Source organism: Rhipicephalus microplus, unplaced genomic scaffold, assembly GCF_043290135.1.
Source record: "Rhipicephalus microplus isolate Deutch F79 unplaced genomic scaffold, USDA_Rmic scaffold_17, whole genome shotgun sequence".
Classification (NCBI taxonomy): Eukaryota; Metazoa; Arthropoda; class Arachnida; order Ixodida; family Ixodidae; genus Rhipicephalus; species Rhipicephalus microplus.
The window spans coordinates 2,652,114-2,724,202 of record NW_027464590.1 but is presented as its reverse complement, the minus strand read 5'-3'; the positions used below and the strand labels follow the sequence as shown (position 1 = coordinate 2,724,202).

Genomic DNA, 72,089 nt, shown 5'->3' with positions numbered 1-72,089 from the left:
GCACGCAAGTAAAATGACAGTTATTGTCATTCCTTGTGAATGACACATTTTCTGTGTGACCGACTTTAGCACCTGGTCATCTGCAGAAGTTGTATTCATTCTCGAAAAGGGCGAACAGTGGTGACTGACAACACAGACTAGCCTGCGTTATTCTTTTGTACTATATATGTCACTGTGCATTCATTTATAACTTTATAGAGCTCGGATTTCCTGCTGAAAATGTGACAACTGTAGAGTTTCCACATTTTTGCAACAATCCACATGCCTTTCATACACTATTGCACATTTTCGTAAGCACCTTACAAAATCTGTATATTTCCGTAAGACCTTACATTCTGCATTTTCCTTATGAAAGCTTCTGTACACTCCATACACTTTCCTTATCCTTCCATCATGAACTCTCCGTATGCTCCATAGGTTTCCTTATCTTTCCTTATCCTTCCATATACTCCATAAAAAGCTTTCCATGTATGCCATACATTTTCCTTATCTTTCCGAATACTCCATAAAAAGCTTTCCGTATACGCCATACAATTTCCTTATCCTTCCTTATACTCCATAAGAAGCTTTCCGTAAATGCCATACAACTTCCGTATATTTCCATAAAACTCCATATTTTTTCCGTATGTAGCATAAGGAAATGTTACGGAGTCCATATATTTTCCGTTAGATTTCAGACGGGACGTTTCAGTAGGGATCTATATAACATGAATATAAAAAGTTTGCAACAAATTAAACTCCGATTTGAAGAGAGCCCGTATTCAGTATTATCAGGCTCGATTCGCAGAGGTCTCTTTCAATCCAAAGAAAGCATGGAACTCGGTACGTACACTCATAGGAAAAACAAGAGGTTTTCTTCCTTCAGCATTAACAATTGACGGTGTTGAGTTTAGAGAAGCTCGTCTGGTGGATAAATTTAATAATCATTTCTTAACCTCAGGTGTAGCAGCTCAGACAAGGGAAGCAGCAAACGACTGCCAGAAATACATTTCTTCTTTCTCTGCGAACTCTATTTTCTTGACTCCTTGAAGTCAATTAGAAATACTTACGTATCTGAAGTCTTTAAATAAAAATACTGCCGGTGGTTACGATGACATTAAGGTAGAACCAATTAAACAAGTCGCCGAATTACTGTGTGGCTCACTGCAGCATATCTGCAATCAAGCTTTTGCCACTGGTATTTTTCCTGATGGCATGAAGATAGCTAAGGTGGTAGTCATCCACAAAGGTGGCTCTCACGACGACTTAAATAACTACCGGCCTATTTCCGTGCTACCTTTATTTTCCAAAGTTTTAAAATATACATTAAAATCACGACGAATGAAGTTTTTTGGTGACCATCAAATGCTTGCAAGGCAACAGTTCGGGTTCCGTGAAAAAAAATCAACTGAAATGACACTCTTGGATATTAAAGAAAAAATACTTATTAACATGGATCATAAGCAATATACTCTTCCCTACTGAAATGTTCCGTATGAAATCTTACGGAAAATATATGGACTCCGACCACATTTCCTTATGCTACATACGGAAAAAAATATGGAGTTTTATGGAAATATACGGAAGTTGTATGGCATTTACGGAAAGCTTCTTATGGAGTATAAGGAAGAATAAGGAAATTGTATGGCGTATACGGAAAGCTTTTTATGGAGTATACGGAAGGATAAGGAAAATGTATGGCATATGTGGAAAGCTTTTTATGGAGTATATGGAAGGATAAGGAAAGATAAGGAAACTTATCGAGCATACGGAGAGTTCATGATGGAAGGATAAGGAAAGTGTATGGAGTGTACAGAAGCTTTCATAAGGAAAATGCAGAATGTAAGGTCTTACAGAAATATACAGATTTTGTAAGGTGCTTACGAAAATGTGCAATAGTGTATGAAAGGCATGTGGATTGTTGCAAAAATGTGGAAACTCTACAGTTGTTGTCACATTTTAAGCAGGAAATCCGAGCTCTATAAAGTTATAAATGAATGCACAGTGACATATATAGTACAAAAGAATAACGCAGCCTAGTCTGTGTTGTCAGTCACCGCTGTTCGCCCTTTTCCAGAATGAATACACTTCTGTAGATGACCAGGTGCTAAAGTCTGTCACACGGAAAATGTGTGATTCACAAGGAATGACAATAACTGTCATTTTACTTGCATGCTGTCACACGAAAACAAATCAAGCAAAAAAAGCATAACTTCAAGGGCTCGTTTTTTGGTAGAAACAATAATAATGAGAGCTAAATTCAATGTAATGAACTTGTCAATAATAATGAAACTGTTCTCATTAACATTGGCAAAGAGAAACGTCATTTTAAAATATCGGCCATGAGCTTACCTCTCCTGAGCACCGACAAAAGAAATGAAAATCTATGAAAACTAATTGCATGTAGCCTAAAAATAATTTTTTATTGATAGTATATGCTCCTACAATATAAATACAGCTATACACAACTTGCCACAGCTCCACGACAGAAACGAGGTAGGGGCAGAGGAAGTGGTCAGAAAAATAATTAGGTATGAGAGTAACACTGATATGTACAAACACATAATGGTGCTTATCACTGATGCACGGATGGTCGTGTATAGAGCTGGGTCGTTTTGAGATTTTCAAAAGCATTGTTTAAGACCACCATGCAGATTACGCTTCAATTGTAGTGCTACATAAGACACAACTTATGGGCCAGCTTTAATGAATAAGAAGATTATAGGTTAAACAAATGCTTTAATATATATCATAATATATCATATCATGGCTGCATGGACGCATACAAGCTATGTAAAGCGCAATAAAGTGAGGACGCATGAGCTTCTCTTGATGCTTCAGTTCTACATAGATGCTTCAACTGTGCTGCAAAGAAATATAACCAATGTCTGTGTGTGCAACATTGTCCATTTTAAACTATCTATATGTATACATAAAATTCCTACTGCGAGTTAAGCTACGTAGCACTCCATAACTCTTCCTTTTATTAAGGGCAATTTTTCAAACAATCAACATTATTCATTTTCTGTCTGATGACTTCGTGCCCGCAATTCTTGGTTTGGCTCGATCACAATTGTGCAGCCCTTATTTTGGAGGAATCAAAAAACATCAACCAAAATATATTTTGGAACTGCTTCTCGGTGATATTGCCTTCCCTCAACTGCCACAGCTTGAGATGAGTCATATAGCAAGTCTCGCGCATACCTAGGGCCTACCCTTGAAGAAACTGGTCCGGCTGTGAAATGCTCAGTTTTTTCTCAAATAAATTTTTTGGTTTGAGTTTTCTCGCTTCTCGAGTCCCTTCACAATCAATCAGACCCATTGTTCCCCTTAGTCCTTAATTTTGTTATATTATGAAATAAATAAAAAAATTAATAATGAAAATAAAAGTCATAATAGCTGTTGCGCAAAAAACACAGTCCCACATACGTACTTGAATGCAATATTGCTTTTATATTGTTTTAGAACCTAAGGCATTAGAAAAGATAGCAGTACAATAAAAACGTTAAAAAAAACAAAAAAAATTAAACTTCGCGGGACTCGAACCTGTGCCACTTAGTTGTGCTCGCATACGTGAACTGAGTGCGTTAGCTTGCTAAGCTATTCGGCTGAACATAGCCTGGTGTTTAAGTTATGTATATAAATTTGCTTTTTACACGCTATGTGTTGGTATATTTATGTACGATATGCGATCGTATCTATTGTTGTGTGCATATGTTTTGGGGCTGTATATACGTCACATGCTTTTCGCATGTCTTTCAACTATAGATTGCTGCACCGCCGCGGATGAAAACAAGTATTTTTACACCCATACACAAGCTTGAGCAGTTGAAGGTTGTTTCCCGGGGCTCTCTTGCGATTGAGTCGGCCACCACAGGGAATTAGAGTGATACGCCATTATTCCCTGCATCTAGCTGTATTCCACTTAGTAGCTCTATCGCTTGATGACAAATCGAGCGCGGGGCGCGACGCTATTGCGCACGACCATGCCTCGCGTAGCGGCGACATCAGCTGATTGCGCCGGCCGGCTTGCTTCGATTTGCTTCAGAGCAAAGAATGTCATACCTTGAAAGATTGCGTACTGCACTATGTCAAAATATTACTGCTTTGTAGCCATCCTATGATTCATTGAGAATTGATAATTCTGATATCACTACTGTAGAGCTTTGCGTTGGCGACACGCACCGAACGTGAAACCGCACTACGTCTGTCGTAGAAGCAGTAGGAGGCTGTCGTCTGCTAGAACAAAAACAAAACAAAGACCTGCGAAAATATTCATAAGTTGTAACTTGTTTTTTGAACAACCGTTTATCACTTTTAAAGTTATTTTGCCAGATAACATACATTTTTTTTCAGTTTATAGCAGCGACAGATGTTTTTTTTATTTTTCTCACACAGCTATCCAAGTCAAATCCATTCACAGCTAAAGCCACATGTTGTTTGTCTTCTTTGTTTTTGTGAGCATGCCGTTTCGGTGCGTGTCTCATGTGTTCGCGCTGCTACACACGAGAGCACGAAATGTTAAATTTACGCAAGAAAGCGCCGTTCCTCGTTCGTGTGATGTGCTAAGATTGCGCCCTATTCCCGCGGTTGTCCGAGTGAGGATCAAGTGCGAGTCGTCCAAGGATTCGGCGGGTTGGGCGGGCGCTCGAAGGACTCCGAGGTGACGGCTGACGCCTGTGGTCGCTTCCCTTAGGACAGTGTGAAAGAAACTAAAGGTAAGGGGGACACTTTTTTATGTAGACCAAGTATGCCACTCAGTGCAAGTGTGTGTTGCTGCACTCGAACCAGGTGTCGCGAAACGGCAACCTTACGCGCCTTTGCGAGTGCGGTTGCCGATTCGCTTTGACAACGCTAACGCCAGCAGAGCCATGGCGCATCGGCGCGGCCTTACTGGAGCTAATTCGAGACAACTGCGGCAACGTGCATGTGTATGGTGATCGATTTTTTCATATGTGCAATGTAGTGAGGAAGACGCACACGGCGCTTGCTACGTTGTTGATTAAACGAAGCCTGCAGTGCCATTTCATGCAAAGCAGCATTTTGTTTACGTTCGTGGGCGATACAATTTGTAACTTGGCTCGATTCACCTAGCCAACCGCCTTAGTGGGTTGATTAGCATACGTTCACGGTAGAGCGTTATTATGCCCCTAAACAGTGGCGTGTGCTTGTTGAAAGATATAATGTGTGTGCCTAGTGTAGAGAGAGAGAGAGAGGTGTTCGTGCAATCTGCATGTGTACCTGCAAGACGCCTTTGCTTGTAACTAATAATGTACCGGCCAGCACATACATTGTACGCCTGACTTTGAAGAAAACTTGCATGCACAATGTGAGATTTTGTAATCTGCCAGAGTTGCTTTTTATAAAATAATACACTGCCAGCATGTTCAAAATATGTTTCACTGCTGTGTGGCAGGGGTGCGGTTATCACGCTGTTGTGTAGTTGCTGATGCAAGCACTTATAGTTTTGATGCGTTAATATTTCTCATCTAACTCATCAGGTGTTTGGCTGTTTCAGCACAAACAAGGCAAAGAGAGAAGGAAGACGGGTAATGACAGGACCAGTGCCGACTTTTGTTTGCAGGAGAATACCCATGTTGGTGTATTTATTGTGACAGCCTTTCTCTGTTGCTTTTTTGCCCAATTTATGCAACAACAAAGTTGTCAGCAATATGAGAGAGAACACTGAAATTAGATTTTAAAGATCATGGTGACTAAATGCCTAGTAACTCACAGCACAAAGTAACAACAAAAGACATCAGTATGATCAATGTGGATGAGTGCAGTCTTGCATCTAAAAAATATATTGTGCAAAATGTTGCCTAAGTAAGAAACCTCTCTATGTTTGCAAATAGTGTGACGTCACTTCGAGCACCGTGCCAGCCATTCCCTCCCTCTGTGCAAGGGCTGGTTGGCAAGGAAGTTGTTTGTGACGTTCCTGATAGACCTCCAAGATGTATGCAATTCTAAACCTGTAGCCTAATATATACGTAATCTTTTGTGCAGTTACATCGCTGCATCTGACACCTACAACTTATTTGCATATTTACATTGCTCCCTTAGGACCTAACACACAAACTTGTTGTTTGCATTGTAACTTCATGAATATCGAGCGGTAAAGGTACTGAGTATATGTGAAACAAGAATCTCTGCTTATTACATGAAGAAATATGAGGCCTTCGATAAAACGAGTTATACCTTTATTGAGCTTGCGTACTCGTCGGGGCGATTCATACATGCAGCTTCAGCAAATGGTATCTTCCAGCCCGGTGACCTTGCAATTTTTTTCTGCCCACAGCGCAAACACCAAGATGTACCCACTCGCAGGTGGTCACGTCAAGTGCATATTTACCTTGACTAAAATGTCAAATGAAGTTTTTTCATCGACCGGTCCCTGCCATGAGTGCTAGTCTTCGCAAACAAGACACATTGTTATTGACACTGCACACACCACACTCAGTATTCTCAGTTGAACCGATATTCTCAATACCTTTCAATGCACACTACATGCCGCAATCAACAGTGCACATTTTTGAAGACTATGCCGCTGTTGCTCGCACAGGCCACCACGTGTGTTCACTTCTTCAAGATAAACAGACAGCGTGGCAAATATTTTACCACACAGTTTACCACACAGCTGCATGTTTGCTGACACATACTACAGCTAATGTCGACATTGTAACGTGAAGTGTAAGCTTTGAAAAATTAAAACTTGCCCCAAACACCGCACGACTGTACCGGGCTGAGCCACCAGCGGGAGTGTTTTTCCAGCCACACCTTTTACATGTGCCAGTGACATCATGCTGTGACGTACCTCGGTAGGGGCCTATCGCTGCATACTTTATGTGAATGAGGGTCCTGTTAGTGAAAGCAGGCATTGTTGATTCCGTAACTTGTTCATGCCCAACTGGACCTTCATTTCCACAAGTTGTCTGACTGATATTCAGGCGAACTTTTGTGTAATAATGTATACAGTTGGCAGTCTGTGCTTGCCGCATACTGTTGTTACTGGTGTTTCTTGTTGTTACTTTGCACTGCTCATTACTACTCACCTACACAAACTAGCCTATCTTGCCGCTGTTTTGGACAAGATGCAGCAGGCAAGTGCGATAGTGTTCATAACCCTAAATTCTCGAGCAAAATTGATCGTTTCATATTCAGTTAGTTGCATTCATATCAAAACATTATGAGAAATCATTGATTAAACATGAATCCGTGTTCCTTTACATAATGCTCACAACGTTTATATCAAATTGAATGGTGTTTATAAAAAACATGGGTTTTAGCTAAACTTCATGCTCTTTTCTCGAAGAGCTGACAAAACGTTATTGCATGCTTACTTGCCATGAATTGGACTGTGTTCTAAATACATTGCAATTCTTCACCGGACTGCCAGCACACTTCACATTGGGGGAACATTTAATAACCATGGATTGATTAATTAAGAACGTTAAGAAAGAAGCGGCAGGCCGGGATACTTGATATTGGCATCCGTTTTGCTACCCAGCGCATAATCATGCAAACTTCCTATAGAGTGGTTATGCGTCTTGCATGTGTGTCTGTAAACCAAGAACTTTGGGTAGAACTATATTTATCTTACAAATGGTTGCAGGACTGTGGAGGCTGTAGGGCTGCTTAGGAATGGTGGAATCCCTGGACATGTGTTCAATCTTGCTGCATCAGCTCCTTGGTGTTTTCACGGCATCTTTACAGATGTGTTGGGTGAGTAAAGCAAGCAGGTTTCAACACAAGGAAAAGTATAATATGGCAGCACCTCTTGTGCGTGCCTTACATCCCAAGTATATCAAATATTTATCTTGCCTTGTGGCCTGTAATTTTTAAAGAGACACTTCTTTTTGCTTTATATTTGAGTCTTGATGCTTCTACAGCAATGTATTTGTGTTTGACAGCAAGTGTTCTTGAACAAATAACTGATCTCAATAATGACAAAACACCCTTCATACTTGGTCCTTAGCATAAGCTAGCACTTATCTGTAGCAGATTCAATTATTCAATTTTTGCTGGGATGATATTGGGCAAGTAGCAAAGGCAAGTTCAGATTGGAGTGGTCGGTGACGTCTGTTTAGGCTCTGCCATATTGCTTTGCAACCAGAGTTACTTGTGGCCACATATACAATGAAGCCACATGACGTGCATTCTAAATGAGATTACCATATCACATTTCACTGCATCTTAGTATGTGCCAAACAAATGCAGATATCATTAGCTCGCCACTATAAAGGAATCCTAAACCAACACAAGGTTGAAATTTAGTCGTGGTGTTGCAGCTGTGTATGACTCTACAATGGATACATAGCCGTGATAATTTGTCTATATGTGGTCGCAATAGTAATGTTACACACATTGTACGATATAAAAGAGGTCCTCGCTTATTTCGCTTTTTTTCGCTATGCTTCTTTCTTGTCTCTTCTTGCCATGTGCTCCTCCTCACTGTACAAGGAGCAAGAGCAGTGGGCATACAAACACGTATTTAAAAAAAAATGTTGTAAGGTGAGCACTGAGAAGCTGAACACTTCCAAAAGGCCCAAAGAGGTAAAGGTATTGTTTCTTGCTACTTTTTGGGCACCCATAGCTAGTTGTGCTGCTGCATTTACAAAATAATTGAAATGTTAAAAATTAATTGGAGATGGTTTGGCACCCATAATTGCAGTTACAGACAGAACTACGTTTCATTGTGTAAGCAAAATCTGTTTACTCTAAATCAATCCTAATGATATCTGAAATTCAGGAAATATTCACAGAAAAGCTCAGGAAAAGGCTAAGTGGTTGCCCCTTGAATGTGAAGGAGATACCCTTCTTCTAAAAGGTCAATAGACAGTCTAGTAGTCTCGATATTACATGCACTATAAAATATTCTGGTGTGGTGCTTTTCATGCATGTTATAATGAGAGGGGTTTTTAATAGAACTGTTGTCACTTTGCCCTGCATTGCTAAAATTGTTCACATAGTTATAATACATGAATCACTTTATGCCTTTTGATTTTATGAAAATGGTTTGCTTACCCAGTCGGTTTAACTTGATTTGGATAAAATCATAAATGCTCTAAAATTTTTTTACTATACAGCAGGTTTATTTTTAAAATACGCGACCATTGATGTGAACGCAGTCGGTGGCGTGCTTGATTAATCCTTCACTATCACCACTCTAACTACACCTGCTACAGTGCATAGTGTGACAAAAGTAATGGTACTTAATATTATTGGCAGCATACACTTTTATGTCTCAAAATAGGTTAAAAAGCCTGGTAAAAATGTGTGTACGTTTTTTTTCGCTCCAACTAAATATTCGGGTCTACTCAAAGTAGCTTCCACTCTTTTAAGTTCCTCAAACTTTTAGGTGTTCAAAAGAAGTATCAATGCCATATACTTTCTTTGTCAGCCTACTCACCACTCTAATAATGAGAATTACCCGTCAACATTACTCAGGAAAATATAGGGATGTTATAAAAAGTAATGTCAATTCAATTCTCAAAAAATGTCAACCCATTAGTAACTTGCCGCCAAGTTACGTTTTCGTTCACTTTTCTTTTCACAATTTTGTGAAAGTTATTTTTGATAACATCACCTATAGTTTGTTTGGCATCATTGTCTGTTAGTTCTCATTATAATGTGTTCAACAAAGACAACAAACCCTTAAATTTATAGTTCTTTCCTTTACTCATGAATCTGAAACAGTGAATCTCGGTAATCTTAGCGGTGCGTGACTTGTTTTTTTTTTTTGATCAGTTGTGCATGTATTCAAGTACATGCATTTAGGTGGGAGGGCGAACTATTGCCTCTTCCTGTGACTAGCAGATTTTCTGAGAATGGACAGATGCATAATGCTGCCAAAGAAGTATAGGGATACTGGAAGTAATCGTAACGTAATTGCAATCGTAATGTAATTGACAGTAGGCAAAAAAAAGGTGTCCCACACTCGCCATAATGGTAACAGGCAGCGCTGACTGACTCTTCCATGTATAAATGCACATATATACCGTACAAAATGGAAGAGGGATAGCCGCCATGGTAGCTCAGTTGATAGAGCATCGGACATGTTATTCGAAGTTCGCAGGCTCGGTCCCTGTACAGGGCAGGTTATCTTTTTTTTTCCTGCCCCGCCATGGTGGTCTAGTGGCTAAGGTACTCGGCTGCTGACCCGCAGGTCGTGGGTTCGAATCCCGGCTGTGGCGGCTGCATTTCCGATGGAGGCGGAAATGTTGTAGGCCCATGTACTCAGATTTGGGTGCACGTTAAAGAACCCCAGGTGGTCAAAATTTCCGGAGCCCTCCACTACGGCATCTCTCATAATCATACGGTGGTTTTGGGACGTTAAACCTCACAAATCAATCAATATCTTTTTTTCCTTCTACTTTTCTTTCTTCACAATTACAACACTTCTATTCTTCTTGAAGATTTTCTGGTGTAAAAAAGGTACCTTATAATCTGAAGAGGCAAGCAGAATGTGCCAGTGTAAGAGTTAGCTCTTGTAGTGGTTACAAGTAAGATATGTTTTGAAGAATAAATCATTCTGCCACTTGCCTAAAGAATGGCTACAGGACATGGCGCTGGATGAACTTCGTTATTTTTGAATCAAGCTGTCTTGTATTCTATTTTTATAAATTACATGGGATACACATGACGGTATCACACAATTTAACGCCACAAAGATTATGCAGTGAACAATGTTATAAATGCGAAATTGCATAAGGATAAGGTGAAAACTGCACCCTCAACGAGAATGTACAGAAAGCACGGGGTGCAGGCGTCATTCCTTCTGGCCGTGCTTTTCAAGTGCGAGCTGTTTTCACCTCGTTCTGACCAACTAACTAGATTGAGATGTGTTGTTATAGTGCAAGAGGATGCTCCACGGGAAACTAGGTTTGTCTCAAAGTCTGTGTGTGTCTTTCAACCTATATGGTGCCCGGTTCAAGAGTTTATGCAGACCAGATCGTGTAAAACAGGACCGTGTAAAATGGACTGTGTAAATAAAATAAAATGGACCATGTAAATAAACAGGATCGTGTAAAATGTCGTTTTCGTGTGCAACTGTAGTTGTGGTTGTGCTGAATGACCTTTCTTTATATACACTACATAACAAACTTGCTTCTTTAGAGTCGAGTGCATCTTCGGATCGATTGTAAATGTTTGCATATGCGAGGCCTTAAGTTTTATAAGAAATTCCTCAGTGTGCCACGAGGAAATGTGTGTTCAGCGAAAATTTGTATATAGTTATATACAACTCTTAAAGCCTCGTCTACAACTTTATGCAGGTTGACCATGAGCAGAAAACGAGGAGCGGCAGCAGCCCTCAGAAAAGAGCAAGCACCCTCCAAGCTCCCGAAGCTCTCTTCGACAGAAACAGCAAGGTCACTGTGTGGCATTGAAAACCATTGCAAGGAGTGCCTTATCAGTACACTGTGCTGCTCTTTCATCGCAGAAGACGAAGTTGACCACTCCAGAGGAACTTCACGCTGTGTATTGTGAGTGCTTCAGTGGTTTTGTTTTTGTCCAGCCAGAAGTTAAGAAATCATGTGTCAGATTCAGCCAGGATGGCTAGAGGGAGTCGGGCAGGCATGTTTGGACATTTGTCTAGCCAAGTAGTGCCAATTTTCGCACTGGTCCTGTTGGAGTTACTGCCAGAATCACAGAAGCTACGTCACCTCTCTAAATGTACAGATGTGTCGTGGAAGATTAGCTGCATTAGGTTTTTCTATAACTGATAGCTGCCAACATTCTTCATTATACAGGAGTTTTGTTCCTCACTTATGGGTGTAAAGCCCTCTACAGAAAAAATGCAACACGTCTACTTCCAGAAGACTCCAAGGCCCTACTTGTAGGTTTTTTCGGCTTGTATCATAAGCACCTCGTTTGGGGTACATGAACATTTTATAAACATGTACAGTCAAAATTTTGGGTGGCCGGTCGTTTTGTAGTTATCTTGTTCCTCGCAGTATTCTTAAGCATGTTGTGCATTACGTTGTCAATCTGGTTCATGTGCATAGAAGACATTACGAAGTTTCAGGCTACAGTATAAAAAGCCTGGAAGCAAGCTATCAATTATTTTTTAACAGAGTTGCTTAATCTGATACATGATACATCACTAAACGTTCGTGCATATTCATCAATGTAAGCTCGTCTTAGTGTTATCGAAAATGAAGATGTGAGTGGACAGATGGAAACATCTAGTGGGGTAATCAGGGTGAACACTAGAAGTGCTTCAGACAGGCTGGCCGATGTTGCGATAGGAGGACCTATTTTTAGAAGTCACCTTGTCATCCTTGCCGTGTTAGTTTAAATGGGGTCAGTAATGACATCATCTATTGGTATAGGCGTGTGTGCCTGTTGGAAATGTTTGTCTGAAAAAAAAAAACCTATAACGCAGAAGAGTGCAGCCCTTGCTTCTTTTCAAGTTAGGTTGCGCTGATACAAAGTGTTCTCCTGTTGGAGGTTAGGGGTAAGGGAAGCAAAAAAATGATAAATGATAGAAAAGAAGAAAAAAGAAGAAAGAAAAGGGGAATGCAAAGTAAAATTAGTGCTACACTGCTCCTACTTTGCATCCCCCCTTTTCATCTTTTTTTCCTTGTTTTATTTTTTCACCTTTTTTGTTACATTTGCATTGTCCCATCTAGTGCATGAATCAATGACACATGGCTTTGCTATAGCAAAGATGCCTATGTGGTGTTGGATTGAACAGTGCATTGTACTTCATTTAGTTAATTACAGACTGATCAGTCTTGCAATAAGTGCTTCCTGTCTATCACCACACATGTTCAATTGAAAAGTTTGTGCTTGGCTCTTAGTATGCTGGTATATAGCTTGTGTCTTGGACTACTCAAAATGAATGTTATTTTGCTGCTGTTTATGGTAATGAATTTATCCAACATGAAAATATCTTGCCTTGTGAACGTTGTCGGACCTGCCTTTCTTTTTCTTTCCTATGCAGGCATTGTATGTGAGGGAGGCAGTAACAGAGAGGTGATAGCTTGAGCTTCGGAAGAATAAATGCTGGCAGTGAGGCAATTACGCATCAAACATCCCAGTCATTTTGCCAACCGTCCTAAATGTGTTTTGAAAAAAAAATATTGTGCTCGTTTACTGTATTTTTCTGAAAACAGCAAAATGCTAAAGTATATCGCAGAGAACAAAATATTAGGCCACGTTGGTGCCTTCTGGACTTCCCAGGATGTCGTCTGGGTGTCTTTTGTAAAAAGTAAAGTGTTTAAAAAATACTGCCTCTTCTACACCAAATTCGGTCTTGGTATTAAGTAAAGGTGCTTGTGTGCAGTGCATGAAGCTCAGTAATATTGGTGCAATTTTTTCACCACATCAAAAGCAAGGAAGTAGTTCTCTTTATATGGCAAGTTATATGATTACACTTTGTCTTAAAGTAGAAATGAATTTTTGAAGTTTTTTTATGATGGCTGTTTTCTGCATTTGATGTACGACAGCTTCCGTTCCGAAGTTCCCCATGGCCCTCAATAGGAGACTTCAAAAATCATTTTCCTCATTTAAACAAAATTTGTAATGAGAACACTTGCCATTTTACAAGAACTGTTTATTTGCTTTCAACTTACATATAAAAGTAATTTTCAATTAGACAAACACACAGCTCAAATTGCATGTCAATGTCGACAAAAACGATTATATAGTGATATTTGTAATCTGGACCTAACATTATTTTTTTTCGTAAAATATAACTTCTGTGCAGTGAGTATTTGTGGCTCAAATATTCATACAAAATGCAGTATTCCCATACAAGAAATGCAAACGATAAACAGTTTGGCGGAATTCTTCAAAGCCTATGTAGCAGAAAAATTGCACTAATGTTACTTGACTTCAAATACTTTAAGAAGCATCTTTACTTAATATGTAGATCAAATTTGATGTGGCAAGAAAAAGCGTTACTTTGAAATTTTTCTCACAAATAACACCCGCACGACATTCTGCGAAATTCTGAAGGTAACCACGTGACCACTACTCTTTTCTCTTCAAAACAATTCTGCAAATAACTATTTTCAGAAGAGTAAATTACCATCATTTTTTAAACTATACATCTGTGATGGTCGCCAGACAGTATGGTTTGTATGTTTGGTGTAGAATAGCCCAGTGCAAAAACAACAAATGGCTGTGCATCCTTTGACGCTCGGGCAATTTCGAAAGCATTTGTTTGTTAGCAGCAACTCAGTTAAGCCCTTGTCTTTATGCTTAGGCCCAGAAACAAAACACAAGTAACCAAAGTAGTCCTAAGAGTCATGTAGTCTCGCTGTTCCAAGGCTTGTGGAGCCTAATTTAGTGCAAACTTCACCATTTTTAAAAAATTCAGATTCAACCAACAGGTTTTGGAGGTACAGTGCATTTTCAGCTAACTTGTTTCACACCAGTTACTTAGATAAAAAGCGGAAAGTAGAGGTAACAATACCATTTTAAAGGCATTGTAGGTAATAACAAAAAGGACTGCTTTCTTTTTTTTGTGTGGTGCTTTGCCTGAACGCTGTGCTTTTTGTGGTATAGTTCATTGTCTAGTGAACATAGGCCTTAAAAACTAACATTAGCCATGTTGAGGTCGATTTCTTGGTTATAGTCATAGTAGCCATATTAAAAATTATGACTTCAAACTTGATTGTTCTTTTGAAGATTTTTTCCTTGCATAATGATATTTGAGAGTCTTAGTCAATTTTGTTATAAGAAAACGTGATGTCATAATAGGGTCACTTTTTGTAGAGTCGTTCAGTTCTACCTTACCTTTTACATTCCTAATAGAGCAGTTATTTTCAATATCTGTATTTAAAATGGAATGAGCATGCTGTATGTAGTAAGGTGTAAGCACTTACAGATAGCACATGCAACCAACTTTTCCGTTGGCAGTTTATTTCTGTTATTCTTGATTTATATGTGGGGTTTCACATCCAAAAACCACTATATGATTATGAGAGACACCGTAGTAGAGGGCACTGGAAACTTCGACCACTTGGGGTTCTTTAACGTACACCCAAATCTGAGCACACGTGCCTACAGCTGTTCTGCCTCCATCGGAAATTTAGCCGGGGTTTGATACCGCGACATGCGGGTCAGCAGCCGAATTACTGTTACTCTTGCTCCCCTATATGTGTGCAGTTCGGTTATAGTATCTGGCTTGCACAGATTTTTAATGGCACCTGCCTTGTCCTGCTTGCTTTCATGGTGATTTTAACCTTCATAAGTTGCTTAGGTTTAAATCTCGAAATTGTTCAAGATGCCAATTTTGTGCACAAACTGTATAGTATAAAGGCAGCAGATGTACATGCACACACTATTAAATGAACACTGAGAGCTTTCATTTGCAGTTCCTAAAGTTTTACTGTGCAGGAAGCGTTTAATTCATAAATTCATAAGGACATAATAATCGATTATCTAATCGTGACAACCTAGTTATTTTCACTGTGATAAGCATGCTGTTTTTTTGATGTGGCAGAACTAATTTATACACTCATTCCTTCTATTATTCACATATGCATAACATGAAGGATTGTGTGCCTTAAATTTTCAGTTTCATTCTGTGTGTTATATTTCTTGTGCATGTAAACTATTGTGCTAACATGTGTCTCTGACATTATTTGTGCCAATTATTTTCATTTCGAGGTGCCTATGAAGGACACATAAGTTCTATCACAGTGACCTTCGAAATTTACAGTGGTGCCGGAGCCTCAAGTAGCATTTCGCCGATCTCCACAAGACATTCATGAGATAAACACAGCGCCACACTTGCACAGTGCTATGATTATTATTTATGTTTAAACATTTCGTTCTAAAATTGCTGTTACATTGTGCCACCATCCTGTGGCTTAGGTGGAGCTCGTGAAATTGCGGTGCAGTCACCTCATTTGTGTACGATCAAACTGCAATGTCACTATTCACAGCTGGAGCATACAGACAAATAAAAAAACATATTGATTGTAGCAGGGCTGATGTGTATATTAATGCTTCTCTATTGATAATAATAACTTTATAAGTTCTTTAAGTCTTGCATAGAACACTGCATTAATGTGTTGCAATGTAACCACCATTTATGATCGCTAGTATGTTAATTTAGTAGTTTTGTAATGTATTTTATTTAAAAGGTAATTTTGCTTCTGCATTACAACAATTAGTAAGCTAGATGCCGATGATTCAATCCCTCATCATGCACATTTAAGAAATATTGTGATTTGTACACAGTATTGCATGTACTCAAGATGTGGACGTCTATTTAATTTACACATTATATTGCTTTGCACTAGATTCAGACGTAACATGCACAGATTTCAGTAATTTCCGCATGATACGTCTTTCCGTAAGATGCGGAGTCCGCATCATACATCTTATGCGGAGCCCGCATCATACGTCTTATGCGGAGTCCGCATCATACGTCTTCCATATTCCAATAATTCCGTATGTGAGGTCTCCGCATCTTACGGAACGTTTCAGTAGGGTTGCAATATTTTTAGACTTCAAAAAGGCGTTTGATTCCATAAAGCATTTCATTTTGTTTCACAAACTCCCTTACTACGGTATTAGAGGTATCGTATTAAATTTGATCCGCAGTTACTTATCTGACAGGGTACAATTCACTAGTATAAATGGCTACTCTTCTCAATCTCAGCCAATAAAATATGGCGTTCCGCAAGGTTCCATTTTGGGACCTTTATTCTTTCTCCTTTACATAAATGATATTGTGAACATACCGCGAACTCCTGACATAATTCTCTATGCAGACGACACGAGTACTTTTTTTTCAGGTAAACATCTACTTGAACTTCCAAATGTAGCTAATAGATGGCTAACTGAACTTTCACACTGGTTGCTTCTAAACCAACTTCAACTTAATGTAAAAAAACTAAATACATTATTTTCAAGAGCCGTAATGAGCCTGACGATCATAATGCCTGTATAATATTTCAAAACTGCACTATCGAGCAGATTCCTAGTTACAAATTTCTAGGTGTTGTTTTTGAAGAGAATATGAGCTGGACACCTCACGTAAATAAGATTCATGCAAATATGTGCAGGTCAATTTCAATACTATATAAAGTTAGCTCCTTTGTGCCTAAATGGTTGAAACGGCAGTTTTATTATGCCCTCGTTCACTCTCATTTGCAATACTGTCTCCTAACCTGGGGTACCACTACTCAAAAAAATTTGATAGAATAATAATTTTACAAAAAAGAGCTGTCCGTTGCATTGAAAATCTTAAGCGAAATGACCACACAGCGCCATCCTTCTGAAAGCTTAATATACTCAGAATAGATCAGCTATTCCAACTAAGACTCGCAATGCATACACGTAGGAAAATTTTGCATGACCCCCAAATCTTGTCCTCATCATCGTTATCTGTACATTCACAATATCACCTAAGGCAAAATAGACTCAGAACACCTATGTTCCGAACTAAATATGGTACTCAGACACTAGCCTATTTAATGCCACATTTTCTGAATAATAATCGAGAAATCTCCAATATGATCCAAGACAACTGTTCGACATACAGCCTACGGAAGAAAGTTAAGATGGATTGATTTGTGGGGTTTAACGTCCCAAAACCACCATATGATCATGAGAGACGCCGTAGTGGAGGGCTCCGGGAATTTTGACCACCTGGGGTTCTTTAACGTGCACCCAGATCTGAGTACACGGGCCTACAACATTTCCGCCTCCATCGGAAATGCAGCCGCCGCAGCCGGGAATCGAACCCGCGACCTGCGGGTCAGCAGCCGAGTACCTTAGCCACTAGACCACTGCGGTGGGGCAGAAAGTTAAAGATTACCGCTTGTTTACCTCCTAATCTTCTCTCTATATTGTGCATTTGCTGTCTTAATTTTTTCCTATTTTGTTCTATACTGTTTTGTAACATTGATCATCATCAAGGCTTGTATAAACATTTTCATGTCACGCATCATTAGTGTGTACCGAAGGTGACTATTCTACTTATTGTGTTTTGACCGCCTGTGCGCCTGTTCTTTTTTGTTTTCTTTTTTTGCCTTTTCTTGTTACCTGTATTTGCGCATGTACGGCGGCTTTCCACCCCTGAGTAATGTATGGGTAGGGGGGCCTTTGTCAGGCAGTTGCATCTGCCTTTAGCCCCTTCATCCCAGACCATGACTGTCTGAATAAACTTCTTATCTATCTATCTATGTGAAAACATGACTACATGCTACAGTCAAGGCACCAATACATTTTGACGTGACGTGGTGCGCGTGCTCACCGGCGTTCAATCAGTCGCGTCACCCTGGCGTTGCCACGCTTGGCGCCAGTCCTGCCATATACTCGCAGTCGCGCCGCGCTGCGTTGCTTTGACGCATATGCGTTTCAGCTCGTCCGGCGTCTCTCCGTCACAAAAAGAGGGAGACGCAGTGTTGTCTGTGTAACGCATCGGCGTGAAATTCAGCATGTCGCATTTTGCGTCGGTTGCCGTCGAGCCGCCCCGACGGACGCTGGTCGCGCCGGTCTCGCTTGGCTAACGTAGTGTCGCTGTGCCCAGCGTGCGCACGCGTCAATGCTACATTAGACTATATTGGGCCCATCATGATGCGCTCGCGGCAATTTCGCTAGCTCCATACATACCAAATTTTCTGGCACGCGACGTCACGGAATAATGAAATATATGATTTGTGCAAACATGGTAATCCTGACACGCGTCGCATGCAAGAACATGACAACATACCACGCTCATAGCGTGTCGCGGCCGTTTTGCTAGCTCCACATGTACTAAATTTGGTATCACACGTGACGTGAATAGATGATGAAAGTAAACGACACATCCAAACATGATAATCATGACACGGAAGTCATGTACGACATCGTTTACCTCCACCTCGTAAAGTTGTGCTGATCTTAAAGTGACACATCAACCTTTCTTATTCGTGCTTCGGCTATCATCGATTCCCGCTGTACGACGTATCTGCCAATTTTTTTAATTATTTTATTTGCATATGTCTCGATTTTTCCGTAACGCAATAATGCTTGATATTTCGGTCACAAAAAGATGATGATTTTTCGCTCACAACCACTGCTGCTGACGCCGATAGCGAGATTGGAATTCCTGCAAAACGAGCTCTTTAACGCTATCGCATAACTAAAGTAAAGATAACTTGCCGGAGGCACAGACAGAACTTGCGACCTTCGAATAACGCATCCAAAGCTTTTATCAACTGAACTACATGTGCAGTCATCATACCGTCGAATGGACGAGTTATATGGGTACTTTTAAACGTGCTAATCAGCGGCACCAGTAGCTTAGATGGTGACAGTGGACGACCGTTTTGGGGGCCGAGCTCCCTATGCCGTAGTCGTCGTCGGTTTGTCGTGGTCTACGTAGTAGTAGTAGGTACCCACATGCACGGCCGGACTAAAGGAGCAGCATGCGCACAGTCTTTTCGATTGAGGAGGAAACCCGCGCACTTTATAATAAATAAAAAGATAGTTATTTCGAAATAACTTATAGCGGCGACTATTGCTGATTTATTCTCCAATAAAATTTGCCTCGTATTTGATGCCTACTAAAAAGAAACTAATGTGAGAAGGACGCACTTTGAGTACGGTTGCCACGTTCAACTCGCTTGGCGTGCAAGGAAAATGCTCCTTCTAAATCGCTGAACGACTACAGCTCATCTAGCCCCCAGTTAGAAGGCTGCTGCAGCCCCCATCTCATGGTGCGTATGGCTTCACTTGTGGGTGATAATCGCCACTTTAGTAATTTTTCGTAAAATCTTTGTTTGCGACTAGCAGAGACCGTACTAACGCCACCAGCAGTCTCAGCTCTAAATGCGCACATTTACTACGTAAAGTTGACCGGGGGATCACCGCTACTATTGGACACAAATGACAGAGTACCGGACAAGTTATGCGATGGTCGCAGATTCAGTCCTCACCAGCACCAAGCTATGTTTTTGCTCGCTTTACTTTCTCTCTTTCACATCATAGCTTCACTACAAATAACACCCATTGTGCTTTATTTGACTTTCTTCTCTGTTCTAGCTAACGTTGTGCCTAACGAAGACAAACGAGTCCTTCAAATTTCTTTTTTTTCCACTAAATAAATGTTACCTAATGTTACAACTTTCATGGCACAAGTAGGCACTCAATGAAGTGTAGCGTATTGCAAACTAACGTCAAACTTATGGACGATAGTGGACGTTTCACGTTAGTATACAGGAAAACGGGCACCCCACCAGGTAGAGGCGCGCATAGTTGGCGAGTTCGAAATTTGTGGGAACATTAACGGTTTATTTTCAATTATACTTATTGTACAATAATAAAACTTACCACGCTAACATATTTGAAGCCCACCTAAGTTCACCGAGCTACGTCAGTGCTTTGAGTTTCATCGGAAAAAAGTTACCCGGTCGAGCAAGATTTTAAGGTTCTGGCATAAACGCCCACCGGCCTTGGCTATCAAGCACCTAGTGACTTGTTTCAAACATTCAAAACGAATATAATTCATTCTTGCCGTGCTCTTTGGCTGTTTGTTGCTACAACTAGCACCCTTAAAACAAGCTCTGCACTTCTTCTAACTGCTTTAAGATTTTTCCTTGTTGTCCTTAGGCATACTCTTCGTTGGCTCTTACCTCAGCGGATAATAAAAAGTTTCTCTGAACGATCTGGTGATTTCTAATGCCTCACTTAAACGACTTACTACATTAAACAAAACGTATTGCGTTGCCATAAAAATATAAATGACAGTTCGCAATTATCAGACAAGAGTGATCGTAGCTTGTCTCACAGTACAAAGACTGAGTGCAGCTTGCGTGATACCTCTCTGTTAAAAAGTGTATTCTGCGGAGTGCGTCTGGTGTTGTTCTCGCTAACGCTCCCACAGTAACATTCAAAGTGATGGTGTGTGGGATTCAACGTCCGAAAACCACCATATGATTATGAGCGATGCCGTAGTGAAGTGCTCGGAAATTTCGACCCCCTGTGGTTCTTTAACGTGCACCCAAACCTGAGCACACGGGCCTAGAACATTTCCACCTCCTTCGGAAATGCAGCTGCCACAGCCGGTATTCGATCTGGCGACCTGCGGGTCAGCAGCCGAGTACCTTAGCCACTAGACAACCGCGGCGGGGCATCATTCAAAGTAAGCTCGACTGTACAAGCTTCACGTAAAGACTGTAGATTTAAGTTGAGGGCAGGTTGACAGATTTTATAGTCATGTAAGGAACGTTAAACATGTAAATCTAATAGAGATATAACAACAACTACTTCTTTGTATGCTCTTGTAGACGCGTCTGGAATGTTAAAAAACGGATGTGCTGAACCGGATTGGCTTGGAAGAGGCAGAAAAATGTCACTCAGAGCTCGTTCCACTAAAATGTAAAAAAAAGCTAACAAGTGCGCACTCACTTTGTAAACAAGTATGGTTTGCAATAGGATAGAAAGGTGGGCTAGTTAGTAATTCATGATGGTTCAGTGAACTGGGAGCGCGGGGGTAAACACAGACACATAGCAAAGAAGAGTCACACAGCACGAGCACTCAACTAACAACTGGTTTATTCTTACGTTTGAAGGACATATAAGTACACGAGGGTGCGCATGTCAACAACAATAGGATGATAGTGTGAGCAGCAAGCGTGGCGTTCATTCGATGCACTTGTCTACGATTTATCAATATAGTTAAACTCACAGTCAAGAAGGGATAATGACGGAAAGACCATACAATGATTCTTATTTCTAGAAATGTGATATGCTTCGGAAATTTCACGCGTGGTTTGAAGCGGATACCGGGAAAGTACACTTGCGCTGCTTCGTATGACACTTACTCATGGTTTCCTTTAGTGGGAGGTGGTGTTATTTTAAATTCAGAGCACTTCTTGATTGCACAATGTCACGCTTCGTCTTCGGTGTTGACACCGTGCACCACCTCACTGCGCAAGCTCGCATCTCGCATCTCGTTCCGCATGGTCGCATTACTAGCCTGCTGAAGGAAGACACCCGCAACGCTGCCGCTCTCCCGCCATCTTTCCTCTCGCGACAACGAAAGCAGGGTCTGCTACTGAAAACAAGGCTGCTCACGCCGCACAATCATTCACTAGCCGCCCCGTATATGAAGGCACTGGATCGCATGTTTGGAATTCAGCCACTGCCGTCTTTACTTGGCTTTCGCTAGGCTTAGAAGGCAACACTTATCCTTCATTGAATGAATAAGAATGATAAAAATTGGCATATCCCACGTAACCTAGGAATCCATGATATGCAAAATACGAATATAAAAGCCCGGTATGTCACTTTAAAATCACCACAATGTTATAAAGTTGAGGCAAATGATGCCGTACATGACTTACGTGTCATGATTATCTTGTTTGGATGTGTCGTTTACCTTCGTCAATTATTCACGTTGCGTAGTAATAAAATTGTTATATCTGGAACTAGCGAAACAGCCGCGAGCACGCTATGAGCGTGGTATGTTGTCATGGTCTTGCCTGACACGTTTTTCAAGATTATCATGTTTGCACCAGTCATATACTTTCGTCATTCATTGACGTCACGTAACACTAAATTTGGTATATGTGGAGCTAGCAAAACGGCCACGAGCGCATCATGAAGGGCCCAGTCTACTCATGTGTGGCGTTGACACGGACGCATGCTGGGCACAGTGACGCTACGTTGGCAAAACGCGAGCACTTTACAGTCTGACGCCAGGCGCCACCGACACGAACAGCGTCCGTCGGCGCGGCCCGACGGCAATCGGCACAAAATGCTACATGCTGAATTTCGCGCCGATGCGTTACCCAGACAGCACTGCGACTCCCTCTTTGCGTGATGGGGGGTATGCCGGACACGCTCAAACGCGCATGCGTCAAAGCAACGCAGCGCTGCGCTTGCCAGCGAGTATATATATGGCAAGACCGGCGCCTGGCGTGGCAACGTCGGCGTGACGCGACGAAATGAACGTCGGTGAGCACGCGCCTTGCGTCACGTCAAAGTGTATTGAACCTTGACTGTGATATGACACACATCTCATCATTATCATGTTTTCACCAGTCACATACCTTCGTCACCATTGACGTCACATAATACCAAATTTGATATATGTGAAGCTAGCGAAACGGCCGCAAGCGCATCATAAGTGTGGCATGCAGTCTTTTGTTACATGACACGCATGTCGTGATTATCATGTTTGGATGTGTCATTTGCCTATGTCGTTCGTTCGCGTCGCGTTAGACCGAGTTTGACACTTGTGAAGCTAGCAAAATGGCCGCGAGCGCGTCGTGAACGTAACATGTAGCCAAGTTGTTACATGACACGCATCTCATGTTTATCATGTTTGCACCGGTACCATACCTTAGTAATCTATTCTCGTCACGTAATAACAAATTTGGTATATGTGACGCTAGCGAAATGGCCGCGAGTGCATCATGAGCATGGAATCTAGTCATGTTGTTACATGATACGTGCGTCATGAACTTCACGTTAGGGTCTGTCGCTTGTGTTCGCCATGCACTCTTGTCGTACCATACCAGTTTTGCAATATGCTATGGGAACAAAACCACCGCAAGTGCTGCAGGACCATAAAATTTGAATCATGACATTAATGACATACTTGTGAGGCTTTTTATGATATGACTCGTCAAATTTGTTCCTCATACAGTCAAGTTATGCTATAGCAGGTTTAGCATCGATAGCATTACCGAAACGGCAAGGAGAGCTAAAAGTCATAGGCGGCTAGATCGATCAATGGATAGATAGAAAATTGGCAGATCCCACGTGCAGTGAGAATCGATGATATGCGAAGCGCGAAGAAGAAAATTTGATATATATATATCAACCTGATATATGTCACTTTAAAATCAGCACAACGCTGTGATGTAGAGGTTAATAGTGCTGTATATGACTACCGTCTCATGATTATCATTTCTGGATGTGTCATTTACCTTCGTCATCTATTCACGTCACGTGATACCAAATTTAGTATATGCGAAGCTAGCGTAACGGTCGCGAGAACGCTATTAGCGTAGTATGTTGTGATGTTTTTTACACGACACGCGTGTCAAGATTAAGATTTTTTTATTTATTTACAGAATACTGCGGTCGACAGACCAAGAAGAGGGGAATAATAAAAAGTGATTCACAATGTAACTTAAATAAAAAAAATTCATGCAATAAAAACTTGTTAGGGCAGTAGAACACAGGATAACATTTGAACAAAGTCAAATGGCAGCAAGAAATTGCAAATTGCAACCGGAGAATGCAAATCAAACACAACGTGAGACAGTCCGAGATCTTGAGTTGTACGGTTAAAAACGGAAAGATACATAATTATCGAAGTCAGGATTTTCATTATCACAGAATGCTTCAAAAGGTAACGCGTTCCAATCATTGATCGTCCGAGGAAAGAACGAGTTCATGAAAAGATTAGTACGTGCGAAGTAAGGTTCAAGAGTGTAGTTGTGAGTATGTCGAGTTTGTAGTGTGTAGAGTGTAGTTGTGAGTATGTCGAGTTTGCAAAGTAGGGATATCATTAATGGCCATGATCGTTGTTGGCGAGTGATTTCTGCGGTAAACATTAAAGATAAAGCGAACCGCATTTCGCTGCACCATCTCAAGCTTCTTAACATCTTTCTTTATATGTGGGTCCCAAACGACACTAGCATAATCTAAGTTCGGTCTTATACAAGCATTGTAGGCCGACATTTTGATTTCTGAGGGCGCTGTTTTTAATTTGCGTCTCAATAAACCGAGCTTTCTAGAAGCAGATGAGCATGTTTTATTAATGTGGCTTGACCATGTTAGGTGGCTTGTAATTGTAATGCCCAAATATTTATATTCGTTAACCTCAGTCAATGGACAGTTGTTGAGAGAATACGTATAATTAAAACAATGTTTCTTATTTGTTATATGCATGACAACTGATTTATCACTATTTAAATTCATTGACCAATCTTCACACCACTTATAAATGGCACAAAGGTTCGATTGCAGGCATTTGTGGTCATTCGGAGCAGTAATCGTTTTATAAAGTATGCAGTCATCTGCGAAAAGCTTTATGTGGACTTGTGATGTGTCTATTGATTTAAAAATGTCATTTATGTACACTAGAAAGAGATTAGGTCCCAAAACACTACCTTGAGGAACTTCTGATGATACTGGTAGAATACCAGAAAAGCAGTCAATTACTTTAACATACTGCTTGCGATTGTGAAAGTAAGAACGGATCCAGTCAATGAGGTTAACAGGTAGACCTAAGATATATAATTTAGAAATTAGTTTGCTATGCGTGACAAGATCAAAGGCTTTACTAAAATCTAAAAAATAGCATCAATTTGATTCCCCGAATCCAGCGACGACGTAAACTCATGAATTGTAACTAGCTGCGTTGTGGTCGATAATGTTTTCCTAAATCCGTGCTGTAATGATGACAGCAGGCGGTTTTCTTCAAGAAATGTTGTGATGTATTGTGCGACTATGTGTTCCAATAGCTTACATGACGTACACGTTAAGGAAATAGGCCTGTAGTTTGCAATGTTTAAACGATCCTCTTTCTTAAACACCGGTACTACACGTGCCTTGCGCCAGTCATCAAGAATGAAGGAATTTTCGAAGGAGAGGCGAAAAATGCTTGCTAAAATGTGCGCAACGGGTTCGGCATATTTACACAAGAATGTGTTAGGGATATTATCTGGGCCAGCTGACGGTTTATTTTTCAGGTAAAGCAGCAAAGAAAATTTGCCCTCATAAGCTATGAACTCGGAAGACATTACTGGAAGAAAGTTGTCATGTGGTAATTCGTGTTGGGGAGAAGAAAATACGGAGCAGAAGTATCTGTTAAACTGATCAGCGACAACCGACGCATCATTTACATTAGAACCATTAACAGTTATTTGACTGGGCGTAGCATCCGTTTGTTCTAAATATCGCCAGAATTTTTCAGGACTTTTTGTAAAACATTCAGGTAATGAAGAGTGAAATACCTAATTTCGCGTCGGAGAGTTTGGAAGCAAGGCTGACTTTTAATTTAGATATCTCACTAACTGGTTTTTATGTTTTTTTTTACTCGTTTCAGCTTACGGTGTAAATGAATGATTTTTCTTGACAACCGCGGGTTATTTTTGTTAGTGCGAACATATTTGAAGGGGACAAATTTTTCAATGCAATAGGGAATAGTTTCTTTCAGAGCATCCCAGAGAGTTGTGACGCAGCTCGGCATGTTATCACGAAATTCCCACGAACTGTCAAGTATTGCATGATCATCGGCTTTAGCAAAATCTTTTATTAACTTTTTTCCTTGTTTTTTGTGCAACTTCGCATCACCAAGCGGAAAGGAAAGGTACACCGCCTTGTGGTCCGACACACCATCAACCACATCCACAGAGTATGTAGAAATATCATTACTAATAAAATAAACCTATTGTCGAACGCACACTTCCAGATTCTCTGGTGTACTTTGTAACAGTTTGTTTTAGATCACACATAATCATAATATCCGCAAGATGGTTTATGTCCACATCGAAAAAGGAAACCAAGTCACGCCAATCAATGCACGGAATATTAAAATCACCGGCGAGTATCACCCTGTTGTTCGAAAACTGAGCCATATGATTGCACAGTTTGGAAATGTATTCAGGGGAAGCTAAAGGAGGCCTATACACAGCACACACGATAAAGACATGGCCCCAGCAGTTTACTCTTAGGAACAAACTTTCATGACCATCTATTTGGTTTATAACAACACCCGTCAACAGATGCCGTAAGCAATGGCTACGCCGCCGCCCCTACTTAACCGATCCAAACAAAAAACGCTATAGTTTGGCGATATTAAAACGGAATCACAAATGTTGTCAATTAATCAGGTTTCCGTTTGAACTGTTATGTGTGGATCATGTTCAAGAAGTACCAGTTCAAGTTCGCCAATTTTATTTACAAGGCTCCGAGCATTAAAATTTAGTATCCCTATATATTTTGCCTCTGCACGCGTTGTACGCGAACGAGTGGCGTCCCGCTGCTTTGGAAGTGCTACACGTTCATGTCTGGTGTCGTCCCATACAAAAATGGTGTCATCAATTTTCAACTTATCATGCAAAAGAGATACGCGCTTCCTATTCACTCGATCAACTTTGGCGCTATCCCAAAGAAGCTTGCATTTTCATTCAAAATGACTGTAGTCATTTTGAATGAAAATGTTTGTCCCTTAAGTTTGTTTGTATTTTGAATGACAGCCTGCTTTTCATTAAAATCTTGAAAATAGGCTATTACTGGGCATCGGCTGGTGTGGCGGCCAAGGCGGCGAATACGGGCTATAGACTCGCATGAAACTCCAAGTTTTTTCTCAAAAATCTCTCCAACAACACTTTTTCTTAATGATGCCTCGTTTTTCCCGCTGTTTTCCAAAATGCATAAACGATTATGTTTAACCTTCGACGGCGATCTTTAAGGTGAACAAGTTTTCTGCTTTGCAAGGCCACTGAATTTTGAAGAGATAATGACGATGATTGAAGCGCTGTAATTAGCGGCAAGCTTTCCTTTGATTCTTTCATAAGTTGCTCTAGTCATTTTAAACGTAAGTCAAGATCACGAATGAGCTGTACACACTCGCTAAACCTATTTTTCGTTTCAGTAACCTCGGCGTGAATATCGGCCTGTCCCTTCAGTATATTCTGCAAAATATCAGTTGTTAAGGGACCCGGGTTGCTTTCAACATCGCCACAAATCAAAATTCCAAGAGCTACGTAACACTCATAGGCAATACTCAAACAAGCGCCTGGGCAAGGCTAAACCAATAAAAACAACTCATCTCCACTCCTAATTGTAGAGAATGAAAAACTAACCTGCACAGCGAGAACAAACTTCTTGGTTAGCGGCATGGTCGCAGCTGTTTCACCATGCCCACTGGTGAAGTAGTTCTGTGGTAGGGCTTTTATACTGTCCATGGTGCATGACGTCACTGACATGCGCAGATCCTGAAGAGGGGTGTCCAACATGCCTGGCGTGAATGTTGATCTTGATTGCTGCCGTGTGTCTGAGCTTGCGTTGGTCGCACTGGGTCCAAGGCACACGTTGCACGAAGTTGGTACGCCAGCGATCGCTAACAGGAAAACCTGCGCAGCGAGAATGATGATGAATATATGATGTTTGCACCAGTCATATGTTTGCACCGGTTGTATGTGATGTCTGCAACAGTCAATCAACACGTTCATTGCGCCACATCCTCTACGCACGGTTTCTTCCGGGGTGGGGCGCACGTCAGCTCTGTGACCGAGCCGTCCACAAGCAAAACTTATATCGATCTTTTTCTTGTAGAGTGAACACTTAACCAGGATTGGGCCATACCTGACGAAATTTGGAACCTTGTCACCATCGAATACGATGATCACCAGGCCAGTATTCCTAATTATTTTAGCCGCGAGCGCCAAGGGGCCTCTTGGGTTGACAATATTTCTCTCAAGCTCCGCCGGCCCGTCGGCGATGTCGATGTTTCTGATCACCCATTTTGCACATATTGTTTGGTGCAGCCTCATAGACGTTGATCTCATAATGGCAACCGCCCGGACCTATTGATCTTATTTTGACGTACCTCTCAGCATTTTCCCGCTCCAGTGTACTCGCCACCATTATGTTCTGGCTGACGTTCAGGCAGATGATGTCTGACGCCGTCTGATTCAAGCCCAACCCTGCAGCTTCTATGATGGCTGTGCCTACATTGGTGAAACCATTGATTGATATGTGGGGTTTAACGTCCTACAACCACCATATGATTATGAGAGACGCCGTAGTGGAGGGCTCCGGAAATTCTGACCATCTGGGGTTCTTTAACGTGCACCAAAATCTGAGCACACGGGCCTACAACATTTCCGCCTCCATCGGAAATGCAGCCGCCACAGCCGGGATTCGAACCCGCGACCTGCGGGTCAGCAGCCGAGTACCTTAGCCACTAGACCACCACGGTGGGGCTACATTGGTGAAACCAATCTTGCTATTATTGATGCCCCCACATGGTCGTAGGATGATCTTGAAGTGATCCTTAGGGCATGCGAGACGACCTAGTAACTCTGTTCTTGGTCTGATTGCCGTTCTCAAATGTTCTAGACTCCGCGTACGTATTAGGCTCAGCTGCGGCTGAATCCCCGCTAGCAGCATATTTGGTCGTCATTAGCTTGAAAGCTGCTGCTTGCCACCCGTACTCTTCGGTACACTCATCAGGACATATGCTCTCTCAGTCATTCATTACTTGCATGTCGAACGTGCGACCACTCGACCAGACGAACGCCACTTGGCGCGCGTTCGTGTGGCGTTGACCCGGATCGGCGTAGGCCTACCTCAAGCACGGCGTCGTCGGCACAAAACGTCTCGTGAAATGACGAAAAGTTTATCCACTACAGAAAATTGATGTAGCCTTGTTCTCCTCGATGTTATGCGTCGATCGATGTAATCCATGCAACGACACACACTAATTAACTGGCGGAAACAAATGTTGAGAGCGGGAGCCGATATTTTCCTTCCTCACTGTTCGGCGCCTGCGGCGTCTCCCAAACACTGATATTTCAAATATAAATAGGTAGATAGATAGATAGATAGATAGATAAACAGAAAGAAAGATAGATAGATAGATAGATAGATAGATAGATAGATAGATAGATAGATAGATAGATAGATAGATAGATAGATAGATAGATAGATAGATAGATAGATAGATAGATAGATAGATAGAAAATTGTCGGATCCCACGTACTGTGGGAATCGATGATATGCGAAGCACGAAGAAGAAAGGTTGATATGTCACTTTATTATCAACACAACGCAACGACGTAGAGGTAAATGATGCCGTACATGACTTCCGTGTCATGATTGTCATGTCTGGATGTGTCATTTACCTTCGTCATTTATTCTCGTCACGTGATACCAATCTTAATATACGTGGAGCTAGCGTAATGGTCGTGAGCATTCAATTAGCGTAGTATGTTTTCATGTTCTTGCAAGACACGCGTGCCAAGGTTTTAATGTTTTCACCAGTCATATACTTCCTCATCCACTGACGTCACGTAACACCCGATTTGGTATACATAGTGTGCACGTGCATCACGCAGCACCCCTTTGTCACTTCCTAAATATGCCACCGACATGCCCGGGTACCTACCGACTCCGTCGCCTACCGCTGCCATGTTGCCTCCTCGTGCTTGCGCCCATTTAGTTTTGCCTCACGATGAAAGTTTGAGAGCTGCTAGTGAGGCAAGTTTATTTAGTAGTTCCCGAAGAGGAAGCAGAGATTCGGGGTGTTTTTTCGCCGAAAGGTACTATCCAAAACTGAAAACGCACATTGCGGTTTTCGCAAAGTACCGGCGTGTTTGGCTGGTGCGGATTAACAAAAAAAAAACTACTTGATGAAACTTGGTGTTATTTCCGTCTTCAGGTGTCAATTCATTCCGGGTAAGTGCAGAGATAGCTTACCAAGATACTAATGTACATACAAACTTGTGCACGACCGCTGCGTGCACAATCAGCGTGTCAGGGAGGCGGCTAAATTTGTGATGTCGATCGGGGAAATTCGGGTATTGCATTGAAACAAACTGTGAAAATAGAAGCGAAACAGTAGTAGTTCACTTTGAAGTATAGCCGATCGGTTCCAGTTGGGGTGTCAGGATTTAGAAAAGTTGGTCAATTGATTCTCTAACACGGTCTCCATTATTTTCAGGGACCCGACTGTACATTAACGTACAAAAAAATGTCAAATACGAGGTGAACAAGGTGTCAAAATATGCGCGAAAAAAAAAAGTGATGACCGGCATTACTGCGGCATGCACCATGCAAAGTCTCTATCTGTCTCGCATAATATTTTCCTCGGCTGTGTCTAAAATTTCAATCAAATACGCTCAACATCAGCACTGTTTAAAACATTGGGGGGGGGGGATGAGGGGACGCTGCTACTTTGGTGGCATAGGCCGCGGCAATCTATTATTATTATTATTATATCTCTTGTAAACTCGCATAGCTCTGCACGACTCGTTTTTGATGGGAGCTGCTGCGCTACACTCATCCACTCTTAAAATTGCGGCTCGAGAGACTTAGGGCCTTCACTTGTATCTTGGGCCACGCGGTTTGCGGTGTTTGTAGTGATAGCAAGATAATGGGCCATCGTAGATCGTGGCGGGCAGCCGGTGTACGCGGTGGCTTGTATACGTGTCGCACATCTTGATTTTCTGGTCTTGTATCAAGTGAACAAATGAGATATTCCTGATGCGATAAACTCGATTAAGTACGACAAAAAAAAGCCACAATGCTTCCCTTTTAACATTATACAAAGACAGAGATCGAGCCCCCAACAAACCGCACTGCAGCACGCCCACTGCCGTAAGTACCCAGGAAGGTGCCCAGGCCGGTAGGAGAGGGCGACAACGGCGGAAGTGACATCACATGAACACTATGTATATGTGGAGCTAGCAAAACGGCCGCGAGCGCATCATAAAGGACCCATCATACTCCATCTTAGCGTTGACACGCGCGCCCGCTGGGCAGGGCGACGCCACGTTAGCAAAACGCGAGAACTTTATAGTCTGTCACCAGGCGCGAACGATGCGACCAGCGTCTGTCGGCACGGGCCGACGGCAACCGGCGAGAACTTCGTGCCGATTGGTTACCCAGACATCGCTGTGTCTCCCTGTAATCGTGACGGACGGACGCCATACGCGCTGAAAACGCGCATAAGTCGAAGCAACGCAGCGTGGCGCACGAATTTGAGTATATGGCAAAACCGGAGCCTGGCATCACAACGCCGGCGTAGTGCGACGAAATGAACGCCGGCGAGCACGCACACCACCTCACGTCAAAATGTATTGGCGCCTTGACTGTGGCATGTAGTCTTGTTCTCACATGACAGGCATCTTACGATTGTCACGTTTGCACCAGTCACATACCTTCGTCATCCATTGACGTCACGTCATACCAAGTTTGGCATATGATAGCTAGCGAAAGGGCCGCGAGCGCATCATAGGTGTGGCATGCAGTCATGTTGCTACATGACTCGCATGTCGTGATTGTCATGTTTGGATGTACCATTTACCTATGCCGTCCGTTCGCGTCGCGTAATACCGAGTTTGTACATGTGAATCTATTGAATGATTGATTGATATGTGGGGTTTAACTTCCCGAAACCACCATATGATTATGAGAGACGCCGTAGTGGAGGGCTCCAGAAATTCCGACACCTGGGGTGCTTTACCGTGTGCCCAAATCTGAGCACGCGGGACTACAATATTTCCGCCTCCATCGGAAACGCAGCTGCTGAAGCCGGGATTTGATCCCGTTGCCTGCGGGTTAGCAGCCGAGTACCATAGCCACTAGACCACCACGGCGTGGCGTACATGTGAAGCTAGCGAAACGGCCACGAGCGCATCATGAGCGTAGCATGCAGTCATGTTATTACATGACACGCATGCCATGTTTATCATGTTTACACAAGTCCATACCTTCGTCATCCATTCTCGTCCCGTAATATCAAATTTGGTATAATTGAAGCTAGAGAAACGGCCGCGAGCGCATCATGAGCGCGGCATGTGGTCACGTTACATGACATGCATGTCATGAACTTCACGTTAGGGTCTGTCGCGTGTGTTCGCCACGTATTCATATCATACCATACCAGTTTTGCAATATGCCATGTTAACGAAACCACCGCAAGAGCTGCAGGACCATGAATTGTAAGTCATGACACTCATGACATACGTGCCAGGACTTTCATGCAATGACTAGTCAAATATGTTTCAATAAGTCAAATGCAAAGTTTGGTGTCGATACCATTAATGAAATGGCTAGGAGACCTAAATGTCGTAGGCGGCTTGATAGATAGATAGATAGATAGATAGATAGATAGATAGATAGATAGATAGATAGATAGATAGATAGATAGATAGATAGATAGATAGATAGATAGATAGATAGATAGATAGATAGATAGATAGATAGATAGATAGATAGATAGATACGCTCAAAGTCACCGAAGTTCGCTAAGAAATGCTTCGCATTCAATAGGCCAAAAAAATAAGGGCAGATTCCACGCACATGGGAATCGACTTTAAGCGAAGCGTGTGGAGGAAAGGTGACCGTGTAGCAATTTTTTTTATTGAACGACACGTCATGAACTGAATCTGAATATATGTACAAGTGTCGCCCACACAGACATATGTTGAAACGTTGCTGATGTGTATATCACCAGTTTTTTTGCACTTGCACAAAGATGGCAATCGGAACAAGCGTAATAGCAACACCAGACGCTGATATGATGTGCTCGTGCTTGGGAAGATGCTGGCCCTGGACATTGCTACAAAAAAAAAAAAACTTCAGGGCATGGCACTTATACAATTGACGTTAACACAAAACGACGGCTGTATCAAACGAGTACATATGTAGTTGTTTGGGTAGGCAGCACTGCAACTACTATTAACGTTTCACGAAGATTACCGTCTATTTGAAAAGTAGTTTTTGGACCTGGCGTAGCTCTGTGGTAGAATGCTTGACTTCCACGCAGAATGCTTAGATTTGATTCCTGCTGGGACCCGGAAATTTATAATTTCAATCGTCTGGGGTCAACGCTACTCATGTAAGGTTTTTCTTAACACTGACATTTATTCCACGTCTTTGTTGGGTCGACGCTACTGATGTCAGTAGCGCTCACGTGTTAAATCGCCCATGTGTGTTCTGTTGTCCCTGTGTAGTAACTGTTTATCACCTATGGCACATACCCGCATACCAGTGGCACATACCCACCCGTGCGTATGTTGCACTGTCTAGCTGGAAGTGTTTGGCGACATACGTGACGGGATTGTGACAGTATTCATGTCTTGACCAGCGCGTCATTATCGTCAAACCATCTTACCATCCCATGATAATTTTGGTTCACGGCAAGTTAAGGGGTGGACCACGAGAGCACTAAAACATAAGCGGCTTGACAGATAGACAGATGATACGCTCAGAGTTACCAAAGTTTTTTAAGAAGTGCTTCGCATTTGTTGACAATTGAGCATTCCCAAACCATTCAATGGTTCCCCCGGCACTCTGTGACCCACTAACTCTAGTTCGCGCAAAGATGCGGGCGGCATTTTCGTTACAGTTCCTTAGAAAAGTCAGTGCTTGTCAAGAGCAACGCCTAATGTTGCACTGATCTCGCTGTTTAATTTCTAGTGCGTAGAGTGTAAGTATGATTAATACAACATTTCGGTTAAAACACTTGTGCTCTGAATGATGTGTTACTGAACTAGTATAAAGAAATAGTCGTCTGTTGTTGTTTAAAGGGAAGTAACAATTACGAACCGCCTCTGAGGCCAGTATCGTGTTGGCGGTGAGGTATTATTGCATTGAAAGCGTGGCTTACATACACAAGTTGAAGGTGTGGATTACATGCGCGGTGCATAGAAGATGAGATAAGATTTCGATTATTTAGGCGTTCTTCAGTTAGCAGCGTTCGGTGCACAAAACTGCGCCGCGCTTGCAAGATAGCAGGCCCCCGGAACGGTTTCATGCTCTCCCGTAGTAGAGTATTCTCAATCAATATAACCTTTATTAAAATAAAACGTTTAACGCGAAGAACTTCGGTGACTTTGAGCATATCTATCCATCTATCTATCTATCTATCTATCTATCTATCTGTCTAGCCACCTATGACTTATAGCTTGCTATGGCATAACATGAATGTACAAAGAACATATTTGACAAGAGATAACATGAAACTCATGAATCTTGTGTCATGAATGTCATGATTTAATTATCATGGTCCCGCAGCTCTTCCGGTGGTTTCGTTCACATGGCATGCTGCAAAACTGGTATGGTATGACATGATTGCATGGCAAACACAAGTAACAGACATTAACATGAAAATGACGACATGCGTGCCATGTACTACGTGACAACGTGACTACATGCCACGCTCCTAATACACTGGCGGTCATTTTGCTAGCCTAACTTATACCAAATTTGGTATAACGAGACGTGATCGGATGACAAAGGTATGATACAGGTGAAAACATAAGTATGAAATGCGTGTCATGTAGCAACATGACTACATGCTACGCTCATGATGCACTCGTGGCCGCTTAGCTAGCTTCACATGTACCAAAGTCGGTTTTACGCGACGCAAACGGACGACATTGGTAAATGACACATCCAAACATAATAATCGCGACATGTGTGTTATGTAACAACATGACTACATGACACACTGACGATGCGCTCTCGTCTGTTTCACTAGCTTCCATATGCCAGGTGTGGTATTACGTGACGCCAATGGATGGAGAAGGTATGTGACTTATGCAAAATAATAATCGTGAGATGAGTGTCATGTGAGAACATGACTACATGGCACAGTAAAAGCGGTGTGCGTGCTCGCCAGCGTTCAATTCGTCGCGTCACGCTGGCGTTACTACGCCAGGCGCTGGTCCTGCCTTATACTCGCAGGAGCGCACAACGCTGCATTGCTTTGACGTATGCGCGTTTCAGCGCATTCCGGCGTCCCTTCGCCAGGAAGAGAGAGATGCAGTGTTGTCTGGGTAACGCATCAGCGTAGAGTAATGTTACTCTATGGAATTGGCGCGAAATGCAGCATGTTTCATTTCGTGTTGGTTGACGTCAGGCCGCGGCAACTGATGCTCGTCGCGCCTGGCGTCAGACTATGGAATGCTCGCGTTTTTCTAACGTAGCGTCGCTGTGCCCGGCGTATGCGCGCGTCAAAGCTACATTGAAATATATTGGGCCCTTCATGATGCGCTCGCGGCCAATTTGCTAGCTTCACATATACCAAATTTGGTGTTACGTGAAGTGAATGGATGACAAAATTTATGACTGGTGCAAACATGATAATCAAGACACGCGTTTCGTGTAAGAACATGACAACATACCACGCTCATAGCGTGCTCGTGGCCTGTTCGCTAGCTCCACTTATACTAAATTTGGTATCACCTGACGTGAATAGATGACAAAGGTGAACGACACATCCAAACATGATAATCATGGCACGGAAGTCATGCCCGGCATCATTTACCCCCACCTCCTAATGTTGTGCTGTTTTTGAAGTGACATATCAACATTTCTCAATCATACTTTGCATATCATCGATTTCCAATGTACGTAGGATCTGCCAATTTTTTTAGGTCGTGCACGGCTGCTACGTAAAAACTTGTTTTTTATCTATCAGCCGTGGCTTGTGTGCGGCCTAAGAGACGCTTTCGGTTCTACTGTAGTAGAATAGCGATTATTCTAAATGGTTACACACTTTTTAAAAACACGCAATGTTCGTCGACAGAGATTCGCGAAGTATGAGGCCCCCAGGTAGGCCATATGGTCCCCCATAGTAGAATACCGAGCACTCTAAATCGTTAACCACTCTTTGTGAACCCTTTAAGTAAAACCACACATTAAAATAAAAAAAGAGAATATTAAGGCCAGAAAAAGGAAAAGAAACATGGGAAAGCAAATAGAAAGAGTACAAATAACGACAAACAGGCAGAAAAACAAGAAGAAATAAAAGTAAACGAAAAAGACGAGAGAAAAAAATACTGAAGAAATGCAAACAAAGCTGCCCAGCTCTAAATTTCTTTCAGGCCTGCAGCGCTAATGTGAAGCTACCTTAATTCTTTATATATAACAGAAAGAGGCGAGAAGTGAAGACGGTAGGGTTAGGGTTGTTAATTTTGGCGGCCACATTTTTACGATAAATAGATAGATAGTAAGGTCACTTCATGCTAAGCCGAAATCGGTCAAAGTTAAACTAACTGCATTTGTTAAACCAATGGACAGATGGTTCTTGCAACAGGGAGTAAATGCGTTATAGTGCGTGTCGGGCGCGAACGCCACGAAATTAAGGGATCAACGCAGAAGGAAACCGCACGTCAATCCCCTTTTGACGCACTGCGCTTTTCGGTCCTGTCGGCTATCGTGAAAACTAGTTGTGTGGCTTTACGCCAGGAGTGAAATTGAAGCACTAATAACTGAATCGCAGATGTTCTGAGGGGAATGTTCAACTCGCGCCTGCACATCGAATTACGAGATCACTCTTTTATTTTTCTTGTTGAGCTCGTGGCACAGACAGGCCTAAACAAGTGCCAGCGACCAACCCCTGACACCAAGTGAAACTCCTCTCAGTGTGTTTAATTAGGAAGAAGTACGTATACACTTACAGCGCTAAGAGAGGTTAGTGGTTTTGCAGTGGTCGTGTTTCTGCAGAGTCACTTTACCTAACTTCGAAGCGATAAACGAAGTAAGCTTCGTACATCGTTGACACCAAGCCAGTCCGTGGCCGGTGTTGGTGCGTTGGCGGTGAAGGTCCAAGAAACGTAGCTAATTTGTGGGGTGTAACGTCCCGAAACCACAGTGAGATTCGTAGAGACGCAAAGAAACGTAGCATAGAATTAGTTTACAGAAAATAATGTCTCCTGGATTGAAGTACAGTTTGAAATACTGTGTCTTTCTCTCCGTGCAACAGTCGTTCGGAAACACTGTGCGAATGCGAGCGTCGACACGAATAACCTGCAACTGACATTGCGAAACAAGGCGCTGCTTACGAGCATGGTGCAAGAATTGTGCCCGCGAGTGGAATGGAACGCAAAACTTTATTGCAAATAGCTTTTTTCCGGTGAAGGTGGAGCCCTCAGTCCAGGGCCCCTGTGGCCTTTGCCATCTTGCAAGCTCTGTCGTTCAGCTTGAGCTGTTCTTCAGGCTTAGAGCAGGACAGCGCAGCCTTCCACTGCTCTGGTGTTGGTGTACAGTTTCTTGGCACTACCTGTGTGTGTTGGCAGGCCCATGTCACGTGGTAAAGTGTGGGGTGTTCTCTGCATAGCGGGCATTTGTTGGTGTATATTCCCGGATAGATTTTACTCAGAAGACTAAGATTGGGGTACGTATTAGTCTGCAGCTGTCTCCAGGCAACCGACTGCTCTCTGTTGAGGTTTTTGTAGGGAGGGGGGCATATCCTCCTCAGGGCTCTCTGGTGTTCTAAGATTGCTCCATAGCGTCTAGTAACTTGGGCTGGTTCCACGTCGTTGTGCACCCCCCGGTCGGCGTATTCTCGGGCATTGGCGTCGGCACGCTGGTTCCCTGCCACAGTTTCATGGCCTTGTGTCCACGTAATGGAGCAGCTCGAGAAGTTGATTTTTCTTCCCTTGAGTATGCGGATGGCAGCACTGGATATGCGTCCACTGCTGTACCGTCGACACGCTTCTTGCGAGTCAGTAACTATTTCTGTAGTAGACTCTTCACTCTGATGTGTGATGGCGAGCGCGATCGCTACTTCCTCAGCCTCGAGCATGTTGTTGCTTTTGATCGAAGCGCTGTTGACTTCCCTAAGTTGGTGATCAATAACGCTTACAACTGTCCCGGAGTGCGCTGTGTATGTGGTCGCGTCAACGTACAATACGTCGGTTCTCGCCTTGAAATTTTTTTCTTGTGCTTCTGATCTGGCTTTTCTTCGAGCCTTATGGATTTCTGGATGCATGTTTTGAGGTATTGGGCGTACTTCAATGATCTGGCGAATGTCCTCTGGTATGCTCGCCGTGTATTTATTTCTCCGCAAGCATCCCTCATGCTCAATGTCTGCAACGTATGCCTGCCCGTAGCAGTCAACATTAATCTCATTTTCTGCGCAACAAGATGCGCCTCGATGTGTTCTTGCACTGTGTTGTTTATCCCGAGTTTAAAGGATTTCTCTGTCGAGGTGCTGACAGGTAGACCAAGGGCGCACTTGTAGGCTTTTCTGAAGATTGCCTCTAATAATTCTTTTTTTTTTTGTCGGAGTGGTGTTTGGTAAGGTACACTGTATACAATCCTACTGACCACGAGGGCCTGTACAAGCCTACAAGTGTCCTCCTCCTTCATACCCCGTCTTTTGTTAGAGATTCTGGTGATCATCCTCGTGATTTGCGCTGTAGAGTTTGACAGCTGTCTGATGGTGTGGTCTACACGACAGTTGCTTTCTATCCACATGCCGAGAATCTTGATTCGGGACACTTCTGGAATCTTCTTCCCCCCTATATAGACGTTTATGAAGTTTTGCAAATCGTATCCTCGTCTGTAGACTCTCAGAACTTCTGATTTCTCCGGAGAGCAGACGAGGCCCCATTGACGCACGTAGTCGTGAACTGTATCAGCTGCGCGTTGCAGAAGATCTTGTTTTTGGCCTAGAGATCCTCTTGTCACCCAGATTGTAACATTGTCTGTGTTGATGGCACGTCTAAGTCCTTCAAGGTTTTCGAGGTTTCGAGCTAAGCCGATCATAACGGTGTTGAACAGCATCGGCGATATCACAGAACCTTGGGGTGTTCCTTTTGTGGACGTATCAAACGTACCAGTGCGGATGCCTTCTATACCGATTGTGGCGGTTCTGTTACTGAGAAAAGCTTTGATGTACTTGTGTATTCGCTTTCCACAGCCTAATTTGCTAAGCCCCTCTAGCACAGCCTTATGACTGACATTGTCGAAAGCAGCCTTAAGATCCAGTGCAAGTAGTACGTTTTCGCCATATTTTGAGACATTGGTAAGCACCTCCTCCTTGATTTGTAGAAGGACGTCCTGTGTTGAGAGGCATTTTCGGAAGCCAAACATGGTGTGCGGCATGAGCTCGTTGTCTTCCAGGTAGGTCTCCAGCCTCTGAAGCACGATTCTCTCGTATATTTTTCCCAAACACGAAGCCAACAAAATGGGTCTTAAATTTTCCAAGCTTGGAGCCTTTCCAGACTTTGGAATTATTATTATTTCCGCATGTTTCTAGTCGTTTGGAACGGTACCCTTCTCCCACTGTTTGTTGGTGAACTCTGTAAACCTTGTGATAGATTTGTCATCGAGGTTCCGTATCATAGCGTTGCTGATGCCATCCTTTTCTGGCGTAGTGTTTTTGTTGCCGACAGCATAGCATGTCGAACTTCTTCTGTGGTAATGGGTTCGCCCAGAGCGGGATTAGCTGCACCAGTGTATGCCAGGTTGCAGTCAGTGTTCGTTGTATCGCCAATATAGCGCAGCTTTATGTATTCTAGCAGTTCCCGGTCTGTGCCTTTGAATTCGTGTGCAATCTTTTGAGTCGACTTACAGGTTTCAGTCTTGGTCGTGGTTGGGTGTATGAGGGCACTCAGCAAGGCCCATGTCCTTTTCCAACCAAGTGTATCTTGTAGCTCGTTGAATTTTTGCTCTCAGTTGCGCCTTGACAGCTCCGTCGCATACTCTTCGGCTTCCCTGGTGACTGCGGCTATCCTAAGTCTCAGTTTGCGGTTGTGTTTCTGCCACTCCCATCTTCTTAATAGGCCCCGGCGGGCGTCCCAGAGGTGTGGGAGGTGCTTGCCCACCTCGAGCGTGTTTGTAGATAGGGCAACTTCTCGGGTTAATCGTTTCCAGTCTGCCTTGATTCCCGAGACCCAACTCTCAATGTCCAGAATTTCTTTATCCTCGAATTCAGCCCTAGTTTTTCTAAAAGCTTCCCAGTCGGTAAGTCGAGCCAGGCCATATCGTTTCTTAACCAAGAGGGTTTCTATCTGGATACGCAAAATGTAGTCGTCACTGCCAAGCGTTTCCCCGCCGATTTCCCATCGTGCCTCCCTGACACCTTTAACGAACGCCATGTCGGAGCACGTATCTCGGTTGATGCTATTCCCCACTTGCGTTGGTTGAGTGTGGTCTGTAATGAGGCTTAGCCTTCTGCGATCTGCTTCTCTGGCCAAATACCTGCCTTTCTGAGTTTCCTTGACATATCCCCAGCTCTTGTGCCACGCATTAAAATCTCCAAGGATGACAAGACCCTTTTTGCCTGCTGCTTGTTCTGCCTTGCGCATAAGGGAGCTAAAGTTGGTTTTCCGCTGGCTTGGTGGGCTGTAGATATTGAGAAGAAATATGATTTCGTCGGTTTTTTGTTTCGTTATGATTTCAATGAGAACGTGGTCAATGTCTGTTGCATCGATGTCATGTATATTGGCGGTGACCGCTTTGGCAACCAAAGTAGCGACCTTACTTTGGCCATGACCCTCATAAACCGAAAAGCCAGTGAGTTTCGGTGAGCAGCCGGTTTCCTGGAGGGCGATGATGTCTGGTGGAGTTGTGCATTTATTGATGAATCGATTCAGAAGACCTTGCTTTCGACGGATTCCACGACAATTCCACTGCCCTATTTCGAGAGTTTCCAACTTGACCGAGCATTTAAGGCTGCTCGCCATACTCAGGTGATCGCCGAGCGTAGGGTTTGCCTCTGTATTTCATGGCCGTGAGTTGCACCAGGCGTTCTCTATTCTTGCGCGCCTCATCTTGGATGTTAGAGATGAGGTTGCCAAGATTTGCTAGGGCATTTTTATTTCAGCCATGGTAGTTGTGAATTCCTGGTGCCCTACGGTGGCTGTCAGCGTTAAGTCTGATTGGGCGTTAGCATTGGTCGGTCCTGTTCTCAGGGCATTCAGTTCATCTATGAGATTGTTTAGTTTCTGCCGTAGTTCGGCGTTTTCTTCCCTGAGTTTCTGAATAGTCTGCCTTAGGTCTTTTACTTCGTTGTTTGGTGGCGCACTGCCATTCTTACCGACTATTACTCTGTATATTCGTGTTGTTTGGAGCAGTGGGAGAGGCAGAAAAAAAGGTGCTTTCCTGCTCGCCATACCGTCATCTTCATTCGTGGTGGAGGGTTTTTTCTGCTGCTTTTTTTTGTCTTCTGAAGCCTGGCGGGTCCCGGACGCCGCTCTCGACCATGACCGTGGTTTCGGTGCTTATCTAGACCTGGATGGTGAGCTTCCATCCGTGCTGAACCAGCGTTTTCGGGCCCGGCTGCGTCTATTGGCGCCTTGTGCTTCGGCGGCCGTCCGATCTTTTGTTCTTGGTCGTGGGCTTCTCTGTCTCCTGAAGCGTTCCCTGCACTCCTTTGCCCGCGTAGGGTGCGCTTCCTTTCATAGTGCGCACCGAGGCTCACAGGTGTGTCCGTCCTCTATGACTAGCTCGGTGCAATTTGAGCAGACAACAGGGTCTGGTGTTGGGCATACGTCTGCCCTATGCCCAGGCTTAAAACATATATAGGTAACTTGCCACGATGATCGATAGAGGTAGCATCGTGTTTCACCACCGTAGTAGTAAACATAGCGCGGGACGATCTTGCCATCGAAGGTAATGATGGCACTTTGGGATTTTCCAAGCATTCTTGCGTAAAGTATTTTCACTCCTTGGGTACGCACCCGAAGATGGGCTAGTAATTCGGTTGGCATGGTCACGGCGTCCAGTCCGTGAATCACACCCTTGCACGAGTTGTCCGGCGCGGCTACGTAAGCCATCACTGAATAGTCTTTTGCACCAAAACGTAGACTTCGAAGGCTCTGCACAATGCTGGCGGTCTCCATGCTTGGCGTGCTAATTATGGCGATGTTGCATCCATTGCGGAGCCGTATAAGCAGGTTGCCTTCGTTGCAGATGTCTGGGTTACCACATGCCATAGTTATGGCGCGCGCCATGTGATGCGTGCTTAATTGACTGATGTTGAGCCCATCCCTCGGTCTAATGATGACCTTGAATTCGGTTTTCGGCAGTGGAAGTAGTTTATTTTTTCGAAGAGGATTCCCTTTCTGTTTAGGTTGGCTCGACGCTGATTTGTCTACCGCTTCGGTCCCGGTTTCCGGAACGGCGATCAGCCTTGAGTTGTGGTACGTTGCAGTGAACCACCTCCCGTTGTCAAAAGGCTTCTTTTGCGAGACGCTGGCAGCATTTTCTCCGCCTTAAGTTTTTTCTTCGATCAATGTCGTCGCTCCGGTTGAGGCAGCTGCGTCGTCGTCAGCGATTCTCGCGCGTTGCGCGGATACGCGAGTAGCGTTTCGTCGCGGCAACGGCCCGACGCCGCTTAGGCTTAGATCAGCGTTCTTCGCCTTGGATCTTCAAACAAGCAGACTTTCAGGAAATATGGACTTACGGTTAAAAACCGGTTATCCACCGACTGCGCTTGATCAGTAGAAAACGGTCCAGTACTTCATAGGTCCCGGCAATGAGGTTTTCCGGGTGAGATGAGGCATCGAGGCGGGAGCTCATGCGAAGCACGTTTGCTTCGACTGGCCCCCCAGCGTCGTCCTGTGCCCGCGAGCGTTCTCGTCGTTGTAAGCATACGTTTATCTACTTCACTTGATAGTACGCTTCGAACTGTACACACCTACACATTTTTTATTTGTGTGTAAAAAAACATTGAGGAAAACAGCATAGGAGACGCTTGCTATTATCGTCACCTTATACGCTAGAAGTCAGCACGGCTTCATCGGCGGCACCCTTGACTTATTCGCCGGCCTTCCTGCGTAAGCGCCGCTCCCATGTTTTTGAGTTCAGACTCATGCACGAGCACTAGTAACGCTGGTTAAGCCGACAACATCGATTTTAGGTTGGTAATTTGTATTTCCCTGATGAACGAACAGTTACACATTAGGCGGATTTATATTATAGAGCTCCTGTACGCTGTCAAAATTTACTGATTTATAAAGCCAAGTAGAAGTCCCCAGCGGCACTACGTGGGAGGTCAAGATAATAATATATATATATATATATATATATATATATATATATATATGTGTGTGTGTGTGTGTGTGTGTGTGTGTGTGTGTGTGTGTGTGTGTGTGTGTGTGTGTGTGTGTGTGGCCCCACTACAACGTTTTTCAGTGCTGAATAAGTTCATAAGAATTATATTGCAATATCAATATACCAACGAGTGAAGGGTCGTCAATTATTTACCTTCGTCCAGGTGGTTCAACCGTATAAACCTCACTAGAGCATCCTTTGAGAACCAACATCCCAACCAACTGTGGTAAGCGCCAAGTTGGAACCAGTCGAACTGCTGTTGAACTCCCGCAGTTTGTTCAAAATTGGTTTAAAATCTTTGGCAGCCCATTTAGTTTTCGCAGGCTGAAGAACTGATGTCATACCATTTTTTAGTCTTTTTCGACTTTGAGTGTAAGCATTCTTTGGTTGGCAAAGGGGCTCAGTTGGGCTTTCAATGCAACAGCTAGTGACTCGCACAGACAACCAGATTATTTCCACAAAATGTGCAACGTAGAGAACTGATTCAGTTTTAAGTACACCATTGTTATTTTAACGGTGTGGTAAAAGACAGCGAATACACACTTTTTGCATTTCTTTTTCCTTAAAGTGAGGTTGCTGCTATTGTAATTTAAACCTGCAGTCATTTACTAAATAGGCAGTATAAAAGTTTGAAACGTTTTACAGCTTACATTCCTTACAAATGTTCCAGAGGCAATGCGTGCTGCTGAAAGGGCGAGGAACAAATACTTGTGCAGATAACACCGACAGTTGCTTGTAATCAGTTAGGGGGAGAAGGTGCGACTGCCTTTAGTTGCAGTTACATGATGAGAACTATATACTTTTATGCTGTATGCCTTTAAAATTCATATACGTGCACTTAAGCCATAGAGAAACATACTAAAAAAGTACGTCTCTCTATGCTTAAGCGGACGAAGATGGTACAAATGACAAAATGTGTAAGTGTGGTCTTAAACTTAATAAGGCACTTGTTGCCTTTTGGCGGCGTGGAATCCCATTGCTTCACGGTACCGTCAATCAGCGTTGGCCCCTTGGCGGTGTAATTTATTAGGTGGCGTTTTCATGATCTGTATCCTTTATAGCAGGAGAACTGCTCTGCTCACATCTCAAGAGGCCCCTCAGACAACAAAACTGATTGAGACAAAGAAATGCTAGGCGTGTTTTTGTACGATGTGATCGACGACGGAAAAGGCGGCTTCCACTGCGAACAGGCACACAGGTCAGAATAAGCTAGCCTGAAGTTAGCTCCGGTCTAGAAGATGTAGCTTCACAAAAACGAAGTGCCGATGGTGTAAAAAATAGTTGGCGTCTGTTCTTTTTACCTCGGCGTAACATAGCTAAATATCAAAGAGAGCTACCAAACTATGACCTAGGCCCTTGTGTTATCGTGCTACAAACAAATCGCACACGCTAATACCGCTTGGTGGTATACATGATCTACTGACACTTACTTTTTTTATTGAGTTGTGGCAGCAATAGTAATGATCTCTATCCTCATGAGTTTGTGGGAGATAAAATATGTGGAGTTTTGCAAAATTGCTGTGGCAGTTTGCTGAAGCGTTTGTACTGAAAAGTTTTCTTAGAAAATTTCCTGTCGACAAAATATGATAATTCGGCATTATATGGTTTTCTGAGAACCCCAGAGGAGTGAAAGACCCGCACTTTAAGAATCTTCGCCCCTAAAACGATTCTGTGTGTTTGTTGCTCATTATGCAGCGATGGCGTAGTGATTATGTCATCAGCCTCGCGTGTGAGAGGTTCATGGTTCTATTCCGAGTACCACGCTATTGCCCACCAAATTAAAAATTATCCCCATGATGATAGGTTTGTATTAGGAATGAGGTGCGGCTTCACACGTGACAACCACCGGTATCACGCTCTCTTACCAGAAAAAGATTGGCCACCTTGGTGTAGTATCTAGCCCACTACCTTCCACATGAATCACTGAATAACCCTGGGCCCTCAGTCCCCACCGACTGCGAAGCAGCTGACCACAGCGGCGGTCAGATCTGCGACGCAGCAGAGGGTGCTGAGAATCACTGGGCTTTGACAGGCCGCCAATGGGATCTCAAGTTGGCAACGTCAACGCTATATTGTTATCTAGAGACACAAGTCTCGCTGTGCTATAAGAGGAGCGAAACGGTGTTAAACGATATGCGATAGGCCTCAGTGAGGTTAGGAGGAGAGATGAGGCCTATACAGAGCTTCAGAATGTGCACGTCCTTTGCTATCGTGGCTTGGCTGACACAAAAGAACGGGGGGTTGTGGTTTGTCATCCACAGCAATATAGGTGGTAACATAGAGGAATAATACTGGATTATTAAAAGCGCGCTAGGTATTGTAATATCTTCAAAGATACATGATGTACGTGACAGAGTCCCACGCGCCTACTTCAGGCTATTACGCCATATTAGTTGAAAGCTTTTATGAATACATAAAACAGGCAGTGAGCAACGTAAAAACTGAGTATAATATACCAATGGGCTACCTCATTGCCAAACTAGGAAACAAGCAGGTTGGATACGAGGCAGTAGGGAATCATGGCATCGGTACTAGAAATGCCTGGGGGAAGTTATTAGTAGAGCACACAAACCGCATTGATTTACTTATCATGAATTGATTTCTACCAAAAACGAGTGAACAGTAACTGCACATAGAAGAGCCATAATGGCGAAAGTGCATACCTAGGCATCGTGTAGAATGTGGAAGTGCCACGTCTACTTAGGACAGGTAGTAACTGCAGAGCCTAACGTGAGAATGAAGTAACTAGAAGAATAAAAAAGGGGTGGAGTACATACGGCAAGCATTCTGAAATCTTCACTGGTAAATTGCCACTATCCCTGAAGAGGAAGGTATATAACAGCTGCTTCCTGCCGGTACTTATCTATCCAGCAGAAATCTGGAGGCTTACAAAAAGGGTGCATTCTTGATTGAGGACGACATATATAGCAATGGAAAGTAGTATATGGGAGTAACCTGAAGGTACGAATAGAGCGCAGAGTGGGCCAGGGAACAAACCTAGGTTAAGGATGTGATAGTTGCAATCAAGGCGACGAAATGAACTTGGACCAGGCAACCATTGCGTAGGCAGGATGACCACTTCTTTAGGAATAACTGACTAGTTTCGCAGAAAAGGCAAGCGGGTGAGCGGAGACAGAAAGTTAGCGGGCAGATGAGATTAGGAAGTTTGCGGGTATGAAGTGACAGCAGCAAGCACATGACCGAGTGTACCAGTAAAACAAGGAAGAAGCATTCGTCCCGCATTGGGCGTAATCAGGCTGATGATGATGATCGCTCATCATCATAAAGCCTTTTAACCATTCTTCTTCTCTACGCTTGCTAGTAACACAAACATAATGCCCTGGCGTGAGCCCATTCCACGCAGTGTGCCACGCAATATGAAATATAAAATGCCCCATCCTAATTAATCTCACCATGGTTACGCCACTGCTATTGTACTTTCCTACTCTTCATAGAATGGTAGTTTTAGGCTAGTTTCTATGCTCATTGATGCAAGTGTTTATTTAGTTTACGTCCTGAGCAATCGTTATTTTTTCCACCAGTAACCAGTAGCATATCACAAAATATTATTGATATGTGGGGTTTAACGTCCCGAAACCACCATATGATTATGAGAGATGCCGAAGTGGAGGGCTCCGGTAATATGAACAACCTGGGGTTCCTTAACGTGCACCCAATACTGGGCACACAGGCCTACAGCATTTTCGCCTCCATCGAAAGTTCAGCCGCTACAGCCGCGATACGATCCCGTGACCTGCAGGTCAGCGGCCGATTACCTTAGCCACGAGACCACCATGGCTAAGGTAATCGACACAAGACGTGATGCTGCACGAGACCACCGCGGCGGGACCATATTACAAAATAAACATGGCGATCCCAATAATAGCCTTCTTTTTGACTTTTATGCGAGAAATTTATGTGCTTGGATGCCACACAAGTCTGAATTTTATTGAAGGGGTGCAGACGATTTTTAAATCCCTATTGGCCCTTACAAAAGCCCAGCTAATTAAAAAAAACTTTTATTCGGCGAAATTATTATTAAGGATATTTTGTGTTCCCTGGTGGAACAATGAATGCTAACGTCTTAATCTCAGAAGCAAAAGTGTTTACGTTTGTTTTATTCTAATTCAGCAGCACCTAACAAACGTATCGTATATACTACCTGTGCTTATACTGTAAATGTGACTTTTATATTGTACATTATAAGACCAATATTTATAGCCCGTGTGCTCAGATTTGCGTGCACGTTAACGAACCCCAGGTGGTCGAAATTTCCGGAGCCCTCTGGATGGCATCTTTCATAGTCATATGCGGTTTTGGGACGTTAAACTCCACATATCAATCAATACTTATCCCTACTTTTCAAGACAGTTCTTAAATATCTTATCCTACCAACCACAGCACTCTGATGACAGTGAAGGTTGATATAACAGGTATCCCACCATTTGGGTGACTGACTATTGTGTATAGTGAAAAAAACACAAAAATCCTTGCACAAGTAGGCATAATTTTTTGTATATGCCTACTCACAAGTAGGCATATACGTTTACTTGTGCAAGGTTTTTTCGATGCCTACTAGTGCAATGTTTTTTTTTTCGCTGCTGACCATATTGAGTCACCTGAATAGTGCGATTCATTTCGTAGCGTTCAAATGTAGGTAAACAAAGAGCCATCGCAGACGTGAAAGTGTGTTTTTTGTCTTCGTTTGCAGTTTTTAGGCCTCCTGTAAATATCGAGTATGTGTATCTTATTTGTCTTAGAATTTTTCCTACACATTTCTCTGAGGTATCTCTTAAAATAGGCCTCCAAAATGTTGGGAGACAACACTGAGAAGGTACACCTGGTTGTAAAACTGAGAAAAAGAAATAACATTGGTGACTGCTATCACACTTTTCACCTTTCTTTAGAATACATGTATTATGTGATTTTTGCTATAGACGTGCACACCTTCGCAAGGTGGTGTAGTAGGAACGCACAGGCAAAGATTGATTCTCAAATACTCGTTTTATGAGAGGCTCGGATTCAGATCCTCGTATGAATATCAAGAAATACCTCGGCCAAATCATGCAGTCAAAAGGTATATGATGAAAGTCTTCTTACCTCTATTAGGTGGAGTTTTTTGTCCCAAGCTTGTAAAGAATGGAGAGTGAGAGCATATATTTCAAAGACAAGATCTGGCCGTGCGTGTGCGTTCCAGCCCATGATTTTTGTCATAGGCTATGAATTATTCAGTGGCTTTTAATGCACTCACTAAACTCTGGGGATCACTTCAAGGGCAGAAGAGCTGTATTATTCTCCCAGAATTTCTTTAACTCTATGAGGGGTAGGGCAGAATTGGCCGCGAAACTTACTTTTTCCTTGAAGTCAGAGTAAAAGAGACTGCGAACGCTCTTCTATTTACTCGGGTGGAGATACCGTTCTATGCAACTCTCATGCCGATATGGCATGACTGGGGTCTGGCACTCCATCAGCAAGGACGGAGTACGAACTAGCGCCTGCATATCACCACAGACAACGCAAAGCAATATAACTAACCCGTAACCAGACGCCAATAGGCGTCGACGCCCCAGATGTAGCAATGCGTTAAGGTAAGAGGATAACTTTCAGTAATAAAAAATTGGCAGATCCCACCTACAGTGTGAATCGATGGTATACGAAGCACGAATGGGAACTGTTGATAAGTCACGTTAAGATCAGCACAACGTTACGAGGTGGAGATAAATGTCGCCGTACATGACTTCGGTGACATTATTATTATGTTCGGATGTGTCCTTTACCTTCGACGTCTATTCACGTCACGTAATACTAAATTTAGTATATGTGTAGTAAGCGAAACGGCGGCAACCACGCTATGAGCATGGTATGTTATGTTCTTGCATGATACGCGCGTCAGGCATATCATGTTTGCAACATTAATATATTTCGTCATTCATTGACACCAAGTAACACCGCATTTATTATATGTAGAGCAAGCAAAACACCCGCGAGCGCATCATGAAGGGCCCAATATTGAATTGGGCCAGGTCTTGAATCCTAGCGGCATCTTCAGCCAGCCGGACAGCCCAGAGCTGGTCCTCCGGGCACGTGATGAGCAGCAAAGCCTCCCACTGCTCGGCCGTGGTGATTGTGAATGTAGGTTTCGTGCTGTGTTCAACTGATAGAGTAGCTTCAGGGCAGGCCCATATAATATGGTCGAGCTCAGTGTTAGATGCACCGCACATTTTGCATTGTGGTGTGCGAATAGAGGGATAAATACGGCTGTACAGTGACGGACAGGGGAAAGTGCGTGTCTGTAATAGACGCCAGGTAGTAGACTGCTGCTTACCAAGGCACTTGTCTGGTGGTGGGTACTTAAGTCTGGCCTTGCGGTACTACATTAGGATTTCTCCAAAGGTAACCATTCTGTGCCTCGCATTGTCGCGAAACGAGGAGACCATCATCTCTCCCTCAGCCGCGTCAGGTCGCAAGAGGTGGTGCTTTGTTGGAAGACGCGCCCGGTGGACGAGAGCTCAGGCGGCGTCATGAGCGTGTTCGTTCCCCGCAAGCCCCGAGTGGCCCGGAGTCTAGATGATCTCAACACGGCGACGACGTAAAATAGGTGTACTTGTGAGAATTCGGCGCGCCGGTTGGAAGATCAAACCTTTGGTAAAGTTGTGGATGGCAGTCTTGGAGTCACTGATGATGCAGGATGTTTGGGTTGAAGCGTAGGCGAGAGTGATGGCTGCTTCTTCGCCTTCGTCGGGTTTGTTTGCGCGAATGGTGCCTGTTGCGGTATTTTGTACTGCAGCCAGGTGGCGACAGCGAGGGCCACGGCCCGATGCGTAGGATATTCCGCTGCGTCTCTACACTCTAAGCCAAAACGGAGCAACAGGGGTATAGGGGTTGCTCCTTTCAGGGAGCAATTGCATTGCCACTCCCATTACTCTCCTAAAAGGAGTAACTGCAGAGGGAGGAACCGTTGCTCTCCTTTCAGTTCCTCCTTCGAGGGATGAACAGTTACTCCCTCCAGTTCCTCCCTGCAGACCAACAGTTACTCCCACCAGTTGCTCCCTGCCGACCAACCCTTACTCCCACCAGTTGCTCTTCTAAGAGCAACAGTTACTCTTTACCGTTCCTCCCACGTGTTTGCAGTTACTCTCCGAAAACCAACTGCACATGCTTCCAGTTACTCCTTGGGGAAATGAGTATTTATCTCGAGTATGCTTGTCACACGCTTAACACATGGCGAGAGCTCCTTGGAAGAGCACTGCTTGGGTGCGTCTAACACAAAAAGTGGACAATATTGAAAGGAAAATAAATGCTTTATTGTTCTTTTTATGAGGCGACGTGTGACCACACGTAAAAGTAGACTTCGCCACACCACAGCCAGCACTAAACAAACACCATAATACATCAAAGGTTTTCTACGTCATCCGTGGAAAAACAATCTTGAATTTCTAGCATAGGGCAGTCTGTGTCATCATTGGTGAGAGAAGGGCAACTTCTCCAATTCTGAAGAATTCAAGTTTCGCAGCTGGTGTTTCCATCAGGCTAGCGCAGCAGAACGTCACCGCAGGCATATGTGAAGCATCTCATTGCTGCAAGAAAAAAAATAGAAGTGTGAGGTTAAACATGCCAGAATCAATTCATAACAATGAGTCACGCACACTGAAGCAGCGCTTACATTCTAGGATGTCTACTGCAAAACGAAATGTGAAAAAAAGGAAGGTTCGGCCACACGTTACTTGGCAAGCCATATAAATGCTGATGTGGTAGACGCTCTTCACATGATGTCTCGGACAGCAATATTCTGGAAGAAAATGTACAGCACCTCAACAAGGCATATTTGTAGCAGTTAAAGATACCCTTAGGTTCAGTTAACTTGTTTCCTATACACAGCTGAGTTACATTTCTATGAGCCCAGTCACCAATGGGCATTCTAAATGAGGTCATGTGTGTGGCAAATAACACGTACTGTCCGCTCATGTTAAAATACTTATTTAGCTCGTGCACATAGTTGCTCTCGATTCTACTGTTCTATCATACGCTGCTGCGTCTTGAATTGTGCAATACCTGTAGGCACAAGCCAAGCATGCAAAGCCTGCTTGAAAGCAACCATTTGCAGAGGCTACATGATAATCTTCAGTATATTTCTTTGTACCTGACGCAAACGGCTGGACAAAACTATAGACAAATAAATGTAGACCGTGCTACCTTCAAAAAATGCTTTAAATTTAGAAAACTAGGGTGCATTTGTTCACTCGGTTGACGAGTCACAGCCACGAGATATGTAAACGAAGCAATATATCTTAAGGCATGCACAGATATTCTGATTCTTTGTTTGACAGTGTCACAGATAGCTTGCCAATACATATATATTTAAGAGCAACAAGATGGGAAGCTTTTATTAGTTCAACGTCTTGTTGGTTCAAGGCCAAACAGGTGACTGCTTGTTAGACAAATTGGAATAAGCACACCATGGTTTCCAAAAAAAAAGCATTATTAGAAGTTAGCTCCCGGTGTGAATGTCTGCCTATTTATTTTGTACTGCCTTCTACATGTGTCACAAAGACATTTGTTGAGGATGTGCTACCAGTCAAGCCAAGATCGCATACTTGGTCATTGTGATGGAAATACAAACATTAGAAACACTGCCACCTCTAGTAAGAGCATAACACTTGAGTATCTTGGACTAGCAAAGAGGTGCACAAGAAAGTTAAGCCCACTCTTGCGGAACTTTGAACGCGAATATTTCAGAGTGGGGGAGGTCAACATGCTGTGGCACTTTTAAACCCACGAAACATCTGCAGAAAACAGGGTAAAGGCAAGTCAAGAAATGCTGTTATGAAGGCCTGCGCATGGACAGCGTTGTGAATCTAGGCCCAAGTGTTATGCTTTGTGCAAGCCAAAATCCATGTAAATAGGGAAAGCATACTTTTAGGAGTACCAGCGTAAACAAATCTTGGCAGTTGGCTTTTTAGTACAAACAGCAATCTCTGCAATGAAAACATAAACATTTTATCTTAACGGTAACAGTGTGAGCACACACACGGGCCAGCGGAGCCATGTCGAATTGTCAGTGCCAGTGTAACCATGTGGCATAATGAACTATTCTCTGGCCAACACATGCACAGTTTGCCCCTAAAAAGCGATGCTTTCATATACGTAGTACAAAAAGTCTGCACTTACCAAAATTCACTTGCTTTCTGTACTTTAGCATCGTTGGGAGCATCTTTATCTGCAGTATAACCAAATTTGTGTCATATCCCTGAAAAAAAAGTAGACATGCATCAAATATTGTTTCATTTGGTAGCAGTGAAGTCAGGTTAAGAACAGCCAAGTGGGAATCAGCCGAATTATGTGCATGCGGCAAATCCCAAACGGCGTTATTGAGGTTGTCGAAATTTTCGTCGATTGGTATTAACGTCGATATGCGACTTCAACGGCATGCCAAGTTTTCACAGCGCATAAAGATTGCATGATGCAGAATAATGACAGCGCTAACGAGAACATACAGCATTTATGATTGTCTTTTACAATATTCAGTTTTGCTAAGGTTTTACATCACTAAAGAAATCTGAAAGATTTGGGTCATTCCTCCTCCAATTGTTCTGTCAATATGTAAACTGCTCGCTTGATGGTGCGCTTATAAAATAGTACGTTCAGCGCAGAGGTGAAGCAAGTGACGCAGTGATGTGGGCAGATTTTTTTTTTAGGCGTGCGGGGAGGGGGGGGGGGGGGTCCGCTTATCTGAATAGGCCGGGCAAGCGAATATGGTCGTCAATTTGGGCTCCCTACGCCCGGCCTAAAAAAATTCTGTGCGCAACCGCCTGGCTATGCCAGTGAAGTGATGCGACAATGATTTGTTCACTTACTGATTTACATACACTTTAAATCTCTAAAAAATGCGGCCCAAGGCCCCAACACACAGCCGTTAACATTACATAAAGCCAATGGTAGAAAAGTGCCAGTATGAATGCAGCTACAACCCCGCCCCAATGTTTTTTCAAGCGAGGTAGTGTTGTGGAAATGAACTTTTAACTGCAAAAGTACACTGGCACTGCAGTGGTGACAGGGGAAGCAAGAGGGTATGCAGGCGGTAATAGAGGTAATTTAGTCCGATACGGCTAGCAATGGATACGGTGAATAAGAGCAAATTATTTCTCTTTCAATAGCGCAACCACTCAACAATGTATTGTAAGAGCATTAAATGTTACTGGAAATGCCACTCACCTGCACGCTGATTGATGCGTGCCCGGTCCTTTGTCCGACGAGCGAACAGGCTTGCAGATAGCTGAAGACGTGTTTACGATGTGTTTGTTCCACCCAGCAGCAAAATCCACAACTACTTCGCGCTCCATAAAGATAAATATACACTAACCTTCATCACGAATAAGCAGAAACGCAAATCTGCGGCCCACACACACGATCAAAACATAGCTCAAAAGCTCGCCCGTCCATGTGCTCGCCAACCACAGACCATATGAAAATGAGTAAGTAGTGCGAACGGGAACCTAGTTGCGCCGAAAAAAAAAACGTCCAGCAGTGGCAGCACAGGCGTCAGCGCAATAATTTCAGTGTGTTCTCCTAATACAATTATAAAAAAAACACTGAGGTACACTAAAACTCATAAATAAATATAAAAAGTTGAGTGTAATTTTTATTTAGTGCTAGTCAACATAAACACTGAATAAAAATTACTTTGTAACTTACATCGTTTGCTACACCAGCGCCACTTTTGTCGTGCGGGCGCAGATGGCGCAGATTTGTCATTCTGCCCTCAAACTACACGGTGAAGCGTGCTACTAAGTGTATGGCTGATGAGAAGCGCGTCTGGGTCCGCTTTTCTTTTTTTTCTTCTCCGATATATCTGGGCGGGGGGGGGGGGCTCCTTATGCACGTGTTTCGGTGCTTGATCGACTTTGACGCCCTTATTTCGCGGACGAACGGCGTGTCTAGGCTTTTCTTATCGTTGTTTTGCACGTGTTTCGGCATTCGGTCCGCTTTGACGTGCCAACTCTCCATTCTGCTGCTGCGTGTGTTAGGTATTTCCGTACTGTATTATCAGGCCTTCTGTGTTCAGCCAGCGCTGCTATCTTATTATCTACGGATGCTAAAATAAATCACTGTTTTGGCTTGGTGAAGTTTGGCACACAGAACAAACAATAATCTGGCCCATAAATATCAATGTGGGCGGCATGCATAGTTGTGTGCGGTGTCCTGCCGGGGAGTAACCGTTGCGTGACGAGAGCATTTACAGCGGTTCCTCCTTCCGTTGCTCCCTTACAAACTTAAGATGAATACAGTTGCTCCCCCATTCTCGAACAAGTCGGCCATCTTGTTCCGCTTGGTCTTTTCGGAGAGTAACAGTCGGTCTGAAGGAGTAAAAAGAGCCGTTGCTCCCATTTTGGCCATTTTTGGCTTAGAGTGTATACGCCACGTACGTGGCTTTCGCGTAACGCTTGCCTAGTTGCTTGACGTGGTCTACTCGTCTTTCCACGTTATTTTCAGGGTGAATATTGCGTGGTATGGGGGGAATCAAGAAAAAGTCGCGAAAGTCCGAAGAAAGTGGGAGTTTCTGGCCAAACTGGGAGACGTAAGGTATGCTGAGTGCGCACATGAGATGACGTCCTGCAGGAGTTTGGCCTAATCGTTCATAGTGCGATATACGTTGGGCGTCAATGAATTCGTCTATAGTATTGTGAAGTCCTAGGTCATTGAGTTTCGCATTGGGCGAAGACATGGGGAGATGCAGCGCGCACTTGTAGCAGTGCCTGATCATTATGTTTAGTTTTTTCTTGTCAGTCAGTGTAAGTTTCATAAATGGAGCAACGTAAAGGATTCTGCTTATGGAGAAGACGGTCACCAGTCGTATGAGATTGGCCTCTTTCATGCCGTGTTGTTTATAGGCGATGCGGGAGATGAGCATAGTAGTCTGATAGACATGATGGTGTAGTAGTGTCATCGTTTCCGAATCGCCGCCGTTCTGCTGAATGCGGAAGCCCAATACGCGAATGATATAAACTGTTCGTATAGGGTGATGTTGCACATGCAGATTTATTGTGGGAAGGTCTCTGTTGTAGGGAGATCTAGGTCGATAGACGAGTGACTCTGACATTTTGGGCGAGCAGGACAATCCTCGTTGTTCAGCGTAAGTTGTGATTCTATCAATCGCCAATTGAAGTGCATCTTGTATCTCTCCGTCACTACCTCTGGCAATCCACAAGGTGATATCGTCCGCGTATATGCTGTGTTGGAGGTGGGGGATATCTTCTAGAAGTGGCGGAAGGTGAAGCATGGCCAGGTTGCAAAGGATTGGAGAGAGGACTGACCCCTGTGGGTTCCCTTTCCCACCGAGAGTGATGAAGGGTGCAGGCAAATCGTTGACCGAGAGTGTGGCTGTCCTGTCCGTTAAAAAGTTGCGGATGTAGCGTTAGGTACGGGCGCCTATGTTGAGCGTGGCGAGGGCGGCAAGGATGGATGAATGTAGCACATTGTCAAAAGCCTTGGTAAGGTCTAGCCCCCGAATAGCACGTGTCCGATACCAAGAGCCGTCTTCACCGTCGATAATGTGACTCTTCAGTTGCAGCATCACGTCTTGTGTCGAAAGTTTAGGGCGGAATCCGAGCATTGTATCCGGCTAGAGGGCATGTTCTTCCGTGTACCTTTGTAGTCGAGTGTGAATAACATGGTCGAGTACCTTGCCGACACAGGATGTGAGAGATATTGGCCGAAGGTTCTCGATAGAGAGTGGTTTTTCTGGTTTAGGTATCAGAATGACTGTGGCGGTTTTCCATGTTGTTGGTATTTCTCCCGACTCCCAAACTATTTGCAGATAAGATGTGAGCGTTTTAGGTGATTCTTTTTCCAGGTTTCGTAAGATTTTATTCGTAATTTTATCCTGGCCAGGCGCTGTTTGGGGTCTCAGTTGTAAAACTGCGGACCTCACTTCCGCTTTTGTTATCTGGGAATCGAGGGCTGGATTATCCACCCCATTGTAGCATGGGAGATCAACCGAAGTAGCACTGACAATGTACCGACTAGATAGGTCTTGGATAAGGTCTTCATTGGTACCTAGATAATTGTGCAGAGCGGTGTTTAAGGAGTGGCGCTGAGCAGTTTTTGTCGATGTTGGTTCTATCATACTACGTTGAATATTCCACGTTTTGGGCACGTTAGGTAAGCGTTCAATAACGTTACAAAGCTGATGCCACTTCTGGCGGGAGAGTTGAAAAGCGTAATCTTCAATTTGACGCGTTAATATAGCATTGCGTTTGCGTATAGAGCGGTTCAGTTTGTTGGAGTTATAGCGCTTGCGCCGACCAGCGAGGGCCTCCCACATGTGCAGCATCGTAGTGTCTACCGTGTCGCCTACGGCTTCTTCTGTGGGAGTCTTGGTAGCACGCTTAACGTCTCGTAGTAAGGAAGCTGTCCATTGGTCGATCGAGTTGGCAGATTCTGAAGAGGCCGTTGCCCACAATTCACGGAAGACATCCCAGTCTACGAGGGCAAGCTGTTTGGATTTTCTGCGCTGCGGGTCAGCCTTAACAATCGTTTGTATTATGCAGTGGTCGCTGCCTAGATGTTCATGAAGGTTGGACCACTCTGCATGCGTAATGTTCGCAGTAAAAGTGAGGTCAGGAGTGGTGTCTCTGGCAACTCTGTTGCCTAGCCGCGTAGGGTATGCCGGGTTGGTGATGAAGTAGCCAAGATTGTGAATGTCTTGCCACAGCATTCGCCCTTTTTTGGTGTCGTGAATATAGCCCCAAGTGGGTGAGGGAGCGTTAAAATCCCCTACCACGTGAAGGGGGGAAATTCTTGCCAACTTTTTGACATAAGGTAGGAGCTTGTGAAAGCGATGTGGTTGTCGTGGGCTGCTGTAAACATTGACCAAGAACATACTGGTGGATGTCCGGCGAGATGAAGAGAGGATTTCCAATATAATGTGTGGCACTGTATCAGAGAGCGAGGGGTGTTGAATTACAGGGATATTTCGTTTCACGAGGGTGGTAAGGACTTTGCGACTGTCAGGGGCTTGAGTAGCCGTAAAGGAGTCGTATCCGACCAGCTTAGCCTGTCTGCCTGATTCCTGTAAAGCAATAATATCTGGTGTATCTCATTTCTTTGAGTGTGGATGGAAATTGTTGTAGCACGCTCCTCTTACGGCGGTAGCTACGGCAGTTCCACTGCCACATGCTGTACTGAGTGTGTGGATTACTCACGGCCATCTTGGTTAATGCGGCCATAAGGCTTCTGATGCGAGTGTGAGCGAGAGCGATGTGTAAAGTGCTCAAGCTCCCTGACTGTGCTATTGTAGCTGGCAAGAAGACTCGAAAGTGTGGCTTCAAGGTTGTTCTGGATAATTGTCACTCGGGCTTCCAACTTTCCGTCGAGCATTAAGGTGAGTTGGTGCTCTAACTTTGCTGTGAGGATTGAATCGAGGGATCGCTCTAGTGTTTGCGCGATGGTCTGTTCAAGCATTATCGGTAACTGCCATTCAAGTACGGTCTGAATCGTCTCGTGGAGTTGCTGCTGCGGTACAGATTCTACAGGCAAAATGGGTGCTGAGGCGGTAGGTGGTTGCGACGATGGTGTGGCTGGTTCTTCTGTGTCTGGAGCCTTTCGTTTAGGGGGTAAGGGGTGGGGGTGGTATTGACGTGGAGGTCAGCAGCGTGAATCAAAGAAGAAGACGGAGGTTGCTGGGCAAGTTGTTTCCGAAGAGCAGAGTTTTCAACGCGAAGTTCTTGTACTAACGTACGGAGTGAACGCAGCTCCTTTGTGATAGTACTTAACATGGTTTCCTTATTAGGTGTGGTCGTGTGTGTACTTGTAGATGCTGTATTATGTATATGAGCAGGTTGGGAGGCAATGCTAGCCCAGATAACCGTAGGGGTGGCGAGGGTGAGACTGGGTTGCCGCTGCTGAAGGGGGGGACCATGTGAAGCCTCGGGTGCCGCAGATCCCAATCGGAACTCCTGGGGCTGATTCTTGCGTCGCTGCTTTGATCGGCTGCTTGAGCCACGACGCTTCGATGTTGGACAGGTACTGCGGAAGCGGGTGTCGCTAGGGTTGACCTCTTGGCGTTGCGGATGAGCATGTTGCGTGGAAATCATGGTTGAGAGGTACTGTTGTTGTTGGAGCTTAGCTTTTTCTTGGCGACGATAAATGAGAAGGCGAGGTGTCTGGTAGCGTTGAGTCACCTGTATGGTGGGCTTGGCCGCACAGAAGACACTTAAGGGTGCATGAATAAGCAGTAGCAGGGTTGGCTGTGCCACGCAGCGTGCAGATTACGGCATTTGGTTTGGGGCAGACATCCTAGCGGTGGCCGACTGCCCCGCATTTGTCGCAGACTTCGGTGCGCTTCTTATGTAGGTAACATTTGTATTCGGCTCCTCGATAGTAGACATAGAAAGGGACTTGGTCGCCATCGAATACAATGAGTATCGTGTTTGTCTTTCCCATTCGGCGAGCTTGTAGTATCGTGGTGCTGCGGTCATGAACAAGACTTGCTGAGATGTCTTCAGGGAAGCCGTAGGGGGGAATATTGTGGATCACTCCCTTTGCTCTGTTCTCAGGGGAAGGAACATAGGCTCGAACGTGATAGGTTTCAGTTTTTACTTGTAGTTTGGAGATCCGACTGTAAATTTTTGCGTTGGATAGTTGAGGTGTGCTTACTACGATGAGATTAGCTTCAACGCATGTGCAGTAAATGTCCTCTTTGAGTAGCGTTGCGTGCCGATCCACTTCGCGTAGAATAGCATTGCGTAGTTGTGCTTCTCTCACTTTGGAGAGATTAAGGCCGTCCCTCGGGCGAATCACAACTTTTACGTGATCATCTGGCAGACGTGGTTGCCTGGGTTTGCGAGAGAGACGCTGGGCAGATCCGTTCAGCATTGGGGTATCGGACGCGTTTCCCTGGCCAGTTGGCAATGCCGGAGCGTTCGAGGCATGCTTGCGTTGCTTGTTTCGGTGGCTAGAGATCCATCCGGCTTCGAGGGTGGCGTCTTTTGGGGCGATCTCAGTTCTTTCGACTTCGACCACTTCTATGGTTAACACTGCTGCGGTTTCTGAAGGTAGGGCTCAACGTGGGCGAGTCACATGGAGTTAAGTGGCACCAGCGTCGCGGCGAGGAGCAGCTGTTGTCGTGGCACAGCGTAGTCTACGTGAGCGGAAAGCGACCACTCCATAGTCTGACGCCAGGTACGACCAGCGTCCGTCGATGCGGCCCGGCGGCAACTGGTGCAAAATGCGACATGCTGCATTACGTGCCGATGCGTTACCCAGAGAACACTGCGTTTCCATCTTTTCGTGACGGAGGGATGCCGGACGCGCTGAAACGCGCATGCGTCAAAGCAACGCAGCACGGCGCGCGCCTGCGAATATATGGCAGGACCGGCGCCTGGCGTGGCAATGCCAGCGTGACACGGCGAAATGAACGCCGGCGAACACGCACACCGCGTCACGTCGAAATGTATTGGCGCCTTGACTGTGTCGTGCATACATGTTCTCACATGACAGGCATCTCATTATTATCATGTTTGTACCAGGCACGTACTTTCGTCATCTATTGGCGTCACGTAATGCCAAATTGGGGATATGTGAAGCTAGCGAAACGACCGCGAGAGCATCGTCAGTGTGGCATGTAGTCATGTCGTTAAATGACATGCACGTCGTGATTATCATGTTTAGATGTGTCATTTACGTATGTCGTCCGTTCGCGTCGCGTAATATCGAGTTTTGTACATGTAAAGCTAGCGAAACGGCCTCGAGCGCATCATGAGCGTGGCATGTAGTCATGTTGTCACGTGACACGCGTCTCATGTTTATCATGTTTACACCAGTCACATACCTTCGTCATCTATTTACGTACTGCAATACCAAATTTGGTATATGTGACGCTAGCGAAACGGCCGCGAGCGCATCATGAGCATGGCATGTGGTCATATTGTTACAGGACACGCATGTCATGATGTTCATGTTGGGGTCTGTCGTTTGTGTTTGCCACGCTATCATGCCATACTGTACCAGTTTTGCAACATGTCATGTGAACGAAACGACCGCAAGAGCTGCAGGACCATGAAATGTAATCATGACATTAGTGGCATACATATCGTGATTTTCATGTCATAACTAGACAAATATGTTCTTCATACAGTCATGTTATGCCATACCAAGTTTGGTGTCAATCCCATTATTGAAATGGCCAGGAGAACCAAAAGTCATAAGCAGCTAGATAGATAGATAGATAGATAGATAGATAGATAGATAGATAGATAGATAGATAGATAGATAGATAGATAGATAGATAGATAGATAGATAGATAGATAGATAGATAGATAGATATGCTCAAACTTGCCGAAGTTCTCTAAGAAATATTTCGCATTTAAAAATTCATAGTTTTGTCATCATGAAGTTTCGTTCCTGGAGAACCTACAGCGACTCCTTCGAAGCAAAGAACAGCAGCTACTGCGAACACGTGGCCAAGATTTCTTTTACGGCACAGAGAAATTGCCACTAGGTTAAGGTAGAGGTTCTACACATATAATGAAGAAAAAAATGGCAGCATATCCACGGAGTGAATGATGGAGAGTGGGGCAAAGCATCCGTCCGTCCATTCGTTCTTGCTTCCGTCCGTCATTGTCCGTCTGTGTGACCACCGTGCGTCCATTCGCCTGTCCGTGCGTGCGTCTGTTCGTACTTCCGCACGTCCATCTAAGCGTCCGTCCCTGCGTTCGTCCATGCATCCGCCCCTGCGTCCGTCCATGCGTCCATTCGTCGGTGCAGCCATCCATGAGTCCGTTCATGCATCTGTCTGTGTGTCCGTTCGTCCATCTATTCAACACTCCAAGTACCACCATCTCACATCTTTTCATCATATATTTCGCATATGCACCGCCTTCCAGTGCTCATTCCAAGGACTAAACGAGAGGTGACACACGCACACTTTCCTACGGTTTGCGCTTCGTGTCTACTTCCCACCTTAACCATCTCGGTTTCATGGTATATACTGGTTCACTGTATTCATTTCACTACGGCCCAACGCTCGCTAAACCTTTATAAAACCAAGGAGGTTATGCCCAGCGAATATAACGTAGCAATTCTTTCTTCTCAGATAGTGCTCAATGTACAGGTAAATGGCTGCTAAGGGGGAATGAGAGACAGGATAATTTGGCTTTTAGTTAACGCGCACGCTGCGAATTTTTCATTGTTCAACAACGCACAGAAGAAATCTGTCACCGGCACCACTTTGGAGGTCAAAATGTAAGACTGGTTACCCGCTACGACTACTACTATCACTGCGAGGGACAAACAGGTGCCGCTATAAGGAGCTTCGCCCCTAAAATCTGGCCTTAAAAATCTAGCCTATACTAGGCAAGTAATCTACCACGACGCCATATCACACCACACTCGCTGCGTAGTAAACTGGTGCAAAGAGAAGACGCCGTTCTGTTTCACGGGTTGCAGTTTGAACACAGATGTGACTTTCTATTCAGACTAAACGTTTTGCCTTCATAACTTGAAAACAGTTGCCATGCATGCATGACATGCCGCTAAAGCTAAGACTCCAAGTTATACATAGCTAATTGCTAAAAAACAAGTTGCATGTGCACGAATGTGTTGGATCATGTTACTACATGAACGCACACCGAACGACAAGCCTGTGTTTGGACGTATGAGTCATCGAAGTGCCGGCGATTGCACCCGGTGGCTCTCGTTAGTGGCCCATGTGGGCTGCGTCGTTGGCTGAAAGCGCGTCGCATCGACGCTTACCACTCTTTGTGCGGACAGCATACGCAAGAAACAGTAGTTATTAAAACTAAAAGATTACAAGGTTCTACTGTACAGTCATAGTGATTCTTACTCCTCGGTATCACTTATTAGTAAACGCAGAAGCGCCGACGCCACATACGACGCCCTCGGCCGATAAGCCAATGGCCTACATTCACTGAGAGTCAAACTCGTACGCGTGACATATAGTTGGACCACTGTCGCCGGAAGTGGACCGTGAAGGTTGAAGTTGGAGAATTCCGCAAGCCTCTCAAGGTTACATTGATGTGTAGCCGAGGCAAGCGAAAGTGCAAAGATTGCCAGACATGCGTTTGAGTTGCGATTTTGCCGACAGGTGTAGTTTTTTGGCGTACTAGTACACGCCCTGGCCTCGCAAGGTGAATCAGATGCCGGATGGTAACGTTCGTAGATAACTTCTCGGCCAGCAGTGCTGAAAGTTTGTCCTAACTTTGTGAGCACCTAGATACAACTCTGATGCTTAGGCATAAGCGGCTTCATCGCATTGAGCCGATGTGAGAGAATGCATGCTAATAGTAGACCTCTCCCTGTTTGTAAACAATGTGACGTCACTGCAGGTGCCCCACCCCCCACACACTCTATCGGAGCAGGTGCTGGTTGGCAAGAAAGTTACTCCGGGGGCATCTTTCTGCAATGCAGAGCTGCGTGTCGGCATTCATTTGACAGAAATTTCTGCATTGCTATGGTCTAAAATCACAGTTCTTGAAAGAAGGGGGTCGCAGAAGGGTCACTGCTCATAGTGTGAAAATTTGCTCGCCGTAGTTGGATAAATGGAGAAACTTTGTTTAGAGTACCGAGAGACGTGACTGGCACGCAGTGGGCTTAACCCACATAGACGGCAGCCATAAAAAAAAGCTGATCTTTTTCGAAAGCGAATGGTTCGAGTGCACATGGTTACTGGCACTTTGAGAAATATTTGCATGGCGTGGATGTAAATCTATTCAATTTACATCGTGGCATGTGCAATGTAGTTTTAAACGAGGTAGAGTATTGGTGGCAGCGTGGTTTTAAGCTGCTGTGCGTGACAATGCGGAAAATATTCTCACTCCTTGCCCAAAAATATGATCAGAGATTAATGAAAAAAAAGAGAAACACTAGTGTTATTCTGCCGGTGCGTTTCTAAATAACCCAATGAAAATTCATGTGATGTAAAACCCGACATCCTAATAATATATAGTGTTATCTGGTGCAGTTACTTTGCTCCGATTGACACCTCTAACATGTTTTCGTACCTATTGCTCCTTTTGACCTGAAACGCTTCCAATGCAAGTGGTCACTTCATAAGGACCGAGCCGTAAAGTACAAAGTAGATAAGAAACTAAAATCTCCGCTGTTTTCATTAACACGTAGCAGTATTCGATAATACGAGTTATAGCCATGATGAAGCATACATGCATGTTCGGCAACGCCCCAACATGCTTATAGCTCATGCGAAGTCGTATATATCACCCGGAGATCATGCACTTTTATTTTTCTGCACGCTGCGCATATGCTGAGATGTACCCACTCGCAGGTGATCGCTTCAACTGTATTTTTATCTTGACTACAATTTGAGATCGTGAAGTTCCATCGACGACCGGTTACTGAAGCCGACCCACAACGAATACCAGTGTTTTCGCCCAACAGGACGCATCGCGTTATTCACACTGCACACACCACGCACAATATTCCCAGTTTCACCGTCCGTAAAGGTGAACCAATATTGTCGATGCCTTTCAACGCACATTACTCACCACAATAAACACTGCACATTTTCGAAGACGATGCCGCTGTTCATCGCACAGGCCGCCACGTGTGTTCACTTCTCCGAGATAAACAGCGAGCCAGCGTGGCGAATATTTTATCACGCATTTTATCACACACTCAGATGTTTTATGACAATACCACAGCTATTGTTGCCACTGTGGAATGAAGATTAAGTTTCCGAAAAGAAAAAGAAATGCCCCAAACACCCAGCGACTGCACCCCACTCAGCCACCAGCGGGAGTGTTTCGCCAACCACCGCCTTGCAAGTGCACTGGTGACGTCACACTGTGACGTACGCTGGTAGAGGTCTATTGGAATGTAGTAATGAAAACTGTGTTAAATGCCATGTAGCTCTATAATAAATGATTGAACGGCCTACAGTGTACCCAACGATCACCAGATAGACGTGCTCTAATGAAATAACAGCTCTTGGAATCCGCGTTATAGAGATGTGGCGTCACACGCACTATAAGGGGCTAGACGTAATGGACACAAATGCCGGTTGATGTATGGTTGCCCCTATCGTGAGAGGTACATGGCCAGTGTTTGTGCGTTTTGTACAATTATATTGTGTGCGCCAATGTCTGGCCTGTATGCGAGACGTGAGCTTCAGGCAATCTCTACTGCACGTTCACTGTTGAATTGGAGAAAATGCTAGATCTTGTTTTCAAAACGTCAATTCTAGCAGCAAAAGAGACTAACTCTTCGGGGAAGTTGCTTCACTTTAGACCGACCCCTATGTAAATTTTTGACAGTGTAGTGTAACTCCCGCAGAGAGTTAATGTACTTTATTTCAGAAGTTTAACTCCTCTTCGGTGAGGGAGACTGTTCATTCTCATTCGGCCAGAGTACCGGTACTCGGTCGAGAGAGGGTACTCACTTTGGGACGCAAAAAGTTTGCAGCACTCCTGAAAAGAGAGTGAAATATGGGATAAGCATTTAGCTCCATGAACATAGATTCCGGCACTCTTTTGAGGCTGTAAGTGTAGCCTATATCGTAAGCTCTTAAATTGAACAGGAGCAATATCGTGCAGAACTCTTAAGCAAACACACACACACACACACACACACACACACACACACACACACACACACACACACACACACACACACACACACACACACACACACATACATACACACACACACACACACACACACACGCACGCGCGCGCGCGCGCACAATTAGCAACTAATACACGTGCAGTTTTGTTCACCACGAACATAAGGCTCCAAGGTTCATGTACTTTATAAATAGCTGTTTATTTTTTTTCTGCGGAGAGAAAGTGCACCACTGAAACTGCATAAGAAAAAATGAAAGGCGTCGCTTGAAGCGTTATCACAGCATATCTCATGTCCAGCTAGTGATAATTTTGTAACCCAAGAGCAAAAGTCGGCGGTAAATGCTCTAGAAACCTATGTCTTCTCAGTTTGTATAGTAAAGTAACTTTGAAATGAATGTCACAGCGTGCAGTTTGCTTTGCAATGGCCATATTCAGCAGCTTGGCTAGAAGCACAATGTAGTAACAGAGCGAACACTCGCCTCTGCTGTGGAGAAAACGTCTCACAAACTTTTGCTGGTTGGTGTACATTACATAGACTGGGGCACGACATTGCTGTTACTGCGCTGCGATCCTACTATTTCGAACATGCTCTCTTAAGAATGGTGCAGCCTCGAATAGTAAAAGGCAACGCAAAAAAAAAATTGCATCACCTTGCTCGAATTCGCGACAACGTTCAGTTTTCTTCCCCATGCCTGGTACTTCAAAGCAGGTGTGCCCGCCACAAATGGAACATCAAGCGCAGGTATTCCTTTTTTTCCGCCACCAACATAAGGGTCGCAGAATAGAAAGTTGTCATAGGTTTTTTTATTGCCTGAGGGCTACGACCAATTTTTATCAAAGAGCATTAGGAAATGGTACTCATTTACAGAGATGGGACAGGAACGTGGATTGTTTTTGTGTTTTTTAGTGTTCTATCTTTGTGAATATCCCAATCAAGATACGAGAGTTTGCCTCTTACCATTACGTCTCTTTGCAACACAAAGAACAGAAAATACACAGAACGACAAACAGACCAAAATTTCTATTTTCAGGTATCCCGAAACAACAATGTCTCTAAAAAAAGACAAAAGGAATGTTGCTTCACGGAGCAAACGTTCGTGCTGTCACTACGGCGTAGCGTAACATTTGCGAGGTTTCCCTGATTGCTGCACTATCTTTTTTTACTGGGGCGGCTACTTGTGAATGATTTCTGCAAGATGATTTTATTCCGGCAAGTGACTTTCAGGGACGGCACGTTCTGTATAGAAAAAATAACGTGAACGAGAGCCCACCGTTTTCCGCGGATGACTTCTACCAGAGTAAATACAAAAAGCTACAGTCACCGCAAAGAAGTTGGCTCGGAGAGATGCTCTAAATATATTTTTAGTGGGATTTGTCACATTGAACAAAATTACGTTTTCATTAAAAAAACAAAAAAAGGGAGATCATGAACACATTTATTTGCGAGGTGACCAGGAAGGGGTGATTTTAATTCAGGATATCTTGAGACGTAGCTGTTTCCTGGGCACTCACCAACCTTGAATAATCACTGAGGTAGGAGGTGACCATTGCTTCTTGCCTCAAACTACGTTGATGTCTTTCTATTTTTGAAAACAAAAGAAAGAAGCAAGGTTGGTAATTCTTACAGCGAGCACAAGAAGCTTTTGTTTAAAAAAGCAGTCATGCAACAGTTGACAAAGCATAGGTGCGTTTATATACGGAGAAGAAAACAACATAAGAAGAAAAATAATTCAACATATGATGGCCTACGATAGCTGTATACTGTTTATTTTGGTTTCTAAATAATGGGCCCAACGTTTTGATTGAATTAGAATGGCCCCACTTTGAATTCAAAGAAAATAGTATGAAGTATCGTGACCTCACAAGAATTATTTTACTTTTATTCTATTTCACTGCTCAACGTCATAAAACTAAACCTGTGCATGGCTTTACTCAGAGCGCCATTACTACTGACGGAGACGTTGAAAACCGCTAAGAAAATTTTCACGTGGGCTCCGTTCAAATCAGTGAATCGCGCCATCCATAGACATACAATGTCTGCCTGTCTGTCTGTCTGTCTGTCTGTATGTATATATGTATGTATGTATGTATGTATGTATGTCCACACATGTTTGCTTACCTGTTTTAACGTTAGGTAACTCATGGCTGTAATGACCTCTCTGAGCCATTAGCAAGGAAGATGAATTTTTCGAGAGGCTCTTATTTTTTTACTGAGACTGAGCAATCAAATTTTTTAGCCAACAGTGGTCTAGAATAAAGCGTCCACAAGTGATCGTCGTACAGAAGCTCTTGGAAACATTACAAGTTAACATTTGTAAAGTGCGGGTAGTAAGAACACCTATTCAAACAATGAAAATGGAATTCGCAATATATTTCCTAATAACTGCAGAACTCTTCCAAGTAGAGACCTAAATGCCATTTTGAAAGACCACCTCGAAAGATTCGACATAAAGATTGTAATAGCAACTGATGCTTAAGTTTGAGAAGAGAAGGCAGGAGTCGGAATTCCATCTTCAGGGTTGGACTGGTCTTTTTCAATTCGTTTACCTGACTTTACACATATTTATCAAGCGGTATTACTTGCAATGCTTCTAACATTACGAAAATCATCTCAATCAATAACAGATGGTATTATTCTTTCAAGCTGCCTGTCTGTGTGTATTTCGATACCTGCGCCTAATATGTCCAATGCTTTAAAAATATTTTATGCCCTTGCCCAAGACATTTACGGCTCATTCGCTTGGCGTGAATACCAGGGCATAAAGGTTTAACTCTCAATGAATATGCATATGCACTCGCAGTGGCCTCACATAATTATCCCATAATTTCTATATTGCCGACGCTAGCAATTATCGCCGTGGCGCGCTTTGCAAAATTTGTAATATCAGATCATTTTGAAAAATCTCGCTTGGCAACGTCTGATTTTTGCCATCTTAAGTACCCTTGAAAAATCAATGGTGCTCCTCTAGAATAATTGGAGATATTAATTACGAGGCTACGATGCCGAGTCCCCTTTTCCCACCCTAAATTTTTATCAACACAGGTCTGGTCTGGCACTATCTGCCCTATGCCTCCTGTGCAACGAGATTGAATGCCATCACCATTTCCTCTTAACATGCAAGTTATATACAAACCAAAGGAAGAGACTTTTGGAAGAACCTCTCCATAGGTTGGCTTTAAATATATCCCTTCCGGTGGTCCTTTCCTTCGCAGCAAACAGAAATTAATAACAAGACTCATTCATACCCAGACCTTTTGTCAGTTTAACTGATCTTCCCATGATATTGCTTATATAACTGATAATAATATGTTTCGTAAAACCATTGATCTTCTGTAAATGTTTGCGTATATATATATATGTTTGTATATATGTATACATATTTGTGTGTATCTATAAGCTTATTATTGTTAGTATACCTTTTTCCTGATTGAATTCTTGTCATTTATTTCATTTACTTATCTGCTGTGAGTTTTTTTCTTTGCTGTTTTACAATGCTTCCGTTATGTATATCCCCACTCCCCTCTGTAATGCCCTCTGGTCCTGAGGTTACAATAAAGAAATAAATAAATAAATAAACTGGAAAGGGATTTACCCACAGGAACGTTTGCGAGGCTGTATGCGATTTTCTAATGGCAACAAAACGAATGGAATGTTAAGCCGAGGCATGAACTCACTTTATTTCAAATATTAGCTTGTTCGTTTTTTGTAATACCTGTATTTATTTTATTTCAAATCTATCATTTACCAATGGGTTCTTTGTTTAAACATCCGGATCTAAATAATCCGGCTGGTAAAACAATTCCATCTCACAAATGAGGCACCCTCCGTTTCATGGCCCATCTCCCGTGGTGGGTTGCACAAGGACTCTGAATAACAACCAACAAACCAGCCAAATCAACAAATCAATCAGGCAAGGAGCGCATTGCTGACATTATTTCTGGTTTTTAGCAATACTGCAATAGTTACGGCGGGAGTTGAGAGGAATTTAAATTGCAAAAAAAGTACACAACTCTGAGCCTAAAACCTTAGAATGTTCGTGACTTCAGTCATTACACAAGTTAAAAATAATATTTATATTTGCCCCAGCAATTTAATGACTTGCTGACTGGTTTTGTTGATTCAACGTTTCCATACCGTTTCAGTTACATAATTTTCAGACATCTGTAGTATCTTGAGGTCACGACAGTAGTTGGTCCATGAAAGCGGTCAATATACCTTTAAAAATAGTATAACATAACGAAAAGAGTGAGTTTACTTGAATTTACAAACCACTCCGTACTCCATTGCAGCTATATTTTTTACTCGGCTGTAATAATAAATATTACAGCCGAGTAAAAGAAAAATTGATATTGAGTACAAAGACAAATTAAAATTAAAATGACAATTGAGTACGAAGACAAATTTTGTCTTCGTACTCAATTACCTCATTGATTTTTTTTTACATGTGTCGAAGTAATGCTGTTCAATTTTCAGTCTGCCTGTCTCACTTAGTTTCTCAAAAGGTTCAGGAAAAGCAAAGTTGCAAGCAAAAAAGACACACAAGAGACACCCTAAACTACTCTGTGTGAATGACAACAACACTTTCATTGCAGGGCCATCACCATCCGCTTGTTCAGAAATTTTACCTTCCGGAAATACTGTGACCTGCCTTGAAGCCACTTTCCCTCGTACTCTGTGCGAGCATTTTAACTTCCCGAAATGTTTGGTGCCTATTTGAATTGCTAATGCCCCTCTAGCTAGTACGTCTCCTGTTTGGAACGTCCCCTTGCAGGCTATCGCGGGGCTCTGCATCACAGGCCTCTGAATACTTTGGAAGCTTTGCAAGAAGCCGTACACGTCAGATGCGTGACAAGGGCGGACAGAATGGTCCTCAGTTTTTCATGCATTGCCGCACCAAGCCACGTATGCACGCCGTCCCAAAAGCCTCCTCGGACATGACGTATGGTTGGCCCGAGCCAGGTTTACACCTTCAATGTAACTGTTTTTAGGACAGTTTCTTCCGGTTCTTCCGGTCGGTAGCACCTCTCTATTTTGAAGAAGTCGCCCGGCTTGAAAGAGCGATCAATATGTTGGATTTAACGTTTCCAAACCACCATATGCTTATGAGTGACGCCACATTATGATTATCAGTGCATCGTCGTGCCTCCTGACTGACCTCGAATCAACGCACTTTCACTGGAACAGGGGGAAGCTTAAGCACAACAAGCGAGAACAGCCTTCTGTGAACGGAAAAAAGGGGGAGGGGGCTCTAAAAAAAGAAAATCTACTGTGGAAAGTGGTCCTGAATATTCTCGCAAATTGTTGGCTTTTGCTCTGCGGTGCCCTTGGAGACAGACGGTGCAAGAAGCTCAGGATTTGTGTGTCTGGTTGGGCTGATGGATTCAACGTGTTTCCTACATCATCGAGCGAACGTGCGCATTTGAGCGCCTCCGAACCTGCACGTCGCGGATACTACGCTTCCGTGCCGAATCGCGAAGATCTGGCAGTGTTAACAAAATCAATCTGGTGTCATTGTTCATGGTTGCTTCCTGGAGAAGCGATAAGCAAAACGCTTCACTATGTCGTCGGCACCAAGCCGCGGCCGCCAGTGACCAGTGGGAGTGTGTCGCCCTGGCAGGTGAATGAAGCATCGCATATACTTGATTCCACAGAAGACGATGTCTGTTGGAGTAAAGTGCAGCCCGTATTGTCCGCCCCATGCGTCAACTAATGTCAAACACGTTGCATGAAGGCGAGCACCGATACGAGCCAGATGAAACCAACAAGCGGCTGCCAGTGAGCACGAAGAAAACCGAGACGGGCCGTCTCTTTCGTCGGAAGTACATATGTGCAGCGGTGAGCACTGTTAGGGTGAACACGCGAGTGCGTTGCCGACGGCACTGTCAGCGCCCCGTTACGGTCATCACTGGAAACATTGCACATGCGCATCACGCCTTCCGCGAAATAATTGTTCCACCACGCGCTTGACGTCATGAATGCACTTGTTTGTCGTCTGCTAGCCGCATTTTGTTTTATAAGCCCATGCATCCTGCATTTTAAGATTTCTTTACACATCTGTGCTTGAACAGAACAAGACAAAAAAAAACTTGTATATTTATGGAAGCGCGTCTATTCATTCCCTTAAAGTTGTTGTGCATGCAACGCCGTATATAAAAAAACCAAACATCTTTTGCAGCCGTTCATTCTGTCGCCAGATCGTATTATTGCTGGGTTCCTGATGATAAACGGCGCTCAATTGTATATCTTTCTCTGAAAGGTTATTCCCTGTGGTATATTGGCGCTTTAGTTATTAGGCCCCTGAAGACTGTTAACAGGATAATTCAAGCCTGCAAGTATGAAGGTCGCATACAGGATGCACCCTGTGCGCCCCACCCTGAAGCTACCACAGACGATAAAGACGCCCTACTAGTTGCAGCTGCTGCTCGAAACCCTTTCTTGCCAGCCCCAGCAATACGCGAGGACTTGGAATTAGACGTTTCGGACACCATTGTTCGACGTCACCTGCGTACTGCGGGCCTTCACAGTCGCGTCGCAGCGCAGAAGACACTACTAACGGTGGCACACAAGGACGCACGACGACAGTTCGCTGAGTTGCACGAAGCATGGACGACAGAAGAGTGGGGTCGCGTCATCTTTTCGGATGAGTCGACGTTTTCGACGCGAGAAGACCAAAGATATCATGTTTGGAGAATACGAGGCACACGGTGAGGAAAACTTCCTGCTTTCGAAAGCAATTGGTTTAGGTAACGTCAAAATGCCACGCAGGAACGACCAAGACAACGTGCAAGGTGTTTCTGCCAGTGTGAGATCGAGTGTGAGCGTGTGGGGTGCTGTTTAATGATATTGTCACGGGGTCGTGACGCGGCCGAAGACAGGAAACTTCGTGTTGGGATTTAACTGTTTATTTGGGCGAACCTGTGCCCGGTAAAGGGAAAGTCTAATTACAGCAGCAGTCTTGCGCAGATAGCAGTCTCGGACTGATAGCGGCGAACTCAGCGTCGGCCTTCGATCAACAACTGAC

The 72,089-nt window shown here is 43.8% G+C and overlaps 1 protein-coding gene and 2 long non-coding RNA genes across 3 annotated transcripts; 1 reads left to right on the top strand and 2 right to left on the bottom strand.

Moving 5' to 3' along the window:
* The first annotated feature begins 4,450 nt into the window (after positions 1 to 4,450).
* On the top strand, positions 4,451 to 15,917 carry LOC142785020 (uncharacterized). The gene is made up of 4 exons (XR_012888822.1): positions 4,451 to 4,697; positions 7,592 to 7,701; positions 11,253 to 11,462; positions 15,601 to 15,917. It is a non-coding gene; the product is annotated as an uncharacterized LOC142785020 (long non-coding RNA).
* A 19,487-nt stretch (positions 15,918 to 35,404) lies between these two features.
* Positions 35,405 to 43,312, bottom strand: LOC142785019 (uncharacterized). The gene has a single exon (XM_075883432.1). The coding sequence runs from the start codon at positions 38,396 to 38,398 to the stop codon at positions 37,556 to 37,558; it is 843 nt and encodes a 280-aa protein (XP_075739547.1). The 5' UTR covers positions 38,399 to 43,312; the 3' UTR covers positions 35,405 to 37,555.
* Positions 43,313 to 50,752: 7,440 nt separating this feature from the next.
* Positions 50,753 to 53,994, bottom strand: LOC142785018 (uncharacterized). Its single transcript, XR_012888821.1, has 3 exons — positions 53,683 to 53,994; positions 51,195 to 52,717; positions 50,753 to 51,047 (listed from the first exon to the last, which is right to left on the bottom strand). It is a non-coding gene; the product is annotated as an uncharacterized LOC142785018 (long non-coding RNA).
* Positions 53,995 to 72,089: the final 18,095 nt, after the last annotated feature.

Coding starts and splice junctions, on each gene's coding strand:
- LOC142785019 (XM_075883432.1), bottom strand. CDS start 38,398: ATGCATCCAGAAATCCATAAGGCTCGAAGAAAAGCCAGATCAGAAGCA.